Source organism: Carya illinoinensis, chromosome 4 (genome assembly GCF_018687715.1).
Source record: "Carya illinoinensis cultivar Pawnee chromosome 4, C.illinoinensisPawnee_v1, whole genome shotgun sequence".
Taxonomy (NCBI): Eukaryota; Viridiplantae; Streptophyta; class Magnoliopsida; order Fagales; family Juglandaceae; genus Carya; species Carya illinoinensis.
In genome coordinates, this window is record NC_056755.1 from 22596692 (window position 1) to 22668780 (window position 72089).

The 72089-nt window shown below is 36.2% G+C and overlaps 1 protein-coding gene and 1 long non-coding RNA gene across 6 annotated transcripts; one reads left to right on the forward strand and one right to left on the reverse strand.

The window, feature by feature from the left end:
• Positions 1 to 1828: 1828 nt before the first annotated feature.
• On the reverse strand, positions 1829 to 32749 carry LOC122307582 (probable serine/threonine-protein kinase SIS8). Of its 5 annotated transcripts, XM_043120528.1 has the most exons (18): positions 32235 to 32749; positions 31977 to 32032; positions 28580 to 28976; positions 21797 to 22000; positions 20353 to 20541; positions 19965 to 20224; positions 19729 to 19848; positions 19465 to 19554; positions 13690 to 13785; positions 9591 to 9686; positions 8735 to 8846; positions 7976 to 8276; positions 4093 to 4216; positions 3978 to 3997; positions 3656 to 3815; positions 2439 to 2727; positions 2241 to 2313; positions 1829 to 2049 (listed from the first exon to the last, which is right to left on the reverse strand). In XM_043120528.1, the coding sequence occupies exons 3-18, from the start codon at positions 28826 to 28828 to the stop codon at positions 1967 to 1969; spliced, it is 2466 nt and encodes an 821-aa protein (XP_042976462.1). In that variant the 5' UTR covers positions 28829 to 28976; positions 31977 to 32032; positions 32235 to 32749; the 3' UTR covers positions 1829 to 1966. The 5 variants fall into 5 exon arrangements, with proteins under 5 accessions (XP_042976462.1, XP_042976463.1, XP_042976461.1 ...); XM_043120529.1 differs by lacking the exon at positions 31977 to 32032 and having other exon boundaries at positions 9591 to 9677; XM_043120527.1 differs by lacking the exon at positions 31977 to 32032.
• An 18872-nt stretch (positions 32750 to 51621) lies between these two features.
• On the forward strand, positions 51622 to 53283 carry LOC122307232. The gene is made up of 2 exons (XR_006241669.1): positions 51622 to 51678; positions 53238 to 53283. It is a non-coding gene; the product is annotated as an uncharacterized LOC122307232 (long non-coding RNA).
• The last annotated feature ends 18806 nt before the right edge of the window (positions 53284 to 72089 follow it).

Consider the following 72089-nt stretch of genomic DNA (forward strand, 5'->3'; position numbering starts at 1 on the left):
TTAGTCCTTCCGGTATCTAACTTTCTAAATCTAAGAAATCTTTCATCAAAAAGTTATAACATGCAACTAATCCTTAACAAACATTCATATAAACATGTTAACTACACTCCATAAAAAAGTTCAAACCAAGATCTGTCCATTAGCTTCATCAAAAACTCTAAAATATAACATACTATTCAGTTTATCACCAAAAATGATATTTCCATGGTTAAAATAATATTTGTCTAACCAATGACCATGAAATCAAACAAAAAAATGTACCCACTGAAACTAGACTCAAATAGGAACAACCTTCATGATTGAATCATTAAGAAAAAAATACTTGAAATGGCTTCAAAAACTAAAAGCAAAAAGGCTAAAAAACATGTGGGAAAATGGATGAAATGAGAGGGGGTGGTCTGCATGCCTCTTACACAAACTGAATGGTGAAATGAGGGCTTGGGTGACACCTTGAGTGATGGTGGTTTTGACCAAAAGAATGAGCAAAACCATGGGTAATAGTGAGTAGTTTTCAGCTAAGGAAGCTTTCTTATAAAGGGTGGGGGTAAGATGGCCTTTGGCCTTTACATCATGCACGACTTTTGGGCTACCTTGGATAGTGGGTGGCCAGCAAGTGTGAGAGGAAACTTTCCCAACAAACTTTGTCAAGGTAGTCCAAATCCGTGAGCCTAATGGGCCTTAATCTTATGGGCTTCATTTTGGGGTTTAAAGAGGGGGTTCGGATTTGAAATACTATCAAACCCAAATATAATTTTTCTAGACCCAATAAAATTTTTAAGGTTTAAAGAGTTGAATAATAATTTCATAAAATGAATTTGAGAGATTAATAGCATGTAAAAGTAATTTAATTAAGTAATTAAACATAATACTAGAAATCAAATTCATTTAGGATTTGGAATCAAGTTTGGGGTTTGGGGAAACCGTTTAGCATTTCTATTTCAACCAAACTTTTAAGATTTCAATTGGACTACAAATATTTAAGACTTCAGTAGAGTTGAAACCCTCTTTAGTTTAGTACAATTTGAATGGTTGGATGAAATATAATTTTGCTTAAGTGGCATAATCTCATGTCTTGATTTCTTTCACATTTCTATCTCATGATTCCTCTTGATGCCAAGTGTCCAATACTATTCACCAATTGTTGTTAAGATTTTGCCAAATGTCCAAATAAAACTTCTCGTTTGGACATTTCATACTGTAATTTTAAAAACACTACAATTAATACTACTATCGAGGTTACTATTCATACTAGAAAAATAAAAATAAAAATTTACACTCAGATTCTAAATAATCATACTAACCTAATAATTCAAATCATTTATTAAAAATTAACTCTGAAGTGTCAAAACAATCAAATGCATTTTTGAACATATGTTTCATCCAAAAACTAAAAACGGATTTATTGTGCCATAAAATCATAAATATTCATTTGAGTCCAATGGACCGTAACTCATTTTGATACTTCTAACTATCTCAAATAAATAAAATTACATTTTTGACCCCATAATGAGTGATAACACTGACTATACTAACAAACCAGCACTTACACAATTAGTCAATTTGTGTAAACTTTCGAGTTTTAAAAAATTATCCTTATTTTGACCTTACTAATGTTAGACCGAGTTGTTACATACTCAAGTCAAGTCACTTTGAAGGTTCATTGAAGTGAAGCCACCAGCTAATGGGAAACCAAATCGTTCCAGATGAAAAGCATTATACCAGAGTTGTGGTTTTTTAACAGTTACGTAAAGCAAGCCAGTTCACTGGCCGGCCAGAATCTGATCTCGATCTGATTTCACCCAAAAAAAAAAAAAAAAAGAGTTTTAGGGAGTCAAAAATGGTAAATGAAATCATCTCATGTTATCAGTGACAGGAAAAATTATTCAAGCATACAACTTAAGCCGGAAACACAATGTAACACCTCTACAATGTCTTCCTTTATATACACAAGCAAAAACAGATTGTTTCAGCAGAGTGAGTACTCGCAGTCGAGCAACCGGGAAAGTATTTCCTCACAGCTTGGCCGTTCATGTGGTTCCGCCCAACAATCTGTCAACATAAATAAAAACATGAGGTTTTCCCAAAAAAATTAATTGAGCAGAGCTAAATTGAGTCATAGGTTGAAAAAGTTGAATTATTTATTTTATTTTCTGTGGGAATTTGGATTAGTTATAATGATTAGATGAGATGAGAAGTTTTATGAAAAAAAAAAAAAAAAAAACAAGGTTGTCATACTGGACCTGAAATTAGCTGGCCGAGTGGACCTTGGGGAATCCCCAGCCGGGAACCCTCATTCGCAACAGCATAAACTACCTGAAGAGCAGAGAAAAAGAGGTCCATAATTCAATAATTATACATAAATATCGCTTAGCGGTTAGGTTCAGTCAAAATATGAATGAAAATTCAACAAATAAAATAAATGAATATGTCAGCCTTACCCTCTCTGGGGGCACCCCATCCCATGGCCTACTTAGAGTGCAAAGCTCCCACATCACCACCCCCAGGCTAAAAATATCACATTTCTCGGTGAAGGGTTCATTTCTTATAAGTTCAGGAGCCATCCATTCCGGAGTTCCTGCAGAAGCAGGGTCTCTCATAGGTGATTCTGTCATTATCCTCGATAGCCCAAAATCACAGATCTTGACAGTCCAATGCTTATTCACAAGGCAGTTTGCACTTTTTAGGTCACGATGAACGATCTTCATCCGATGTATGCACATCAAACCCCTACATTGATAGCAGGAAGCTCAAAGTCAATAAAATTGTTCATCATTTTAGAAGTCAGCTTATGAGGGGAAATAATATGATGCAGGTCCTAGAAGCAGTACTTAAATAATAATCATAATGATAATAATGATGATGAACATCAACATCAACAACAACAACAAAGCAAGAAACAAGTTGTAATATCCGTTATATATTCAGCCATGTTCACATATAATATTGCAAGATCAAATTCATTTCAAGCTAATACACTATTGGAGTTCATCCTATTACATCGTTCGACCATGCATGAACAAAATAATATGTGGTATCATCGCCAATCTATATCCAACCCTCCAAGCCTCGTTTCATATGAAAATAAACTCAACTCTCACAATACAATCTTCATTCCATCTCATGTGAGAGTACAATCTTCCCAAGACCATCACCCACTATAACTGCCCCCAAGACCTTAAAAATACATCCCAATTATGTTACCTACCTTTCTTCACAAGGCCACTCATCTGCAGCATAAGAAAATTGTCAATTGCAGCTATGCACATTGCATAGATTTGCTTCATGACTGACCAGAACTTTCCAGTGAATCAGGGTGACCTTATAATTTTTCATGATAAATATTTTTTGAAATAGATTGGTATATCCTGACTACAACAGTTTTCTGAAGCCTGTGCTGCAGTAGACTAGAATCCTTCAGACAACATCCCATCAAGTCTTATTCTATGTTACAAACTGCGATCAAATTCTGTCATGGAGTTTTTTCTATCCAAGATTTCTACACCTCTACCCATAAACTCTATTAAAGGGCCATGTGAAAAAAAATCTATTTCATGGATTACCAATATGGCACAAAAGCATGATGGCCAAGCAAGAGGGCACAACTTTTTAAATTACAGGTAAGGAATTCTTTAAGCTACGGGTAGACTGAGTACACCTGCAGATATCACGCAACATTTTTAATCTCCTCCTCCAGCTAAGCATCTTGTTCTGACTGCTGCTCAATTGAATCAAATAATACAAGGATCCCCTCTCCATGTATTCAGTAACCATTGACAAGCCTGGAGGCCTCATGCATGCACCAAGAAATAAAATAACTGCAAAACCATCATCTATATTAATTAACATACAATAACATTTTGCCACTTGCTAGTCACAGGATAGAGTGCGGACAAAGCTTTAACCAATATATGCAGCTAGCATAGAAAAACAAATTATGAAAAGGCATATTTCCAACAATAGCAGGTGAAAAGAAGTACCATTAGGATGTCGAAGACGGCTGGAAAGACACATAAGCACAGGAACAACAAGCATGTTAGTTAGAAGGATGTAGAGATCAAAACGTTTGATTTTAACATATCAACAAAGAGATACCTGAGAATGGATATCTCATTGCAAAAATCTTCCATGTTTTCAGCAGTTAGATCTTGTTCTAGAAAAACCTTGACTGCAACCTCTGTTCCATTCCATATGCCGCGAAAAACTTCTCCAAAGAAACCTATACATGGAAAATACAACAAATCTCAACTCAGTGGTGTTCAAAGAATCAGAGTCGTCTGCAAAAATGAGTATTGTTTCATGTTTTGAAAACAGACTTGAATGCTTTGCCATATGTGACATTTAGGGTCCATTTGGCAACACAACTGTTCTCAAGTATTCTCAGATATGTCCTTCCCAAACATCACTCAAACACAAAGTACTTTCAATTTCAAATCTTCAACTTTTTAATCTAATCATTACAACTTTCCCAAACTCCCAAACCAAACACAAAAAATAATACTACATTTTCAAACTTCAAAACAAAAGTAAGATTAAAAAATTATATTCAAACAACTTTTTAACTTTATAATATTTTTATTCAACTTTTTCTCTCTCATTTTCCAAAATCCAATAAAACATACGAAGTCAAAACTATTTTACTACTATTCACAGATATACTAAGATATTCTAAGGATCCAAACCCTTAATGTGTGACTTGCTGATATGCAAAATGTAATTCTGATTTCCATCAATTACAATAAAAAAATATGGGATGCACACAAAGCACAAAATACCATTCCATAGAAAACTAATCCTTATCCAAACTTGTTGAGGTCAGCAACAAGTATCCAATTATTCTGTTTTGAGGCCAGCTTTCTTAGAAGTATCTATAGGGTGAAGTTTCATTTCCAGTGTAGCTTTTTTCCCAATACAAGTGAAAATCCCAGCTAAAAGCTGATATTACAAATTCATAGGATTTCTACTTTTCAATTCTTAAGAAGCTGTTCTTTGTGCTGAGCCTTCTCAGGCACAATGTTCTAACACAATCTAGAGCATCTTTAATTTTCAAAACAAAAGCTTTGTTCCTGTTGTTTATTCACAATATCCATTCTTGAGTTACATGACCATAAATAGGTTTAAAATAATTTGAAAGATCATGTGAATAAATATTGAACAATTTGGAATTTTAAACGTCTGAGCAACCTCTTCTTATTTCCTCTATATTTACTTTATTATAATTAGTAATTGAAGAAAGCCCTGATTTGACAACTCTACAACCAGATCATATACACAATAAAAATATAAAACAGAATTAAAAATTAACAATTTTCCTGCACATCGCACAGATACGCTACTAGTTTTGCCAAACAAGACCCATGAGAACATTGTGTGCATAAGAGATCCAGTTTAGTATCGAGTATGTACGTGCAGAAGAGTTCCAGTTTAGTTGGGCCATATGGTTGCAGTTTTTTTTTTTTTAAAGTAAAAGTTTAACTTTATTGATAGAAAAGGCATAACCCAATTACACATGAAATATACACATAATACACCTAATAACCACTAAGCATGGTGATGGATACAAGCAAATAATGAAAGCTATCTTCATTACAAGCAATGACCGAAGCCGAGAAAAATAGTGTCACAAAAGAAAGAATCTCTTCAACTTGTCTAAGGAATCCTCCCGGTCTTCCAAGCACCTATCATTTCTCTTCATCCACAAACACCACATAATATAGTGAGGGATCAATTTCCACACATCAGCAATGTACACATTACCCCTAAGACTTGTCCTATACTTGAAAATATCCGTATGATACAATGATAATCTGCAGGTTAGGAAATAACCCTTTTTTTTTATGAATAAGTTAGGAAATAACCCTTATCCTTGATATTTTCTTATATAACTAAGCCAGGAGATGAGTTTTATTAGTTTGTTTCCTCTGCGACTACTACTTAAGGTTCAATATGGGTGAATTTTTATTTTTATCTTGAAAACATTAAACCAACAAACAATTTTTTTATACTCTTCTTTCAACAAAACAATTCTTTATCTTTTAATTCTTTAAATGGCATAAACCGAAATCTCTGGTTAAAATTAGGAACGAAGTGTGATTACTTAATTTATTCTAATAGTAAGTAAGTTTACTTAAATCACAAAGGGTGCAACCAAAGTACACAAGAAGTATATAAAGGGAGAAACTCAACTAGCTAAGAAATGTAGAAAACTAGAGCAGCAGAAGCTACACCCCCATCCAAATATGAAGTGAATTGAACATAATGGCTCTTACATTTAACAATAGAAAAATACTTTAGCCACAAAAGAATTACATAAAAGTAAACTCACAAACTGATGTAGCTTAATATGGTACGTCAGATTGTTAAGAGAACTGCTACAGATACAGAGATTACACAAAATATACATCAGACACAAAGGGACCATCCTCCACAAACTGATGTAATATGGAAATATTTCCTTGGCATGAAGTCATGATAATTCTTGTGCATTAGCCCCACTACTTCATTTCAAAATTTAATTTTTACAAGCTACATTCAGGGAATGCTTGGGAAATGAGATGATATGAGAATTTTATGAATAGTAGTAAGATGGTTTGTGAATAGCAGTGAAATAGTTTGAGTCAAGTATTTTTTGGATTGTAGAAAAGGAGAGAAAAAGTTGAATAAAAAATATTATAAACTTATAATATTGTTAGAATATAATTTTTTAATATTATTTTTGTTTAGGGATTTGAAAAAGTTAAATTGTTTTTTGTTTGAAAGTTTGGAAAAGTTGTAAAGATTAGTTTGAAAAAGTTGTAATGATTAATTTGAAAGTATTTGTGTTTGAGTGATGTTTGGAAAGTAAATGAGATGGGAGAAAATGGGATGAGAATTATTACCAAATGTCCCCTCACTTTTTATTGATAACAACCACTACATTCAACAGTATTAATTAATTTTTTCATAAGTAACACAATCTTATTTAAAGCAGCACAAACCTACACCCAGCTATTGTGAAAAAGAACAAATAGCCATAAAATCTAAGAAGCTAGAAAACTGGGGGCTGAAATGTGCAGCAATTCGAACATAAAGGGAGTTGTATATGAAGGCTTTTAACTCTTATCATCGTCATCTACACCACATTATGACTCCCAAAAGGACTTAACTGACAACTCCACCACCCATGCACCACACAGTCCCAAAAGTACTTAATGGTGAAGCCCATAGATCTGTAGTCACCTCACAATAAAGCAGAAGATGATCAATGCTTTTCCCACTCTTCTTACACACCCAACACCACTCCGATACTACGACAGACTTCTTCCTAAAAGTATCAAGCATTAAATTCTTCCCCAAAGCTGTCATCCAAGTATAAAAAGCTACCCTCAAAGGCACCTTATTTCTCGAAATGCTCTTCCAAGAAATGAGAGCCAACTCAAGGATGAATATTTTGATGAAAAACTTGACCTTGAAGGCCCGACTTGATGAGATCCAACAAGTTTTGCCATCAACATCTAACAATACTCTCTCTCTCCCCCTCACTGCCATTGAAAGTACTGTTAATTTTTAAAAAAGATTCGATTAGTCTTGAATTCAAACATGGAAAGAAAAATGCAAGAACGATTTTTTTTACCTTACTCAAATTGTAAATTGCAAACCACAAATATAGTTCCTGATCTGCAACTTGAACCACAATATGATAATGTGCTAAATAATATGAAGAACGTGAAACATGAAGCATTGAGCTTTCAGTACTAGTCTGTTCGGCAAACAACTCACAATTGTTAAAAACTATTAATTTACAAATTTGGCAATGGTGCTATAATTTTACTCTTCATTAGTGCTTTCTTTTTCTGAAGAAAATATAAGGGCAACCTAGAATAAGATTATGAAAAACACAGTTCACAAATATTAATCTCAATCTAGAACTATGCGCTAGCAAAGGACAAAAACTGAAAACATAAACTTGTAACACAGAATGTAAACAAATAGTGCTTACCGATCCCGACACGAGTTCCGACAGTCAATTCCGAGAAATCAATATTCCATTCTTCATAAGGCAATAGAGGTTTATTTTGAAACATGGGAGATTCAAGAACCTTATTCCACATTGACACTAATTCATCTTTTCGGCCATATTCAGAAGGCTCACTTCTATCAGAAGTTTGTCTACGATATTCATTTGGTGACGAGGGTAATGACATTGCCTTTTGAGAACTTGTCTGGTCTCGGGGAAGAGAATATAAAGCAGACCTTCCACTAGATATGTTGTGATGACCATCAAGATGGAAACTGGATGCCTAGAGTAGAGCAAAAGAGTGATTGTTAACCATGCAGAAAGCTAGGGAGATAAACACATTAACCACACGTACTAAATCCACAAAAAGTATGTGTTGACTGCAAATCCTACAATCGAACTCTAAAGTTTTTTTTTTTTTACTAACTAAATAGACCGATATTTGCAGAACCAAAAGGCCCACATATTTTAATAACATAAATAATCTATCTCCAAGATAACGATCACAACCCATCTCCTAATACAATTAGAAAGTAGAAAACCAAATAGTTGAAAAAATGACAAATGTACAGAACAATATAACTCGTCCAAGACAAAACATATTCCATAAATGGAAGATCGTCTACCTCATTCTAAATATACGAATATTATAACTCCAATAGTAAGAGAAGTGACTATGATGCTAATGAAGAAAACAATGTACAAATCTGGTCCTCCATTACCAGGAAAGAAGAAACATACATTCTTCTGAAGATCTGAACTTCTGTCATTTGAAGGGGAGAATGACCTTTCATCAACTTGCTCTCTCAATAGACGATTTTGCTTCAATGTTTCATTCATTGCACGTACAGCCCTGAGGAGTTCAATGTATCCTATGTTATTTCACCATATAAGAACAAATTTATATTATCGGCAAGTTCAAACGATAGAAAAACATAGGCAGTGAAGTACCCAAAGTGCATATACAAATTGATTACAAGCCAAATAGGACCAAACGGTTGAAGTGGCAGACACATCATCAATACAGGTTAATGTTTAGTTTAATACTTCAGACGAGTCCCAACTTGATAAACCAAGGCTTAAAATTTGATGATTCTTAAAAACTTACAACACAATCTCATCATTGCCTGCAATAAAGGGTCAGAAAATTTGTTATAAAAAAAGTAGATATGTTCGTCTCATTTTCAAAAATGTTTGGGGTGCAACGAGTAAGTAATATGACGATCTATTTGTAGGTCACTTTTCATTCTTTCTTCGTTCGTCAAATTTTTCCCTAGTTAACAAAAACAATTTTCAATAACACCTTTATCAAGTTCGCAGCAACATATTAAGAAGAAATTAAAAAAATCTTCCACAGCTGTAAATGCTCAAATAGTATATCAGAAAGATTATAACATTTATTCACAAAGGTACCTAGAGTTGGTGGCCTATCCAAAAGACCCAAAAGGAATACTACAAAGGCATATACAGAAGTGCCCGTTTAGCAGAATTATGAGCAACAAATTTGTCAATAAACTAAGTTTACCCAAAGGAAGCCAAAAAAAAAAAAAAAAGAGTAATGACTCTTTTTTAAAAAAATAATGACACAAGCATCAACCTTACGATATCATCACCAATCTCCGGAGTAATGCTAATGCTTCTTCTTCTTATTCTACGAGCTTCTGATGTTGACGCGCCATCTGACCTGTAGTTACTATGAAAATAAGATATTTTATTTGCTTCAGCGTTAGATAAATTAGTTTTTTTTTTTCAAGTAAGTGTTAGAAAAAGTAGTTCTATCAGCAACCAAGGATGTTCCAAAGTGAAAGAAAATCATAACAAGAACTCAATCCAACATGGAAAATTATTACAACAATTGGTTTTCTAATTTTGCTTTAACAATATCAACTTATCAAGAAACAAAATTGCAGGGCAAAAGAGAAGTTGAGACTTCATTATATTCTGCCATGTTCCATAACAGACGGAGATCAGCCAAAATGTTTTTTTTTTTATAAGTAAGAAGAATTTATTAATCTACATAATTAGGCAAAGCCCAAGTACATAGGAAGTATACAAGAGAAAAACCTAATTACAAGCTAAGAGCTGTGAAAAGTTGAAAACAGTAAAAAAAGTCATTAAAACTAGTCCCATTCAATACAATAGCCGAAACCCAAAGTAACAGTTTATGAAAGAAAAAATCTCTAAACCCTGCCATTGAACGTTCCCTATTATCAAAACAGCGACCATTCCTCTCATTCCAAGTACACCACATTAGACATAAAGGCACCATCTTCCAAACAACCATGATTTGACTATTGCCCCGAATTCCCCTCCAACATGACAATAAATCTACCACCCTCCTAGGCATTACCCAATACCAAGCCTAGTAAAAATTTCATGCCATAAAGGCTTAACCACGCCACAATGAAGAAGAAGGTGGTCCGCCGATTCTCCATTTCTTTTACACATAAAATACTAATCTATCATAATAAAACCATGCTTTTTTAGCTTATCTATAGTCAATATTTTCCCATGGGAAGCCAGCCAACCAAAGAAAGCAATCTTGAGAGGAACATTGCTTTGCTAAATGCTCTTCCAAGGGAAAACGATAGAAGAATGGGTTGACATAACCTTATAAAAGGATCTGACCAAGAAATTCTTATTCCTGAATGAATCCAGAGCAACCTATTCTCCCCTCCAGCCTTTAAATTCAGTGCATATAACACACTGTAAAATTCAGTAATTTCCCCCATGTCCCAATCCTGAACAGCTCTAATAAACCTCACAGACCATGTAAGAAAACCAGTAGAAATGTCCGTATAACCAGCCACAAAAGCACCCTTATCTAGCGCAATCCTATAAAGAGAAGGGAAGGCATTCTTCAAAGTGACATCACTGCACCATATATCGTACCAAAATCTGATTCATATTCCCCTTCCACCTCAAATCAGAAATTACCAAAGAAATCTCCCCATCTATTCCGGAATACCCACGCCACATGCCCCTCTTACTTCATTTGAGCACCAACCTCCCTTAATACTCCCATATTTAGCATCAATAACATTCCTCCAAAGAACATCGCCTTCCCGATGATACCGCCACAACCATTTCCCCAAAAGTGCTTTATTGAAGATTCTCAACTTTCTAACCCCCAAAACTCCACAAGGGAAAGGGGTAAAGATCTTATCCCACTTAATCAAATGGAATTTTTTCTCGTCCTCTAAACCTCCCCACAAGAAATCACGAAAAATATTTGCCATCCTACTCGCACCCCTACAGGCAAAGGAAATCAAGATAGAAAGTATATTGGAAGGCTAGATAAAGTGCTCTTGATTAAGGTGATTCTACCACCTTTGGACAAATATATCCTTTTCCAACCCACCAATCTACATTCAATCTTTTTTCTATAATCCCATCCCACATTGCCTTGGATATATGGGAGCCCCCAAGGGAAGACCGAGATACTTCATAGGCAAAGATGACACCTTACAACCCGAAATAGCAACCAATTCTCCTAAATTATTAACCAAGCCAACAGGGACCATTTCAAATTTTGATAAATTCACCTTAAGGTCAGAAACAGCTTCAAAACAAAGCAAAAGAGCCCTCAAGAAACGAATCTGATCAGGATCTGGCTCACAAAGAATCAACGTATCATCAACAAAGAGTATATGAGACATTTATGCTACCATTCGATGAACCTCCCACCAAAAAACCCAAGATAAAACCCCTATCCGCCACTGCCTTCAACATTCTACTCAGCACATCCATTACCAAAACCAACAAGAAAGGAGACAAAGGGTTCCCTTGTCTTAAACCCCGAGAACTATTAAAGAATCTTTCAGAGGTGCCATTAACCATAACCGAGAATCTGATAGTTGAGATGCAGTGTTTCATCCACTGACACCATCTCTCCCCAAAACAAACCACCAAGAATGTACACCAAAAAATCTCAATTAACTTGATCAAAGGCCTTCTCCATATCTAGTTTACAAAGAATGCCCGGGGCGCTGGCTCTAAATATACTTTCCAAGCATTCATTAGCAATGAGGACCAAATCAAGGATTTGTCTTCCCTTAACAAAAGCATTTTGTGACTTCGAGATGATCTTCCCCATAACTTCACTCAACCGATTGGTGATTAGCTAAAACTTTTGATATGATCTTCTATACCCCACTCACCAAACTTATAGGACAGAAATCTTTCACCTCCACTGACCTTGCCCTTTTTGGAATAAGGGCAATGAATGAAGCGTTAAGGCTTTTCTCAAATTTCATTAGCAAATGAAACTCAAGAAAAACCTTCATGACATCCTCTTGAAGAATATCCTAACAAGCTTGAAAGAAAGCCATTGTGAAGCCATTTGGACCTAGTGCTTTGTCTTTTGTCCATCCCCCTTAACACACTGAGCACCTCATCCTCTTCAAACAATCTCTCCAACCAAGTTGCACTTGACTAATCAATCAAATCAAAAACCAACCCATCAACCTTAGGCCTCCAAAGGTATGGCTCCGTGAGAACCTTAACATAAAAGTGAACAATGTGATCCTTAATTTCAGCACTGTCCATAAGTACCATACCTTTCCAATGGCATCTACGACGTGAATTAGCTACTCTATGGAAAAACTTTGTGCACTTATCCTCTTCCTTCAACCAAAGAGCCCGAGTGTTTTTTCCAGCTCCAACTCACCAGCAATTTTCCTTGCCTCGTCTTCAACCGAGAGGGCCCCATTGACCTCTTTTTCATCAAAACAATGCAGCCCCCGAAAAAGAATATTCCTCTGACGAATAATGTTCCCAAAGACTTTCATATACCATTTTTTCAAATCATTTTTCAGGGCTTTAAGTTTCCCAGCTAGTACAAAACTAGGATTACCCAAAAGTTGATATGAGGACCATCAAGATCTAACCTTGTCTGTCAACCCATCTACTTTCAGCCACATGTTCTCAAATTTAAAGATCAGCCAAAATGTAATTGCACCAATGATAGATTACAATACAAAAGAAAAGTTATCCACAAGTATAGCCTTTCTATTTCATATGTCTAAGACAAAATTACCCTCCCCATACCAACAAATTGGAATGTAAGTCCGAACACCAGTGTCAACACATCTTCTATAAAAAATAAAAAAATAAAAAAAAATAAAAAAAAAAAGAGAGAATTATTCGCTTCAAATTCACCAAGCAGTTATGCTCAAACTATCTTTCAACTATATTTAGCCATGGGCCGTTAATATTAGCAGCGCCCCCTGCCCCCAACCCACCCACAAGGGAGGAGAACATACCAAGCGGCCAAGAAATACTTTTCTGAGAATTGAAATATTTAGCTCTAGGGAAAAATTAACCTTAAAATAACAATCCAATCAAATAACATTTACTTTTTTATAGGCACCGGGTGTCTAAGAAAAAAGTTTTGAGTAATCTCGGGAGTGCACAAGCCATCAGCAAAAAGTTTACCGCAAGTTCACCTTGGGTAATTCAAGAGAAGCTCTCCCAGTCCGATGGCCCCTAGAAATTATTTGCACCCAAGGGGATTTGAAGCCTAGACTTGGAGAGAGCATACCACCAAGGCCAAGGCCTTTACCACGTGTCAAATAACATAAAACTAGCCTTAAGTCTGTCTCGGTAATAACACTTCCAACACTAAAGAAATTCATCAAAAGGATACTGATAATCCTTAAACATATAACAAAATGAGATCATAGAGAAGTAAGAACCTTGATGAAGCCATGTCATCAGCATAATCTCTAAATGATTTTCTATCACCACTAAGCATTGACCGTCCACGTGCCCGGAAAGAAGGGTGCTCTGGACTGAAAAGTAAAAGCATTTGAGAAAAGAAAAAGTACTCAATATTGCAAACTTCAAACATTAACATTTCACATCAACTAAAAATTATAGGACTTTCTGAAACCATCATATATGCCCTCAACAAAATTTTCACATAAAAAGTGGCAGACAAAAAATCATTTACTTAAAAAAAATAAAATAAATAAATAAATAAATAAAAAACCTATCAGATTGTGTTGGGCAATGAAATAGCACAAGAGTGAATTGGTGTTTGGGTTTGTCTACGTTTGTGTGCACACTACCACTAGTACCCCAGGCATATTGGTGTGTCTACGTTCGTGTGCATGCAATCAATCACTAGTGGCCGAGCACTTCCGCAAGTGTCTTTGTGAGCATGTCACATTTCATGGGACCAATAAAGCTGACTCCTTACCTTCCAAGAACATATACCCCAGCCATATTTGGGTTTTCCTTGAAAAACAAAAGGAAATTCTAAATTTAGGTGATGAAGAGCATTTACTCACTAAGAATCTGGAATTTAAACTAATTCAACTTAAACCAAAATTTTGACCACACATCAGAATCAATACTCGGACTTCAATTTTCAAAACAACATATTTGAGAAAATTATTCTTTTATTTCATCCATTGAGTCAAGTAATTGGAAACCTGTCCAGGTTGCAAAGGGCCAAATACATTAGTTATTTCTGGAGTACTCTCATATCCACCTAAATTCTCGTAAGAGTGACACATAAATTCCAAGACAATTCTTTCTAGAGGAATAAATTTATTTTTTCCCTTTAAGTATATTTTTTATGAGGCCAACTCCAACTGGCATTGATGATCCATCATCTCCCCAACCACTCAGGAATACATCAAACGGTGGTTAACTGACTAATCGCCCCATTAACATAACAGCACCAGTTAACATTTGTTGTTTGTTCCCTCTTAATCAAATTCATACAGGAAGCTCCAATAAAGTTCATCATCCCCTGCCCATGCTCTAACCTTTTTTTTTTTTTTTTATAAGTAAACACTTTTATTAATCAATAAATAGGCATAGCCAAGTACATAAGGTATGCCCTAACTATGTTGGCGCAATAGAGACAAGAAAATAATGTAAATCCAGGCCATTAAAGTCAACAGCAATGGCCCAAGTACATGGAGTTCTAAAAAATAAAGCTTTTAGTTTCTCCGTTGATCTCTCCTTGTCTTTGAACGTCCCATCATTGCGCTTCTACCACAAACACCACATGATGAATATAGGGACCATCTTCCACACCATTTTAATCTGTAGAATGCCTTGTAGATTTGTCCAGCTAGCTAGAACTGCCACCACTGTCTCGAGCATAACCCAAGCCAAGTCCAGTCTGCTGAACACCTCATTCCATAACACTCTTAACTGTCTTACAACCACCAATAAGCCTCCATATTTGCTCTCAATCACCAACTTCCATAGGGCTTTATATTCTTTATTCTATCTCCACAGCCATTTTCCAAGTAGCGCCCGATTAAAAATTCTCATATTTCTAATACCCCAACCACCATGAGAGATAGTGCAACATACCTTCTCCCAATTGACTAGGTGGAATTTGAACTCCTCACCCACTCCACTCCACAAGAAATCATGTTGAAGTTTCTCAATTCGGAACGCCACACTTGCTGGGATAGGGAATAGAGACAAAAAGCATGTTGGTAAATTAGACAATATACTCTTGATCAAGGTAATCCTACCACCTTTCAATAGGTACATTCTCTTCTATCTTGCCAATCTCCACTCTACTTTCTCAATCACCATGTCCCATAATCGAGGCAGGCCCCAACAAGAATCCAAGGTAAGTCATAGGGAGAGAGACAACCTTACACCCCAAAGTGTTTGCCAATTGTCTTATATTATGAACACTTCCAATTAGCACCATCTCTGATTTGTCAAAGTTCAATTTCAACCTGGACGCTACTTCAGAACAAAGGAGAAGGGCCTTCAGTGCTCGAACTTGGTGGATCTGCCTCACAAAAGATATGCATGTCATCTGCAATTAACAAATGAGAAATATTAATAATTTCTCTATCCAGGGCTCCAATTGAGAAGCTAGCCACGAAAGCATTATTAACAAGTGTCGAAGTCATTCTGCTGAGTTCCTTCATCACAATAACAAAGAGCAGCGGGGACAATGGGTCTCCTTGTCTTAAACTTTGTGTGCTATTAAAAAAAATAGTTGGGTTTCCGTTTATCAAACCTAAGAATTTCACCGTTGATATGCACCAGCAGATCCACGACCGCCACCTCTCTCCAAAACCACACCTCCCAACAAGGTAAAGTAGAAAATCTCAGTTAACCTGGTCATACGCCTTCTCCATGTCCAGCTTGCAAATGATCCCTGTAGTGCCAGCTTTTAGTCTACTATCAAGATATTCATTGGCGATAAGAACCACGTCTAAAATCTTTCTACCCTTTACAAATGCATTTTGGGGTTTTGTAATTATCTTCCCCAATACCTCACCTAGGCGATTTGCAAGCACCTTGGAAATTATCTTGTATACCCCATTTACTAAGCTATTGGCTTGAAACTCCCTAATCTCTACTGCCCCAACCTTATTCAGTATCAATGCAAGAAAAGTGGCATTAAGGCTTTTCTAAAATTTTCCAGCCGAGAATAGCTTCTAAAACACCTCCATAATATCATCCTTTAACACATCCTAGCATGTTTGAAAGAAGCCAATAAAAAAGCCGTCAAGACCCGGTGCCTTATCTTTGACCATTCTCCTCACCACTTCGTGAACCTCCACCTCATCAAAAAGCCTATCCAACCGACAAACATCATGCGGCCCAATAGACTCAAAACCAAGCCCATCAAGCGTGGGCTGCCATCCCGCCTACTCGGTAAGTAAATGCTCAAAAAAATCAACTACATGATTATGAATTATCGAAGCTTCCTTACAGTCAACACCATCAATTTTCAGCATTTCAATGTTGTTGGTTTTCCTATGAGTTAGTTATTCTATGGAATAATTTCAATCTTCGGTCTCCTTCCTTTAACCATAAAGCTCTTGATTTTTTACGCCAAGAAGTCTCTTCTAATAAAATAATCCTCTCAAGATCTACAACCAAAACTGTCTTCCGAGCTAATTCTTCCTGTGTGAGAATCCGATCCTCTTGTATCCTCTCTAACTCATGGATCTCCATCAACTTGCTTTGCTTGCGTTCCCCTATATCACAAAAAGACTGAATGTCCCAAAGCTTTAAATCTTTTTTGAGAGTTTTTAGTTTACCTGAAAAGATGAAGCTAGGGGTACCCTAGATCTTATATGAGGACCACCACTATCTAACCCGGTACACAAAGCCTTCAGGTTTCAGCCACATATTTTCAAACTTAAAGTCCATACGCCTTCTTTGGAGACCACCACAATCCAGTATGATAGGCCAATGATCCGAACAAAGACGAGAGATTCTCTTTTGACATACATCCGGAAAATGACTTTTCCATTCTGGTGATATTAGGAATCTATCCAATCGGGACCACATCTGATTATTAGACCACATGAAAGAACCCCCCGCTAGAGGTAGATCCACTAGGTTCAAATAAAAAATGCACTCTGACAATTCTATCATTGCTAGCCACAATCTTCTATTTCCAAAACATTCACGTGGGAATCTTATGACATTAAAATCCCACCAATGCACCAAGGAAGGTCCCGCCAGCTATGAACTCCAGCTAATTCTTCCCACAATAGTCTTCTGTCGTTATTTAAGTTTGATTTGGTCCATAAACACCTACAAAAGCCCACAAAATATTATCTATCACACTCTTAAAGGAACATGCCACTATGAACACCCCTATGAATTCCTCCCTTTTCTCCACTACCCGTCTATCCCACCTCACCAATACACCTCCTGATGCCCCATTAGATGCCAAATACACCCAATCCACATGTACACAACTCCATAAACTTTGCACAATTCTTCTAGCAATTAATTTCGGCTTTGTCTCCTATAAATAAACAATGTTAGCCTTCCACTCACGAAGCAAATTTCTTATTTGGAGACGCTTATTGGCCTCGTTGAGCCCACGGACATTCCCACAACACAATTTTGGGTTTCACTGTGGGGAGGCCTGCCCCTTCCCTTTTGATCTGTCCCTACTGGAACTACGATCATAATTCAGTGACCATGTTAACCTCTTAAGCACTCACTATGTTTTTTAGCTAGCTTTCCTATGTTGCTGGTGCCCAACTTCAATGGCAGTAGGCAAAGCCATAAACTGTTCCTCAAAGCCTTGACACTCCATCCCCACACATTGTTGTACTTCCTTCACCTTGTGAAATACCTATTCTGAAACACTAGATTGATCTGGTAACATATAATTCAAAGGAATAGGCTCACCCACCTTGAATTCCATCGGTAGGCCCTATGTCTCTAACAAAAAAAAAAATTCCATCCTCCCCACTGGCCCAATGCACACCTGGACGAGTCTCTAGGAAGTCTCTTCTTCAAAAAATGAAAGTTCTTCACTACCAGATAAGGAAAGGTCATCGAAACATGCCTCCAAATTTTCCTCCGAGTGTTCATCCATCTCAGAATCATCGGGAATCTATTTTTGGGGGTTTGCCAAAGTATACCCTTCTCCCCCCATAGTTCATCTGCGCTTTCTGGCCATCACCCAACAGTGAGCCGACACACGATGGTGTAGAAATCACCAGTGGATGCTCCACCGCCATTTTCTAGACACAAGGCGTGTACTGACCACCTATTGATTGCTCCACCGACATCGTCGGCATCTTCTAAGTCCCCATCGACAAATTCTCAGCCGACCACTGGCTTCACTTCAAGTTTTCTGGTGGAAGAGTAAGACTTCTGCCGATGGAAGGCCTCGAAGCCCCTTTGCGTTCTCTCCACACAGGCTGGGTCTCATGACTTCTTCTGTAATACTGCCCCATGAGCTGAGGCCAAGTCTGTCAGCCCACTTGACTTTTCCCCTATGTTTTGTTAATTCTCCACACGGGCCCAGCCCCCTTATTGTTTCAAGCCTCACCCCGCCCCCCTTGCTAGGCCCAACAATATTCAAGCCCAACCCATACTTTGTTGCTTATTTGTGGCCTTGATGGGCTCCGTTCACCGAAGCCCACCCTAGTCCCTTTACTAGCCTGGTCCCTATCTCTTTCCTTATTACCCTCAACACATCTCAGCACTTTTTCTACCTCATCTTCAAACTTTCACAATTGTGCCTGCATCTCCATCAACGTCCAGTGTACGTCAACCTCCTTCAGGCCAACAACTTCCCTGCCAACACCCCCCCTTCCATAGAGCAAACCAAGGGGCTCTATGCCCATTTCCAACAGTGTACCTGTTTTCAAACCTATCACCCCCTCCCCTACTCATGGTTCATGATGATTCACTGCCAGCACGAGCACCTCCTTATAGGACCGTGTATTCGTTTGAATCTCCTCCACCATTGGCCTCAACTATGCTCCTCCACAAGAACCACCCATACTTCTCCCTTCCTGCATACTCTCCCACAGTGCCTCCCTCAATCTCCTCCATCCCCTCCCCCCCTCCTCTAACTTCATATAGCTTTGATAAAAACTCCACAATCAGGCAAAAAGGATATTGTAATTTTGCATACAAAATAAACTTGGGGAATCATTAAATAAGATCTCAATACAAGATAGAGAGAGTATAAAAAAGAAAAAGAAAAAAAAAAAAACCTGGAACTAGCAGTTCGCTGTTCAGCAATGGCCTTTCTACGGCTGCGTCGCCAAAATGTATTTGCAATGTTGGGTTCGCTATGTGACAAACTGTAGAATTGATCAAAAAAGGATTTAGCGGCTAACATCTCATGGAACACTATCAAGACTTTTAATCAAACAGATATTATAACCTACAATAGAATTTTAAATGGGAAAATATTCATTGCAAAAGTTATCCAGAAATCAAAATGGACCAAGCTGGGATTGGGCAATTACTATTACCTCAACTTCCTTTCAATAGATGCACCTGATCGCATCATCACATTTCGTAATGAAGGACCAGATACATTTGGCGATGCTTCAAATTTCCTTTGGAATAGAAGGCTGTCATCTTTTTCAGCACTGTTGCACAAGAAACAAAAATAATGACCTAACTAGCTTTAGAGAGCATGCATTGACTAAACATCATGTGGGTGTCATTCTGGTTCATATCTAAACATCAAACACCATCAGCTAACCTATCCAGATCGACTCTCTCTGAAAAGCCATAAAGAGGACTATTTGGTTCCAGTGGTGAATCACAGGAGTCATTTTCTGCTGAATCACTCTCCCCTGCTGCTGAAATATGGGTCATAAAAAGTGCCTTGGTTGATCGGGGTAGCAGCTGGCCAGGATACCGCATAAGATCGACCAATAGTTCCACAGAATTCAACATAACAATCACAGACATATGCTTATAAGAGTCTACACACTCAACAACCCCTTCATTTGGCAAACCCTGATCATTATAGTGGAAAAAACAGGCAAAATTTTAAACATATTACAAATGATGATTAGCAATCAAACATACCTTTCACATTAACTAGGCAGAACAGTTTATCAAACCAAAAGAAGTTAAAAGCTTACCACCATGAGCCTACTTTCGAGACCTACAGTATCTGCTAGAACTTTAAATAAGATTGCTCTAGGACGACATGAACCATGCCTTATTTGACCCAGCATCTGAACACCTCGATTTTCTAACATGTGGGAAACTTCTTCTAGAGCAGACTTTGCTGGACTTTCCAAATTCGGCCGTTTATAAAAATCAGAGACCTGTGTCGAAATATAATCATTGTTTGTAAAACTTGATATTTAACATATTCCACCATATTATCTAAAATAAACCTATGGGATTAGTGACAATTTGTGAAAACAAAGAGGTAAAACAATTATTGTAATGGTGATCCCTATGATCGCTAGGAACAAAACTCCTTTGCTCAATTGTTATACTGAGATTGTATAACAATGAAAAGTGGAACTTTTTTATAATCAGTACACCTGCAAATCCTTTTAACTCATCATCTAACTTTTATTAATATGCAATAATCCATCACAAGTCCACACCTTGAAGGAAACACATGAAGAACAACAGATGCAAGTACATTAACAAATATCAGCAAATACAAATACCAAGAAAGCGGGCTGGAGATCCCCCTGCTGCTGACCAACCTTGCCATTCTACCCCAAAACTAGGGATCCCCCCACCCACTTGCTATTCATGTGGCAAAGAGGGCTGCCCCTCTCTCCATGGCAAGAACCCACAACACCAAGAGCAGGTGGATGGGAACCCCCCGCATCACCCATTGCATGGGAGGATCTACCGCAAGGGAGGGTCAGCCCCTCTTTATCTTTTTGAAAAAAACTAGGTGACTTTTTTAAGTAAAACAGTACTTCTATTTCATCCTTTTAAAAAAATATTTGTTTTGTTATCTTTTAATTAGTTTTCATTAAGTTTTAAACAGGTTCTAACAATTAAACAGATTTCAAACATTCATAGTGTTGACGTTGTGTATCTAACGGTTTGCTAACAGAACATTGAAGGAATGAATGATTTGATCAAAAGTGAAAGTTCAAGGATTAAAAAGCCCATATTAAAATCTAAGGAACATTTTGTTCCAAGGCAAACTTTTTTATAGTTAATAAGAATTTTATTACCAAGAATAGGCAAAGCCTAAGTACACAGGAAGTATACAAAGGAAATAGCTACTACACACTAGAAAGCAGGAAACTACGACAGAAACAGATTCAACACATTATCATCATTCCTTACAAAGATCCTAGACCACAAACTCAAAGTAGAAAAGAAAAAATAACAAAGATCTTCAAAAGAACACTCTTTATCTTCAAAACATCTTCCATTCCTTTCCAGCCATATACACCACATTAAACACAAAAGGAGTCATTCTCCATCTACAGAAAGTAACAACTAAGCACAAAATATGTAGAACACATTCACAGAAAAGAAAGGGTTGAGAGAATCATGAACAACAAATTGTTTGACACTTGTACATGTTAAAAAGATTCTTACAAGTCCGGCAATCTTTTTTATCATTGCATGCGGATTTGAGCTCAGCCCTTTCACCAGTGCCGCAATCAGCTGCTTCAGCATAGATAGCTTTTTATCTTTCTCGCTATCTACAAGAATGATATCAGCATTGAAACCCTCTCCTCCCAAAGCATGAAGCTCATCAAGAGTAGGAATAGCGTCAAAAAGCTCCTTCAGCCTTTTCTCCTGTACATAGGTTTATACAATAAATTTAAATCATGGTTTGAGACTAGTCTTTCAGTGGAAAACCAGCCAAATCAGATAAACGTAACACTGACTCCTGAAAAACAGTCAACATCAATGGATGCACAGAATAGGCACAACTACAAGTTTGAGAAAACATCAGTCAACATACAAAGGTGGGGTTCAAAGATTATATTAAAGGGTCTTCACCAAGCACTAGTCCCACCTGTGTAAGTGAAGACACATTATTGCTGGAGAAAATTAATACATGTGAGGATTTACAAGTCAGTTTTTATTGAAAATGAATAAACAAGTCAGATAAATTTAAGTCATAGAAATCAACTCTAGTATAGTCCTGTAGCTCTCGGTTGAGGATGTTATTATGATTTAAGTAGAGATAAAATGATTAAATCTTTTTCATGGAAATAAAAAGCAAAAATAGTAGCCACAATACTTGAATGCAAACAAACAGTAATGCAAAGGGAAAAGGGATCTTAATTTACAAACTTCTGGAAACGAAAATGAAGATACACAACCACTTGATGACAAAACAACGTCTACAATTAAATTATTGATAATTTCATGCATTCAAAAGTCCAAGCATTCTTTTCCCACCAAATGAGGCAGAGAGGCACAACAATCCAATGGCAGTAACTTCAAGTTGCTGTAATTTTTAGTTTTGGAAGCTTAAAAGTGTTACCATTGTGATCGCCATTTGTAGCACGTGTAGACCTCACTATCAACATCAAATTGGATCAAGTCTTATGTGGTTTTACAAGTCAAGTAATGGGAAGCTAAGGTTACAGTGTACAATGCTGGTAAAAGTGCCAAGCACACTTAAGCGAAATGATGCCTAGAGCCTAGCAGCAAAGCATACCTCATTGAAGTAAAGCGCACATTTTAAACTAAAATAAATAAATAACACAATACATATCCTGCAATAAAAAAATGGTTAAACAAAAGCAAGATAGTATTACGCCTATTAACTCAACTTGTTTGTGAACTATGCAACAGGAATAGCGAGATCAATTCATTACATTAATGACCAAAATATACAAAAGGCTTGAGTCTAATTACAAATTGCATGCCTGAGTCAAAATATAAACAAGGCAGTGACCAAAAAAGCACAATTTTTTTATATCAGTAAATAAGAATTTTATTAAAAATAGGTGAAGCCAAGTACACGGGACATATACAAGAGCCACACGTATGCATGACTATCTAGAGATACAAGAAAATCATGTATGTTCATGCCGTTAAAAGTCTATTACAATCAACCAATGGAATAAAGTATGAAGAAAAAAAGTTCTAATCTCATCCATTGTCTGTTCACGATCTATAAAACTCCGACCATTCCTCTCCATCCATATGCACCACCATAGATAGATTGGTATCATCTTCCACATAGCTACAATTTGAGAGTTACTTCAAATGCCTTGCCAGCTGGCCAAAAAGTCAACAACCCTTCTTGGCATTAACCAAAGGAGTTCCCACTCTAGCAAAGACATCATTCCATAAGCTCATGGCTAAATCACAATGCAATAATAGGTGATCCACAAACTCCCCACTTTTCTTACACATAATACACCAATTCAATACAATGAGTCAGCGTTTCCTTAGATTATCTAAGGTAAGAATCTTCCCTAATGAAGCTATCCATACATAAAAAGAAGCTTTTAAGAGGCCTTAGACTTCCACATGTTCTTCCATGGGAATGTACTTGTAGAGTGTACCGTAAGTGACTTATAGTACAACTGCATGGTAAAATTCCCCTTCTTGGACTGTGACCACATAATCTTATTCATTCCTCCGATGACTCTACAATTATACACAAGACTGAAGAAATCTGTAAATGTATCAATTTTCTAATCTTGGGTAGCTCTAAGGAAAGTGATATTCTATTAAGGAGAGCCACTAGAGAGATTCATGAGCTCCGCTACTGAAGCGTCTTGTCTTCAAGCGATGCCGTGTATAGTGTTGGGTAGGCTTCAATCTCCACACCATAGGTCATTCCATAATTTAATTCTAGAACCATCCCAACTACAAAATGTGTGCATCAGGCCCACCCCACCTGATTCGAGCACCATCCTCCCTACAATCCACCATAAGAAGAGGTAATCTTATAGGGGTACAAACCACCCCACCCCCCCCCCCCCCCCAAAGGGGAAGGGGAAGGGGGGGGGGAGTAATCACTTTGCAATTTCTCTAACCAGTGAGAGACTTTGCAAGGTATTGGAAATAAAGATAAGAAGTAGGCAAGTCGGACAGCGTACCTTTTATCAATGTAACTCTACCATCTTCGGACAAATAAATCCTCTTCCAACTCACCAGTTTACGCTCTATTTTTTCCAACACCCCATCCCAATTAGACTCTGACTTAAAGGAGGCACCCAATGGAAGGCCGAGATAATTCATTGGCAAGGTGGAGAATGTGCACTCCAAGATATGGCCTAAGCTCAAAACACTTGGAACATTTCCAACTAGAACTAATTCTAACTTAACGAGTTTCACTTTCAAACCCAATGCCACTTCAAAGCAAAGTAAAAGAGCTCGCAAAGCTTGAATGTGATTATGACTAGCCCCATAGAAGACGAGTATCATCAGCAAATAAGAGGTGAGTCATCTCAAGTGTGCCGATTGTTGCATCCCCACAACAAAGTCATCTAGAAATCCACCTTCCACGAGACCTACAATCATTTTACTAAAAGCTTCCATCATGAAAACAAAGAATAATGGAGATAGGGGATCAACTTGCCTCAAACCCTTTGAACTTCCAAAGAAACCCATTGGGGTACCATTTACCAAAATAGAGAAACGAACAGTGGAGGTGTAAAATTTGATCCAAGAGCACCATCTCGCTCCAAGTCCACACCTCTCGAGCATGTGTAACAAAAAATTCCAGTTTACTCAATTATATGCCTTCTTCATGTCAAGTTTGCATTATAACTTGGGTTCACTTGACTTGATGCGACTCTCCAATGCTAAAGTATATAATCATCCTCTCATCAAGCATAGGACCATACTTCCTGTGCCCTTGGAGTCTTGAGCTATGCCTATTTCAATAATTAAAATCTTTTTCTTATAAAAAAAAAAAAAACAAGCACTAGACCATCAACTTTCAATGGGCAGTGGCCACAAACTGTGTAACTTTTTCAGATACTACTTTTCTAGACTTCCTAGCTCTTCTCCTTTTTCTTGTTAGGTAAAGTTCTTGTATACATCCTGTTTACTTGGGATTCATCCTCTCTTTAGTCTAAATAAAATTGTTACTTTATTACTTAAAAAAAGGATAGAGTTCCCTCCAAACAGGGAGTTTCCTCCAACCCATTTAAAAAAATTGATATGTCCCTTAAGCATGTCACAAGCACATGTTTTTTAAAAGCAAACACGTCAATTTTTTAAGCTAGAATTTTAAAAAGCATGTGTTTGTCACATGCTTAATGGTCACTTGTCATATTTATTGTCACGCCCCAAAGGAAGGCCCAAACGACACAACCTATACTCGAAAATGACTAGTCAATGATACAATTGAAGCCCCATTGAAACCTTATAAATAGCAAGAACTTCTCATTCTCAAGCAACGTGGAATCTCATATACCACTTACTCTTATCCTTATCATATGGGGTATCACAATCTCTCCTCCTTAAATTCCCGACGTCCTCGTCAAGCCTGTCCGTTATAGGTGGCACAGCTCAAATCTCACATTTCTAGTTGGGATAGACCCTGATACCATTTGTAATGCCCCAATGGAAGGCCCAAACCACATGACCTATACTTCAAAATGACTAGTCAATGATACAATTGAAGCTCCATTTGAATCTTATAAAGAGCAAGAACTTCTCCTTTCCAAGCAATGTGGGATCTCATCCACTACTTACTATTATCCTTATCATATGGGCTATCACATTTATAGATGAGTTGTAGCAAACTTCCTCCGATTCAATTTGACTCTATCCTAAAAAAAGCATTGGACCATAATCATTATCATCAAAAGATTTGTAACCCTTACCATCTTCCTCATCTACTTCATCTAAATTAATAGCCTGGACAAACAATAATAGTTAAAATTTTCTTTTTTTTTTTTTTTTTTTTTTTTTGCAAAAACTAGAAAAGAGCGCATTTTTGCACTTTAAGCTCACTAAAAAAGCTCACTTAATGCATGCATTTGTAAATACGCCTTGCTTTTGGCAAGCGGCGCACTTCAACCGTGTTGATTTGCACTCAAGCAAGCTATTACCAACAATGCCAATGTTACAGGATTTTTGCAAGCACAATGAAGCATGTTATTATGGTCACATGTAGCCAGAGAATTCTAACCTTTGTTATCTCCCTCCTTACCCTTTTTGTTCAAGGAAAAGGAGAAAGAAAACCAATCGATACCACATACCCACACATCCAAGGCTACATCAAACAAAACCAATCAGCCTAGAACAGCACCAGCAAACAAGAAATTTTAGAAGAATAGTGGAGACCAAAATGCATGCCTCAATAGTTGCTACTTGATCACCACCACCTAATCTACACCAAAACACCTATCAAGGCATGACCAACTGTAACACTTGGGCCCAATTTTGTTAGGGATAGAATGAGAAAAAGAAATTATTGGGCTCACTAGCCCATGAATTTCTGTAAAGCACTTTTGAGTTTATTGGATAAGTGGGCCTTAGATAGGAATTTCTAGTTTGTGATGATGACAAGTGTTTTACACAAAGGATTAGTTTTAGAGTTTCTTACTATGAGAACGTTTTATTTCGATTTTCCAGGCAATTTCTATGTTATGTTTTTAACATTTTATTATTCAATAAATATGGTAAATTTTAATACGTTGGATCCCTTACCTGGTGCAAGTTTTCACATTTTAGTAGCATTCTCATGCCTACAGGAAGTGGGTGTTACACCACCAGTCCGCCGCCAGAGCTGTCTCTATTCCTCCTTTTCTCTTTGAAACCCCAAACCCAAACCATAATAAATAGGAAAAACCAGAGAGGGATCGATGGCCAAGGCTTAAAGAGAGAAGTAATGCCCAAACAGATAATCAGGATGAAAAATCTTACTTTTCATATATGGGCATCAGGTGGTCAGCTACGATCGGACCACTAACAGCCAGCATTGACAACTAAATTGACAAGGTTGGTTTTTCGAATCCAAAACCACCTACCACCCATAGAACCATCATAAACCAACCCATATCAATTGACTTTCCATTGAAACTTTAGGTAGGTCTGGTTTCTTTTTTTTCTTTTTTTACTAGCACCAGGTATCCAGGAACAACATCCCGACTAAACTCCGATGTGTATAGGCCCTCAGAAAGAAGTTTTCCGCAAGTGCACCTCGAGTAATTTAAGGAAAAAATCCCCCAGTCCGATAACCCCTAGAGATTGTTTGCACCCAAAGGGATTTGAACCTTAGACATGGGGGGAGCATACCCCCAAGCCCAAGGCCTTGACCACTTGATTCAACCCCTAGGGACTAGGTAGGTCTGGTTTCTAGCACTATAATCACCCTAATTTACTCGCTTCGAATGCAACTTATTTACTAATTACAAGTTTTATAGCAAGCAAATATAGTTTAGCATATGATATTACTCCTACAAGCCATAACCTCAGTGCTCCTACTCCTCATCCCGTATTGAATTGGTAAGACCCACATAACCTTATCTACCCAAACCCAACAAAGAGAAATACATTACCAAAATATGCTATTTGAAATAGGTACATGTAAAAGACTGAAGCTAGAGCGAAAGTAGGATATTCTCCATCTATCAACTAAGAAGGTCGAAGTATCTATTTTTACCACTTAATATAGAAATTGCACAATCGCTTGTATATTTAAACTTGGGAACCGATTCAAACTCAAAGAATCTGACTCAAGAATAATTGAATTAGTCCAGTTTTTGCATCACATCCTATGTTTAAAAAACATAAGCATGGAAATACTCTAGTTGCAACAAGGATAGGCTGTCAAGTACATTTACCTGTTCAAGCACGGCGTTCTTTCAAATTTGCAACAAAAAAAAAAAAAAACCAAGAGCACATATGAGAGGCAAAAAAAGTCAACCAAATATATTTTTCATTATCAAAATAAGATCGAATATGAAGCAACCAGAATAACTCCAATTTCAAAATATTAACAGCCCGTTCATGCAGCACAACAATACAAAATCCACATAACTTTTTTTTTTTTTTTTAATGTCGGGGAACCTCTCCAAGGCTGGGCCCTTTGGACCCACCCCTGCAGAATAAACCCCGGTCCCGTGCACCGCATCCTCGGAAGCTTCCCTACACGGAACTTTCTCTACACGGAACTGGTTAAATCGCTGGCTTTTCACCAGGGGGTGTGGCCCCAAAGGATTGTTTGCACCCATGAGGTGTTAAACCTTGGACCTTGAAGGGAATGAGACCCCAAGACCAAGGCCTTCACCACTAAAAGCAAGAAAGAAGAACTTCTAGCATCTAAGGTTTATAGCAAGAAGAAGAAAAAAAAATGATTATATAGAGGAGAAACATTTTCTTTTATGAGTAAAATGTTGTGCAGGCAAGGAGAATTGAACCATGGACCTCCTGGTTAGGCTTCAAACTCACCGGAATGACAGAATAGAAGCCATTTGGAATCTTTTCAGAAAGCATTCCAGTGCGCCAGAGAATTTGAGATGCTCTTTGAGGCGTTAACCGATCTTCCTCAGAACTTCTAGGGGATTCTTTATTACCTAAGGTCTCTCCTTGAGAACCCAAAGAAACAGATCCAAAATTTTCCACGAAATCTGAAGGCCACCATGAAGCATTTGAAGTCCCTTGCTCTGCTGGCCCTGCATCATCTCTTGTCTCCTCCATGTCTTTAAATATCTGGAATGTAAAACCATTTCTCCCCCACTTCTTACCCCATAAAAGACATTTTCAATCTAAGAGAAGTTCTTAGACCAAAAATCATTTGATTACACACTTGAATTGTTCTGAGTTTTCAAGCTGGAGGTCATATGACCTGCAGAACACAGAAGAATGGAAAAAGAATTGACATCTTGAATGAGCAAACAACATAGAAAAATACCGCATAAAAGGTGTCCAAGGCAATTGAAAAAATAAGGAAACATGCATCAAGAGAACTAAATTTCACATCTACAATCAATATACATGTTTGCAAAATCAATAGAAAGTCACCAACCCTCTACTAAGAAGTCACAAAAAATAAGAAACAGCCACTTAAGTGATGCATGAGAGCTTATTATAGAACTATGAACCAACTCCAAGGACTTTAAGAGGTGAAATGGCTGGACCTAACTGTGGACAACTCTGCAATTCTGCATGGTGCTAGATGTGTAAGAAGTATGGTGACTGATTTATTATTGTATTGTGAGGTGGCTAGGGTGCTTTGGGATGATATCTTCAGTAGATCAGGTATTGCATGGGTGATGTGGGGGAGGGTGGTGGATCTCCTAGCATGCTGGAATGGTCTTCAAGGTTGCTGGTGGCTGCAGTTTGGAGAATGATTCATTTGTGTCTTATGCAGTTTATTTGGCTGGATAGGAATGATAGATGCTTCGAATGTAGGGAGCGCACTGTGAAGGAACTTTAAAGGCCTTTTGTGCACACTTTACCGCTTTGTTTTTCTGCTATTGTAGTTGATGGAACTAGTGCTCATGATTTTCTTGTTTCTTTTCCTGGTTCATAGAACGTAGTAGGTGTTTTCTTTTTTATACTCCCTGTGTACATGAGCAGTGCCTATTTCATTCTCATTATTAAAGTTATTTTTACCTAGAAAAAAATCAATGCATGCTACAATGCCTTTCACAGACTTCCCCAATCACAAGCAATTCATAAAAGCGATGCTGTCAATACCTTACTGACACAATTTCCATGCGGAAACAATTAAATTAACTCTACCTTAAGCAGGCAGAGTTCTACCTTTGCAACCATTAAGGTTCGCAAATTGACAAAATAAAGAATGAATATGCCATTAAGGTCCATGGACAAACCTATACATTATTCTCTTTGTTTTTTGTGATAAGCAAAATCTATGCACCATTCTCATTATATACAAAATCTCCATTGAGATCCAATATCTCAAGAAACATCACATCTTAGAGAAAAAAAAAAATTTTTTTGATAAGTACATCTTAGAGAAAATAGATAGTTAGAGGATACTTTTTTTATTACATGAAACCTCGTTGAGGCAAGACCCTTCAACACACCCTTGGGGAGTAAACTTAAGATTCACAACCCCACCCACCATAACTGTATTAAGTAATCCAACAGAACTCCTAGAGTGGCATCAATCCTAGGATGTCTGAACCCACAGCTCATCCCATGCCCTTTGACTACTAGGCTGCAGCTGATGGGTATCAGCATATACTTATATTAAGGAGGAAAAGCTATTTGAATACATGATTACTCTTTAACTTAAGTGCATAATTACAAATGACAAAGAAAAAGTAATCATAGAAGAATAAATAGTTATGAGTATCATATATATTCTTCTAATTATAAATGTGATTTCAGCAAATATTTTGGAAATCCAATATGGAAATTAAAAATATCATTTACAAAACAATATGTTATTGCCCACAAAATTTTTTAAACAAAAAATTAAATGGAAATACAATTTATATTATTATAATTTGTAATGAACTACTAATGATATGGCGTGAGCTATTACATATGCACAATTACCTACCATATACTTCTCACACGTACTACACATACATACTAGCAATGGTCCATAGACACCAAACATTTCCTAAATACAAATGTAATGATGTAAATTACTCACCTCCCTTTCTTAATCCAGATTATCCACCCCCCCCCCCACCCCCCCCCCCCCCCCCCCCCCCCCCCCCCCCTTCCTCTCCTCCTCCTCTTTCTTTCCCTTGATTTTTATCTCAATTTTCATGTCTTTCCCTCCTTAATGCTATGGTCATTAAAGGCTCGATCTACAAAGTTCCACCCATATTCCACCCACATGCATCCCACCAGGATAACTGCCACCCCAGCTACAGCAAGCCCAACAATTTACAGGCCAAAATCACAAGCACATGGCCTCCACAATGCCCACTGCCATCTTTTCTTGGCCTGCTCACCCATTTCCCCTCTTGATTTTTCTACTTTCTTTTATTAAATTTGTTCTTTTTGTCCTTGGTTGTAGAAGGCCAAATCCATTGCTTTTTTTCCACAGATACTCTATATGAGTCCCCCACCACATTACCACACTACTAGGCTTACACATCACCTCTTCCCTCCCAAACTCCTGGTTTCACTCGTTCCACCATTTTGCAAGAAGCTGTACGCCTTTTTTGGCAAGAGCTACCAATGCGTGCTCCCTTTCCCATGTAGCCAATAGAGGAGATCTTCACCAACCTCCTCAACATGGACAATCCCAATGTACATCCAAATGTTGTGGAGTCCTCCTTCAGCCAAGAAAAACGCCTTCTTGACCTCGGGTTAATAAACTTGAGACTGAGATTATTAGGTTCCATTGTCCACTTGTGGCTTTATGCAGTAAAACCTTTGATTGAGGTGTTTTTTGGCGTCTCCGACCACTGCTATTATATTTCTAATTTTATTTATTTTTATTTTCACACAAAAATCATAATGTTTCCATGAACATAATCACTGAATAACAAATAATTTTATGTAATCATTGGGAAAAAAAAAAAAAAAGAATTGCCTGCCCAAGAACAATTCTCTTGTATCCACAAATAAGAATTCTTAAAAACCTTATAACCACTATTCCACCACTCAACTCAAAATGATGATGATGATAATAATGACAATAATAATAATTATCAGTTCACTGTCTAAGTTCAACTATATCTGACAAAAGAGTGTTATCTCCAACTTCAGTCCCTCCCATACTTCCAATTATAAATATTGAAACCAAAAACCAAAGCATTCCGAGAAACCAACAGATAAAAAAAATTCAATCAGATTCGATATATAGGAAAAATGCTCATCCCTCGAGAAAGATTCAATGACACAAATACTTTACCTCAGACTCTGCAAACCACACACACATTCCGAACGTACACACTTTTTTACAAACACCTGAAGAAACCAGTCCACAAGATCACAATAGTTTCACGAAGAAAATACACATCTCCATCACAATCAACTCAGGATTCACGAATATAACTAAAGTTGGACAAAAATGTGTAAATGTTACAAAAAGACGATTACATAAAAAATAAAAATAAAAAAAAAAAAGGAATTAAATTGCGTATATAAATACATGAAGGAAAAGCTTTACCACCAGCAGATCCGGGCATTTGAATCCAAATCTCCTTTCTCATACACCAGCATTCAAATATCAAAGGCTTGGCATCCAAATCCGCATCCACACTTTCCAAGAACAAAACACCAATATATATATATGGAAATACAGAGAGAGAGAAAGAGAGATTGATGTAAACGACGAAAAGAGGAGGGAGATGGATTTGAGTTTGAGGGGGCGGGGGGGTTTGATTGATATAATTGATCGCTGAGGAAAAGCGATGGGCTTTTTCTTTTCACAGAGGGAGAGGGAGAGAGAGGGGTGGTGACTCACGTGAGAGAGGAAGAGCGGAATGGATCTTGGGGGTGGGTCTTGGGGACCTCTCTCCGACAGCCAGCTGTCACAGCGGGTTGCTCACCAACATCCACACCTTCTACTCCGCGTGAAACAACCAAATCCAAAGTGTAACTCCAAGCCAAGCCAAGCCAAGCCACCTCCCCTCACTCTCTGTATCCGGATTACGGGTGTACAAGAACCCGTAATGTACACACGTAAACTCGGCCTGGACCGACTTAGACCAGACGTTGGAGCTTGAAACCGGTTGATACCGGCAAGGAACTAGTCAGCGGGCATCAAAATTTTAACAAAATTGATAGATATGGATTCAGTCCCAATTTGAACTGACCTCAAACCGTTGAACTGGCTGACCACATATATATATATTAATTTATACTTATCAATGATGTCGTTTCACTTAAATTTAAGTCAAACGACATTATTTTACGTATGTAGTTGTGTTTTAAACACAACTAAAACTGTTTGGTATTAAACTAAATAGTATCGTTTTATCTATAACGTACAAAAAAAATATGTAAAACGACGTAGTTTGATTTAAACCAAACGACTTCGTCTCAATATTATATCATCTTCATCCTTCCTTTCTTCTTCTCCACAATTCATTTTTCAATTTCTCATCATTTCTCTCTCATCTGCAACACTCTCTCTATTTTCTCAGGCGAAGCTCGCCATTAGGGGAACCGAAAATTGACCGAGAACTACGAAAGAATCGCCGGAATCGATACTACCGATTTTCCTCCTCCCTTCAACCGATTGCAATTGGTTGCTCCTCCCTTTTTTCAGATGTAAGTCGGCGTCGATTTTGCCCTTCAATGCTATTTTCACCCCTAATTTGGATACAATCTTACCCTATACAAGTTTGCATACTCTTTTTTAAAATTAGCAATCTATTATTAACAAAAATTTATATGAATCTACTTGCACAATCTAGATTGTATTTAGTTTTTGAACTCATTTCGACCCAATTATTAATGGAACAAATTATTTTTTTAACTTCTTATTAAAAAATTAAATACATACGTCTTGTATTTACATTTAAAAGTGCAGGATTTGTATTAGGGTAATAGCAAGGAACTATGACGGACAAGTGTTAGCTACCAAGAAAGGCATGTTTTATCTATTTCAAATACTATAGTTGAAATTGAAGAGATTTCAGATTGTATTAAAACTCTATTATAGAATTTCTTAATAAGATTATTCCTTTCTTAAAAAGAAAGATTCTTCATAACGCAAATGTTTAAAAGAATTAAAAAAAATAGACAAAACTGATAATTTGTGATATTATTGCAAAAATTAAAAGTCATATCATTCATTATTTTCATCAAAATAAGTGAAATTGTAACTATTTTATACAAATCAGCCAAAGATATTATTTTTCCCAAAAAAAATCAGACAATCGTATAAATAATAAGACAAAGATAGCTGACCAAACAAGACTTGTAATGGCCCAGTCCTATTCATTTATACAATTACAGGGTGAGTGGGACAAAAGGGATTAATTGGCTCTGGCTAGCTCAATGCTTCCCAAGGAACGTGAATCACGTGGGAAAGTTATTTAGAACAAGTTGGCGCTACGTTGCAAAATTTAGACCGTATGAACGAGGACGACTTCTGGAAGAAACAAAAATATCTCAAAAAAGAAATTATGATATTTTTTCCTGATAAGTGGGGAATAATACATGGAGAACATCAGAATTGATTTTCGAGTTTACTCATCAAGAAAATGTTATCGCAAAAGTTATAAGAGTTTTTTTAGGTTTAGACGTTGAAATGAGCTGAATTGAATTGAATTGAATTGAATTCTTTATGAATAGTAATAAATTAAAATAATAGAATGAGTTAATTTGTGATATTTACTTAAGATAAGTTTAAATGTGTTTAGATATTAAGATAAGTTTAAATATATTTATGAGAAGTTGAAAAGATTGTAGATCCTGCGTGTAAGGATGTGTTAAATTGAAAAAAAATTATGAGTTTTACGTATAAAAAATTTTGAGTCGAGACGAGTTTAGTGATTTAAGAGTTGGATGTTTAAATGTAAGATTCATTTTTAAATTAAATTGAATTGAGTCTTCGATTCAAGTTCTAAACCAAGCCTAAAAGAAAAAATTCATTTTATTTTTCTTGAAAACTTCGGCCAAACTTAGCCAGAATTTGATTTTGTTTACCATATCCAACATATTCCGAGTATTTTACTCTCTTTGCGCGTTCTACTATTCCGATAAAATGTCTAGCAAAAATTTCACAACACAAATAACGTTAAATCAGAAAGATAGTTAGAAAAAAAATCATCATTAGATAAAAATTATTTTAATTTAAAAATTAAAATTAAAATAAATTACTGTAAATAAAAATACTTTTAAATAAAATAACTAATATAATCGTTAGATTTTGAAAATATAACAGTTGGATATGTTAAATAAAGATATAACAAAAAAATATTATAAAATATTATTATAATGATTTAGTCAAACTTATACATAAGAGTAATATTACTCATCATCTTTTTTATCATCATTTTTTTTATCATTTTATGATGTAGTATTAATTATTAAATTATTATAGACTAGTTATTATGACAAAAAAAATCATCATTTTTTTTAATACATAATTCAGTATGCAAGGTATTATTCACTAGCCAATATACATTTCTAGCTAAATTTTAAGAGGAAATTTAGATATATGCCAAGTCTTTATTCTATCTAAATAGACTTTTGTTATATACAAGTACAGTCGCGCACTAATCTGTGTATCAATACTGATTTATTCATACTTAAAATTTAAATTAATATTATTTTCAATAAAATCTACTTTTTGACCAATCACATTATATTGGTGCACAGATTAGTGTATAATTGTGCTTGTAACTATATTTTTCCATCTAAATATGCGTCTTGTCGAGTTAGTATTTAAGGCATGTTTAAGAAGTGAGATGAGAATTTTTAATTTAAAAGTTTAAAATATTATTTTTTTAATATTATTATTGTTTTAGAATTTGAAAATATTGAATAGAGATTTAAAAAAATTGACTTTTTTATTATATTTTATAAGAAAATTTTAAAAAATTATAATGATAAAATGATATTAGATAAGAATTTTAATAGGTGCAATGACAACCCACTCAATCGCCTATGAGGAAATGTAAGCCCAATCCATAATTGAACCCCATCAGTGTAGCTGAAAGAATCTACTTTTCATGCGTTAAAGTTTAAACAAGTTATATGTGAACAAATACGTAGTCGCTAAGTGGACGGCAGGAACACACGACCTCTTATCCCAGCAAGTATTAAATCATGAATAATTGATTATATAGGTGAATTCGAATAAGACTTGTGATATCCTGTTTTTATGTGTATTTTCACTGAAGGATTGTTTTTAATTTGAATAATATATTGGTTTATTTATTTTAAATTAATGTATTTTAATTGGTTTTAATTTATTTGATGTGTTTAATTTATTTTAGTCGTTTTACGGTTTTTAATATCGTTTTCGGCAGATCGGTTTTTGGTCTCCGGAATGAGGATTGGACCTCATTTCTTTTCTTTTCTCTTTTTCTTTTTCCATTTTTCCTTTTCTTTTTCCTTCTTTTTCTTTCTTTTTCTTTCTTTTCTTCTTCTTTCTTCTCCTTTCTCTCCCACGTACGCCCAGCTGCCCCTTTTTCTCATTCCCGTCGCCGCCACTTTGACCGGCCAGTTCTCCGCCGTCCGGCCACCGTTTGGTGCGCCGTCACCACCATTCTCTTCCCCTTCCACCAGAGATCATCCCCACCAATTTTCAGAGCCATCGGACCAGCCGTTAGCTTTCGAGAGCCGCCGGAAGTCGCTGCACCTGCTCTGTTTTTACCCCTGTCGCCGGTTGCTTTCGCAGCCCAGAACCGCTGCTCGCCGGCGGCGTGGCTGACACCACCCACCCAGTTTTCTTCCCCTCTAACCGGTGAACATCCCCACCAAGTTTTACCTCCATCCGAGCCACCGTTAGCCGCCACGAGCTCCTCCAAGCCATACGGTTTTTCACCGTTTCCGGCGCCGTCGCACCACCACCGGCCACCATCTTTTCACAGCTTCTTCCCCTACCTCTTGCCGACCTAAACCACCCATTTCCGGCCTCGATCCGTTGCCGGAGCAGCTCCCACGAGCTCAACTCCGTTCAGCCCCTTTTTGGCCTTCGACCGCCATTTCCACCACCACCCACGGCCAAAACTCATTTCCCTTAGCTTCATAAATATCTCAAGGCCATTCCCTATCAATCCCGAGCCTTGGTTTGTCCCCGTTCGAAAATGGGTAATTTATTACCCACGACAACAGTGTAAATTACACTGTTACGTTGCTTTTTCTCCGCCGTTTGCAACGCCGGGTGTTTTCTAAAATTACCGTATAGCGCTGTAAGTATTTTCCAAACCCTATTTTCAGATTTAAATATATATTGCTCATTCAATTATTTTTTTTTTATCTGCTGGTTGGTTGATTCCGGACTGAGTCCGAGGAGTTCGGGGGTCGGATGGATGGAGGACGGAGTTGCCTGTTTATTTGATTTATGTGGTTGGATTATTTTATTGTGCATTGTTATGGCATTGCATGGTGCATGCACGTGTGTTTTTGTTTACGTGTGAAAAGCCTGTGTTTTGGCGTAAGTGGTCTTACGGGTGCGTGTGTATCACGACCCCAAGCCGGGATGGGGTATTATCCCGGTGGATCTCCTCTGGTCACTCGGGAGCGGAATAAACTGAGTGATGTCCCCTGAGTTGTCGCTAGACGACGGGAGCGGGGGTTAGGGGTTGCTTGGCTACGAACGCGCCGGGCGCAGAACCGGGCAACGCTCTATGCACCGACTCCGTGGCTCTTCGCTGGTGAGGGCTAGAGGATGCTTGGCTACTAACGTGCGGGGCACGGAACTGGGCATCGCTCGTTAGGTGTCACATGCGTGGTGGTACTCTGCGGTGTGGCACTGGAGCCAGGGTGTGCGGATGACCCCTAGGGGAGGTCATGGTGCATACGGTTAATATGGATAATGGTTTGAGTCGGACAAAGGCCAAATGTGACTTTTGGCGTGTTTTTCGGAAATGATGTGTTTTTGGGCCAAATGAGTTTTTGGCGTGTGTGGAAAATTATGTTTTGGGTTTTGTGCATCGGGCATGCTTCATGCATTTTGTTTGAGTTCTATATGTTTTTATCTAGTAGTGTTTGGGTTTTACTTACCTGCGGTACCATTTTTGGTTCCGTAGCTTTTGGTGCAGAGTTGGAGGACGAAGAGGAGGAGGTTGAGCCCGAGGATGCGGCTCCGCCGGGTTGCTGATGCTATGTTTTATATTTAGTTTAAAACTGTATTTGTGTTTTGTAATATTTTATCTATGTATGTTTTAAACAGCTTGTATTACGTTAAGAAAACAATTCTGGTACTTAGTTATGACTTTCGTTATCCGCTACGTGTTTCTTCGTGCACATATGTTGCTTTTGCACACACTTGGCACCCGTCGATGGGATGGTGACCCGGGTTGTCACCATTCGGACCTCTCGATTTCCCCGTGCTCGGGCGTGGGGATTTGGGGGCGTCACAAGACTCATTAAGAGTAAAATATGTTAGACTTTCAAACTCTAAACCAACCTATTTTGAGGCTGTTAACTCTTACAAAACAATGTGGACTGTTGACATTGAGCTGATGTGGCATACCTCTCAATCTTTCTCAAAAATTGAGTCTCCTAGGGTTTGCTGAATGGTGAATCCCGTCACCTCGTCGTCCTCCTCGATTGGACAATCTTCTGGTGGTTCGGGTAGCGCTAAGGAGAATGCTGGCACTTAGCTTGTGCATATGCAGAATTCTGAGGGGCCGTTTGGTCTTGGCTATGCAAATGTTGTCGCCAATAGGCCTTAAGTATTGCCAAAGGTTGATATTCCTTTTTGTGGGAGAGATGTTTTTCGTGTTTTCTCAATCGAAGATCATTAAATCAGTAGAACCGTTTCGATATGCTATGGGTCTAAAGTTCTTGCACCGTATACCTTCTTTAGATCATATTCAAGGGTTTAACAAAAATAGATAGGCTCTTTGATCATTGCCGGTGGTGGGTCAATTGCAGAACCCTCGTAACATTTTGATCAGGCTTTCAAATGAGGATGATTTCGTGATTGTTATGGCATGTGGTAACGCAGATGTGATTGGTGTTTAGTATAGAATTTTTCATTAGACTCTGGATTTTGATGAAGACACCGAATCATCGTTGGTCCCGGTTTGGATCTCCCCTACTAGGTCTTCCTCCAAATTATTTTTATGTTTCTATGTTAAAAAGCACTGGTGGTGGGTTTAGCCCTTTTTTGAAGCGTGATAATGCTACCGCTTGTATTATGAGACCTGAGGCTGTAAGGATATGCATGGAGGTGGATGTTTCATTACCTCTAAAACACCATTTTTAGTTAGGTTCTCCAGGTCTTGAGTCTAGTCATTACCAAGAAGTGATCTATGAATCGATTTCAACATTTTGTGGGTGGTGCCATAAACAAGGGCATGTGGAAAAACAATGTAATGCTAAAGAGAAAATAAAAACAGGCAAGATGACAAAGTTCGAGGTGTTGGTAAAATAGGATGGAAAGTTGTGGGAGGAAAAAAGTTAGATGAGGGGAAGAAGAATGCATTTGGGGAAGGGGAAAAAAATCAAGCCAGAAGGATGGCAATTTTGGATCGGATTCAGAGAGGAATAAAGAATAAAAACAACATAGAATGGAAATATTGTTTGTGTCTTCAAATGGCGATATAGTAACAAAAAGTCAATTTAATCTAGATGATGAACCGCTGAATTGGATGCAAATCTATTCCCGAGTGCTACTACTACCCAAACCTATTTTGTTGCGTTTAAACCATACACAGATGAGAGAACCTTCCTATTAATCCAGCTAAAGAGTGTTTGAATTTTCTTGTTCTAGGTGAGACATTCTAGATTAAGGTCATGTTTGGAAAGTGAGATGAGTTGAGAACATCTCATAATTTCCTTTCCAAATATCACTAAGCACAAAAAATTTTTCAATTTCAAATTGTCATCTTTTTCATCTAATCATTACCTCCCTTGCTCTGGAGTCCTTTAAAAAGAACTCATTCGATGTCCGCCAATTATGCTTCGTTGACCCAAGGGTTACCATTTTCAATTTACGCACTCTGAGTGGACAGATGAGTTTCACTAGAACATTTCCCCGTCCTATCATTTGTGGTCATAAGAAAATGTGTAACAAAATTTTCTTTTGTAAACTATGCATAACTTGAAATGCATGTGACATGTATTTGAGATTCTTTTTCTTTCATGTGTAACTTGAGCATGTAGATGCCATGCACTATGTTATCATGTCATGTTATCAAACAACATGTCAAACCTTTACAGTTTGAAAGCATTAGAACATGCAATTTACTTGTCACAAAAAATGTGCAATAACAATCCGTGCTTATTATGGTAAGAGACAATTTCCTAATCATGGCATTAATACATGGCCAAAACATTTCAAACATGTAGACATGGCAAGAATCGCGTGAAAGTGAATGCAAAGCATGCTATACCAAAGATCTCTTTATTTATTTGATTTAACATGCAATGCAAATATCGCACGATATTAACAAATGATGCAAAATTTACATGTCACATACAAATATTATCTAAGAGTAGGTTAAGAGTCAGCTTACAAATATTCGAACCAAATTGTATCACGATTAAGCAAGCTAAAAGTGTAATTTTAACTATTAGACTTAGTGACAACACAAAACCTAATCCGAGTGTGTGTGTGTGCATGTAGCCTGTTTAGGGTTTGCTCCTTCATGGTTGTAGAGTTTCTTCCTTGTCCAGGGGGTGACCCCAGGCCAAATGTCAATCTTGCTCATCTAACATTGGCTTGGCCTTAGTGATCTTCACAACATGTTTGTGTGTGTGTGTGTAATGTAGGGCATGCATGGTGATAATCACTTCCCATGGTTGAAATTTCATAAAAGGAAAAACCCTAGTTTCTTTCTTGTTTGAACATAAAATAGATCTAATCACTTACACTCTTTCAAATTCAAGACAAAACACTCAAAACCAAGCCCCTCATCATCCTCAATATCATGTAGTAGTGTGTGTGTAAATGAAAAGGTTGGGATGAGAGTTGATGGTTTTTACTGTGAATGTTTTCTCCTTGCATGGGCTCAATGCTTCTCCTTACATCCATGTGGCTAGATGATAGGGAATAGTATGGTATATGGAGTGTTTGGATAGACATAAAGTGAAAGAAAAGTGACTTGTCCTTCCTCTATGGTGGATGTGCTAGAGATAAAAGGGAAGTGAGAAGTTCTTGCAAAAAAACACAAAATGACCTTTGGGTGGTGTAGGCACTAGCCCTTAAAAAGAATCCTTATATACTTCACATTTTCCCACACACACATTCTCGTATCATCTTTTCTGACATTGGAAGCCCAAGCGCCTCTATGCATGGGCACCATATGGCATGCCCTTCTTCACTTGGTCGAAACATTTCACTTTCCCTCATGATCATTGCTTTTCTTTGGAAAACCAAACACTCTTCAGCATGCATGATAAATGGCATTCTCATTCCCTAAACTAGAACCCTAAAGTCCCTTTGTGTCCTCCTTATGTGTCTAGTTCCAATGAAACTTCAGGGCATATAAGTCTTATCACAAAACCTAAACTACAACCTAGGGTTAGGCGTGTGCTTGCCCTCTCTCTTTTTACAAAGATTCTTCTAGAACCTTAGGGAGTGTGTGTGCCCCTTCTCCATGCGACCCTTCCTCTTCCTCATCATCACCTTCTTCTAGAAAATCCCCAACCTTAGTGCATGCGTGACACTTGGCAAAGTGATGGTTGGCCTCCCTTATCATTACCTTCCCCATGAAGCCCTTGGCCAAAACCTTAAGGCCTCTCGGGGACTTGTGCATGAGGCTTTTAGTATCCTCATGCACCTCTTTCCATTATTCTACTTTTACGTCTAGGTTCATTGTATCTAAGGTGTGGACTTGCATGTGTGCCAAGTGGCGTGTGGGCGAGTGAGTGGGGCATGTGCCCTAAGTGTGCCGAACTCTTCATTCTGCTTTCTTTCTTTGGCTTCTTCTAGAAGCCTTTAAGCATGGTTGCCAAGTAGCAACCTTGTGCTTACCAAGAGTGCTTCAAATGAAAAGATTCCTAGGGAAAGCTAAAAAATGGCCTTCCCTCTCCCAAGTAGATGCCTAGTTAGGGTTTCTTCTAATTCCCTATTTGCCCTTCAACGACCGATTACCACTTAGCCCCTTTTGGGCCTCTATTGGGTTTAAACGCTTAGGCTATTAGGCCCAAGTGATTCCTTCATGATTCCAACATCTTCTTAACTTGTCAAAACATTGGGCCAAAAACCTAATCAAGCTAAAATTAAAACAAAACAACAACTAAAAGTTTTGCCATCACATACCCTACTCTGGAATCCTTTAGAAAGGACCCATTCAAGGCCGCTGAGTGAGCTTCATCAACCTAGGGGTTACTTGTAACACCCAACCTAAAAAGCTCCTTCGGCCTTGACCTTAGCAGCCTTAATGCTAGTTAATTACAAGTTGGGCTATTTAAGAATAAAAACATTTTTGGATTTTTAGGTTGGCAAAAGGACCATATACATTGGGTTTAGTTAGAATTATCAAGGTTCTAGTGCAATACTGATTTTAAGGAAAATTAGATTTTTGGATCTTGATTGGGTTAATAGTATTATTTTGGAGAACTTTTAGTCCTTAATTAATTTTAAGAAAAGGTGATAAGAGGTCAATTTTAGAATGGCAAATGATATATTGGAGATTTTGCTACCTTATTAGGCTAAGTAATTTGGGTTAAATTTTGATGGATTTAGGAAGGCCCAAGAGATTGGCTTATTAAGGGCCCATGCTTTTTGTGTTAAAGGCTTAGGAGAGACACTAAGGCCTTAGGTTCAACTTGATGGACATAAACCTTTATGGCTCTAATTTAATAAGGATGTGATGGGCTAAGGAAAAGATGTTAAAAAGGCTTTAGGCCCAACTTGGGAGATATGGAATTTTAAACCTCTCTTGAAGGATACTAGAAAATAGGCCCATTATAAAGGAAATAAAGTTCATTGGGCCTAACTTAGTAAGAGATAAGGCCTTTTGGGCCCAACTTGGTATAGGCATGACCGTGACCCAATTATGTCAAAGTGAGCTTTTCAAGCCCCATATTTGTGAATCTTGAGGTGTTTCTTAATCTCTCAAAATCTGGAACAAAGGCCTCCCATCCACTCACACCCAAAACCCATGAACCCTTAACTCACACTCATGATCCAAAGCCTTGTTTTGCTTCTTTTTACTCTTCAAATTGAAGCCCAATGCACCATAACATGGGTTTCCTCAAGACCATAGGTTGCCCTAAGTATTTCTTTGAACCCAAATTAAATTTTGAAAATTAGTTAAGACCATTAATCAACTTACCCATGATTAGTGATCCTCAAATCTTGTTTTGAGCTTAGTTATTTCTAATCTTCATAGCCTTTTTGATCTAAATTTTCTTATTCCATTATTTAAATACCTCATTCCTAGACCATATGCATGGTAATGTATTAATTTGAGAATCTAAGTGTATGCATGCATCGGTACTAGTACGGCGACACATGCAGTGATCTTTCTATTATTAATTGTCAATTATATCTTTATATTCAATCCTCGAAAGAATTTTACATATACAATGAAAAAACTTCAGTATAACATTATTTATCTTTTGTGACAGATGAAATCGTCACAAAAAATGAACAAAACGTCACTAAATATATTTGGTGATGGTTTGAAACTATCACCACGACTATCACCTGATGTATGCCACAAAAAACAATTGGGGATAGTTTACTATGCAACGGTCACTAAAAATATTTTTAGTAACGGTTGGAGGTGTTCCTCTTGCTGTAATGTTCAAATGTGCCATTTTTCTGTGACGGTTAAAATTTATCACATAAAGTAATGTTCGAACATCCAATGGAATGTTCGAACGTCAATCCGACCAATTGACATTTGAACAACAGAAGTTGACGTTTGTTGGTTATGGTTCGAATGTCTTATATTTAGTTTTGAACATTTATACGTTTGAACGTTAACTGCATCATACGCTCGAATGTCTGATCGAACATTAACGAACGAATGTTCAAATATAATGGGTATGGCGTATGGATATTAGTTCCAATGTTAACGAATAAGCGTTTCAACGCAACTGGTACATGCGGAGGCTTGTTTGAATGCTAATCGTTTAACATCCAAACATTTTGTTCGTTTAAGAGTGGTTATGTTCAAACGTTGGATTGTACATTCGAATGATATATTACAATTTTGGGTAATTACGTTCAAACGTTGGTTCGAATGTGAACTAATGTTCAAACGTTTCTTATTTACTTTTGAACGTACAGATTAGAAACAATAATTTCATAAAATTAAAAAATATACAAATTTTATCATATTACACCATCACTTAACAACTAACAATCTCTTATAAAGTATCAAAATTAGATATTATAAGTTATATATAATGATAAAATTCATTTCATTTTCTTTCTCCCCCATTGTGATTCTGCTGCAGTGACATATATAACACTCTCCATTTGAACCATCATCTCCCACTGCACTTAGTCTTGGATTTCACTATGTATTCTTTTCTCTTGGTCTCTTTGTTGCTTCTGCAAACATATCCCTAAATCAGACTGGTGTTTTAAGAAAGACTCCAACTCTTGTTGTCTCAACCTCATATATTTATTTTCTTGCCATGCTGCTTCTAACTTTTTGGTAAGATTATTAATTTATGAAGTCGATGAGGTCGTGAAGAATGAATTAGGATGTTTGAAAGAATGTCTCAAACCTCTTACTATACCAAACTTGATTTCGAACACTTGTGTGAATATGTCTATGTAAATAGGAGAGGATTCCTCAGAAGTTGACTGCATCTCCATCATTTTTACCTGCAATTAGAAAGAAAATACACAATAAATAACGTATTAAAAGAAATACAAATAAAAAATAAATTCTTCACATGTTGCATAATTTATTTAACAAAATTAACACCGCTTATATAATTATCTACAGCGGCAGGATCCATGCAATTACTATGCTTATTAGTGTAAGCAGTAGTATAGACATGAATAAGGGAAATTTTTTTAAGATTATCACGTTTCTAACAAAGCCATAGTAGCAATTTTTAAAGATAATGTTAGTACTTAAATAAAAGAATATCAGAAAAAATTTATTTCTATAAGCTATTTTTTACCATTTTCTCACCAAGACGGCACAATAACCTTGAACTTGCACGAGAATGGACGATCAAAGCGGATTTATTCTGTGTATTTGTAGAGCTTAAGTGTTACAAAATTAATTAAGAATATTAATTGTAATATATATACATATAATATATAGAACGAATATAAATGTAAATAATTAAACGATATAAATCTAGAATACTTGATAATCTGAACTTGCAAAAAGATCACGACACTTCCTTCAATCATCTAACTTCATTTTCTGGAAATGTAGCTTTCATTAATGGTACAGGGAGAGAAGACAAAGAAAACAAACTGCTGTGTTGATCTTGCTTTCGGTTTGTCATTTTCCAGACGTAGAAGATTCGGGTGATCAGATTGGTGGAGGGGAGAACGCAGAAGGGAGGGCGAAGGGGAGAATGTGGAGAAGGGAGGAAAAGAGTTCAACATCTTGCATTTTAGCGTTCAAGAAAAAAAATAATCATAATAATAATAAAATAATTTAAAAAAATACAAAAAATGCCACGTAACATGTGCGTTGTAGGATGTGGTATAGAAGTTTTATTTAACCATTAAAACACAACTAAGAATTTAACTGCTCCATTTTTACTTTTCTACAGCATGATTATGTGCTTTAAATTTTTTACAAAACTTGTTAAAAGCCTTGTGCATGCACAATATACGGGTTCGAGATTTATCTAGAGAGAAGACATAATCATATTTATACGATTTTCATGTTCCTCGGCATCAAACACATTTATCCTATAACTAATTCTCTTCATACCCTTTATTTAGAATATGTGTGTATATATATATATATATATATATGTAATCAAATGATCTATGCAAATAGGTTATATTTAGTGCAACCTTGTGCTATAAATATCCCAACACTACCCACCTTTTAATATCCCAGAGTCACCTAGCAAGCAACCCTCTTTCTTTCTTTCTTTTTTATTTATCATCTCGCCGCCCTGTAAACTCCACTCAGACAAGAGAACGTCCTTTAATTGCAATCTTCACTGAAGCACGATGGCAATGTCAAGAGGAACTGTTATTTTCCTAATCTGCTTGTTTATGGTTTGTGGGCTTTGGGTTCAAGATACAAATGCAGGCTTCCTTGGCTATGGAGCTGTAGGAGCTGCTAATATTCATGTAGATTGCAAAACGCATCCTGAGGCACCGAGTTGCTATGAAGCGCCAGCTAATAAATACACAAGAGGCTGTGAAAAAGAAACTAATTGCCGACATCCACAACATGATTAAGATGATGATTATGATGAAGAACATGATACGCGACCAAAAATAGTAATAGATTAAGAAACGATTAGGATTCCATCCACTAATTAATTATTCGTTCTTTATTCTGGACATAGTGTATGTAAGATATCAACTTACTCATGTGTATATGTACATGTATTATCTCGACATTTTATACGATTTTTATATGAAAGATGTACGTTCTATATAATTTTTGTTAGGCCATATTTGTAACATAATCATATTAACTCATGCATGTATCATATACATGACGTACGTCTTTATGCATGCATGGTGATGTGGTAATGTATTAATTTGAGAATCCAAGTGTATGCATGGATGGTACTAGTAGGGCGACACATGAAGTGATCTTTCTATTATTAATTATTAATTATATCTTTATATTTCATCTTCGAAAGAATTTTACATATACAATGAGAAAAATTCACTACAACATTATATACCTTTTGTGACAGAGGAAACTGTCACAAAAAATATTTTTAGTGACGGTTGGAGGTGATCATTTTGGAGTAATGTTCAAACTTGCCATTTTTCTGTGACAGTTGAAATCTATCACAGAAAGTAATGCTCGAACGTCCAACAGAATGTTCGAAGGTCAACCCGACCGATTGACATTTGAACAATAGAAGTTAACGTTCGTTGGTTACGGTTCGAACGTTTATATGTCTAAACGTTAACTGCATTAAACGCTCGAATGTCTAATCGAACATTAACGGACGAATGTTCAAACGTAATGGGTATTACGTACGGACGTTAGTTTCAATGTTAACGAATAAGCATCGACTGGGTCTCAAATGTGCTTCCACATGTAAAAGTGTCAAGTTATATAAAGGATAAGTCCAGGATCGTATTCCACAGGGACAAATGGTCATCAAAGCATTTGTGAGATTTTTGTTATATAAAAAAAATGTTTCGACTATGAGAGATGAAGATAAAAAAGGGTGAAATGCAATGTGAATCTATGTTTCTAAAAATGACCAAAAACCAAGAGATTTAAGGAAAATGTGTAGAAGTTGAATTAAACTTGTAAGGAGCAAAAAAACAAACATTTGGGATGCAATTTTCACCCATTTCTAATTTGAAGTTAAATTTACCTCTAATTTCATCTTCTCTCAACCATTTTCTCATTCCAAGAGATTATGATTGGTTAATTAAATAATAAGCATACGTTTCAGTATAAGCAAGGTACTCGATAGATTTTATAACAAGTGTAAAAGTGAAAGAAAGCCATCAAAATCTTGTTACAAGTTCAAGCATCAATCGTGCCTTTATGTCTACGACTGATCAAGTTCAAGAACATAGAACTTTAATCTTTCCCATAGGCAAAATGAAATAAAATCTATCAAGTTAATCATTCAAAATTCCATAACCTTGAAGAAAATCCAACCCAAAATAGTCATGAGTTACTCATTGAATCCCGAGCTAAAAATCTAGCCTATCATTTTTAAATTAGTAAAATGCTCAAAAATGATGAACCCTAACATTTCAAGTTGCTGTATGAAATAAATGCAGAAGAATAATCAAAATGCCGAATAGCCAGATGACCTCTAAACGTCCAAAGTCTTGAAACCCAGAGAAATGCCGAAAGTAGAACGATGCAGAGAAATAAATATGTAGGAATATAAATTGCCCAATCTGAGAGACGGAAAACCAAAAACTCGAAATGAAAAATAAGCCACCGCCCCCTAGGTCTGTGTTTGAAAAACTAATAACAGAAAAAAAAAATCTCAAAACCCCCAGAGTGAGAGAGCCTCCCACGCCATCTCCAACTAAACCTAGGAAAAAAGTAAAAAGTAACAAGAGAGACAGAGAGTGCTTCCCCGTAGCCCAAACTAAAAGCTAAAAACAAGAAAAGAAAAAAAAAATAAAAGTAGAATGCCCACCGACCCAAGTAAAGTAAAACTAAAAATCATGAAAATAAAATGTCGAAATGAGATTCTGCGGAAATTCCCAATAGCCCCCTCCTTTCCATTTCGATTTGCTGCGCATTGTTGAGGTGTGCGTTCCTAGGTCGTGCTCCTGCTTTGTGTGCCCCTCTTGTCTAGTCCCTGCATCTTGCTCTACCAACAATTATTTGTACATAGTTGGGTATTTCCAAGAATACCCCTTAACCTATTGAGTGAAATATTTGTGTTAGCATCAGAAGGGTAAGCTTGGGATATTAAATCTAATGTGGCTTATCAGTTGCAATATAAATCCCTTTAAGTGCATAAACATCAGAATTTTGTCAATGAGTTGAGTACTAAAAATCATTGCATAATTAAGTGCTTAATTCACTTTTTGTTCAACAGTTTATTTAATTTAGCAGCCTAATCATGCAGTTTTCGACACTTTATCAAGCATTCGAACTCAACTGGTACGTGCAAAGGTTTGTTCGAATACTAATTATTTAAACATCCAAACATTTTGTTCATTTGAGGGTGGTAGGTTCAAACGTTGGATTGAACATTCAAATGATATATTATAATTTTGTGTAATTACGTTCAAACGTTAGTTCGAATGTGAACCAATGTTTGAACGTACAGATTAGAAACAGTAATTTCATAAAATTAAAAAATATATAAATTTTATCATATTACACCATCACTTAACAACTAACAATCTCTTATAAAGTATCAAAATTAGATATTATAAGTTATATATAATGATAAAATTCATTTCCTTTTCTTTCCTCTCCCACTGTGATTCTGCTGCAGTGACATATATAACACGCTCCATTTGAACCATCATCTCCCACTACACTTACTCTTGGACTTCACTATGTATTCTTTTCTCTTGGTCTCTCTGTTGCTTCTGCAAACATATCCCTAAATCAGACTGGTGTTTCAAGAAAGACTCCAACTCTTGTTGTCTCGACCTCATATATTTATTTTCTTGCCAAGTTGCTTCTAAATTTTTGGTAGGATTATTAATTTATGAAGTTGATGAGGTCGTGAAGGATGAATCAGGATGCTTGAAAGAATGTCTCAAACCTCTTACTATACTAAACTTGGTCTCGAACACTTGTGTGAATATGTCTATGTCAATAGGAGAGGATTCCTCAGAAGCTGACTGCATCTCCATCATTTTTGCCTACAATTAGAAAGAAAACACACAATAAATAACGTATTAAAAGAAATACAAATAAAAAATAAATTCTTCACATGTTGCATAATTTATCTAAGAAAATTAACACCACTTATATAATTATCTGCACCGAGTTGCTATGAAGCGTTGATTGAGCTGAATTATTGCATTTTTAATGCTTTTAGAACCAATATATATTAATTCTTTCATTACTTTATCATTGGTTTTCTATGGAAAAATGAATAAATCAAAATTGTAATTTTAATTGATTAAAAGCATGAATTTTTGCTTTAATTTTATCAATTGTTGATTACTATGGATTATGGTATATATCGCTCGAGCGGCGGCTTTTGGCCGCTTGAGCGAATTCAGGCAGATTCAAGCGCTCAACTGCTGCTCGACAGTGAACTCGAGTGGGTGTGCGGGAAAGGAGATCGCTCGAGCGGAGGCATTTGGCAGCTCGAGCGAAGTCAAGCAGAGTCGAACGCTCGATATTCGCTTGACACTCCGCTCAAGCGAATATCGTATTTTACAGATTAAGGTTTATTCCACCGTCAGAGTATATAAATGATTTTTTACATCTTATGGACGATGTTTGGCCTAGAAAACTCGGTTTTGATTAGAGAAACACTTAGAATTTATTTTTCCTTTGATTTTCATTTAGATTCGGAGAAGAGGATTCATACAAGCGATCATTCACGCAGCTACACAATTTTCACTGGATCATTCACTCACACTGCAGCAGATTGAAGACCTCCTTGAGGGGTCCAATTGCTACTGCAGCTCGGCCTCCTCCACCGCTTCGAATCTTCATTTCCATTCAATTGGCTTAATCTTTTCAATTCCCTACTTGTCATTTTATTTCAATTTTAAGTTTCTGAATTATTTTGGAAAATTTTGATTTAGACGTTTGAGTAATTTATTTGTTATTCATTTAATTCATGTTATTTATTTTTATCGTTTTGTTAAGCTTTCATTTTAATAGTGATTACAATTACTGTGGTTTAATTTGAGAATTTGTGATTTGAATACAATGATGAACCCTAGAACATTGATTTTGGGGCTTTTCAATTTTCAGTGCATATTTTGTCAATTACTTTCTAATTTAGTTTAATTCTTAATTTAGTTTTATTAAATTCTGACTTTAATCTATTAGTCTTTTACATTCCAATCCGACAATCAAAATCCAAAAATATGAATCTAGTCCAAGACTAGTGTCCTCTCCCATCCTTTACACATACCATCATTTTATTTTCTCTTTATAAAGTTTTCACATTTTTCAATGAGTTTGATTTTTAAGTAAACTTTCCCTGAGGAGACGATCTAGGAGTTTATTCCTAAGTATTACACGACATCCTCCTACACTTGGAATCGCTTTAGTTTTACTCATTTTTGAGTAAGTTAAGCACCAGCTAATAAATACACAAGAGGCTGTGAAAAGGAAACTAATTGCCGACATCCACAACATGATTAAGATGATGATTATGATCAAGAACATGATAAGCGACCAAAAATAGGAATAGATTAAGAAACGATTGGGATTCCATCCACTAATTAATTATTCGTTCTTTATTCTGGACATAGTGTATGTAAGATATCGACTTATGCATGTGTATATGTACATGTATTATCCCGACATTTTATACGATTTTTATATGAAAGATGTACGTTCTATATAATTTTTGTTAGGCCATATTTGTAACATAATCATATTAACTCATGCATGTATCATATACATGACGTACGTCTTTATGCATGCATGGTGATGTGGTAATGTATTAATTTGAGAATCCAAGTGTATGCATGGATGGGTACTAGTAGGGTGACACATGAAGTGATCTTTCTATTATTAATTATTAATTATATCTTTATATTTCATCTTTGAAAGAATTTTACATATACAATGAGAAAAATTCACTACAACATTATATACAATGAGAAAAATTCACTACAACATTAATGCATAAGAATCACTTCGTTACTGTAAAAATAGCTGATAGGCACACAAGCTGAACATCTTAAGTAAACCCATATCTCTTCTTGCTTTGAATCTGGAGGAGTTAAAAAATGCTCAATAGGTTTCAGAAGACATCTCCAACAGAAGAATTACTAGAAGAGGTAGAGATAAGTGGAAGAGTCCTAATGAAAACTGCATTAAGGTAAATTTTGTTCCTGAATTTTTTTAACGGCAGGAGTGGGGTTCTTACATCAAGGGGATCCTTTTCTTTCTTTCTTTCTTGTAATCAATATGTTTTGGCATTGTTGAATTTTTATATAGGTACGGGCAGAGAAACTATATGCTGAAATGGATAGCATTGAGAAGGGAATTGTGGAACTCATCTCCCAGCATGGAATCAGAAGCTTTTAACTAGGTGTGATGCTCTGCTTTCTAACTTAAGATTAGCTGGTATTGACTCTGACACAAAGTTGGGGGCTTAGGTGTGGGGTTTTCTATTTTCTTATTACTGATTATAGTATACCATCTTGTTTTGAAGCTTTTGGTCTATGTATTCAGTATGGTGTGAGTTAAAACCATAAACTATAAACTAAGGTATAAAGTGATTAAGTATCTCAATAAAAGTTTTGAAACCATAATGATAAAAATTTTGAATATGGATACTACTTTGTATAGTTTTGGATTTGCTGCTTCAGGTTGGCTGGAAAAAGATTAGGTTCTCTGATTACTCTAGCTTTGAACTTAAATGAGGACTTTTTTGAAAAAGTGGGGGGCTAGGATAAACCAATGCCATTTCTTCGCCTTCTGCACTATCTAGGTTTACGAGCTAGATTTCAATATTTATTATTAGCTTAAATGCTCCATTTTTTTTTAAATCTTGGTACTATTATGTTTTCTGTTTTTAAGGGAGGAAGGCTTGTGCATGTATATTGACAAGAATGTATACGTTGCATTCCTTTGTTAATATGCTTTGCATGTATATTTACTTTGTAATTCTTTTCCAAGTTAGATTTAGCAGCACCGTCACTACAAAAAAAAAAAAAAAAAAAAAAACAAAATTGTTGGCGTTGGGTATGCGTCGGCAACTGTCCAAAACTACGCCACTAATTAATTCGTGGCATTTTTTTGCCGACGTAACCTTCCGTCGTTAATGGAGGGTTGCTATTTCCATGTTTTGGCATTTGTGCAAACGTCGGTATTTTGTAAATCTTATTAGCGGCGTTTGTAATCAATTTAGCGGTGTAGACTATACCTGTAGTAATAAAGGTACATACCTAGCCTAATTAATCCCTATATCCACTAAGCATTATGTAGCATAGCCTACCAAATGAAGGCAAGTACATATGGGTACTGGCTTACCTGTGCTTATCTGTATTTCTATCCTAGTTACTCATTCAAGTAGAATGAATACAATTAATAATTTAATTGTTGAGAAATTTAATAATGCACAGCCTAGTTAATTAGTAACCTATTACACCTATATATAAATATTCAAATGGTATAAAATAATATGAAATATATCTCCCATCTCATTCCCTAGCTACATGATATGCCAGCCTAATCTAAAAAAATTCTCTAGATCTAGAGAGCACCTGTGTTAATATTATTATGTCTTAAATATATGCTGAATCCAGTACTAGGCCAGGCATGCATAATGTAGACACACACCTCAACAAACCCAACATGTAAATGAAACTTTGGGGGACTATATATATACTACTATTAATTTGAGGGTTTAGAGGGCTGGCTATCTATCTAGATATAGCTAGAGGCCTTGGCCATTGTGGGTGGATTTGGGGATTTGGAGTACTGTGGAAATAATCTATCATAGGCCGAGAAAAAGGAGGCTTGTATAGACCTGTGCTTTGAGATGGGACAATTAGAAATGTAAGACAAGGTAGCCGCCAACTGGAGGGTAGAGTCATGTTGTAGAGTGTGCTAGCTACATGCATACATGGTGGTCTAATATCACGGAGTTTTGTTGGGTGGAGGAAGCTGGTGGTCCTGTATCTTACCATTCTATACAGCAAGAGTCTGCAACATGCTCTGAAAAGATAAAATATATATATATATATATATATATGTACTGAATTAGATGCTTGACTTCGTTGTATTGCTTCTGAATAATGATCATTCTTTTTCTTTTTCTCCAGGGCTACCTTATATCGTTATTATATAAAAGGCTGTATTGTTTGGGAAGAAGATTGTCATTTTTAAATGTTTCAACACCCCCATTCCCCAAGCAAACAAAATTCAACTATTCTGTGGCTTCAAATCACCAAGATATAAATATATATATATATATATATAAGCTAGAGGGATGAATGGAACAACTAGAAGAAGAATAATAATACAGTTTCCCTATACATGAATCATAAAAATAAAAAACAAGAAAAATTAAAAAAATTAAAAAAATAAAAGAAAGAGAAAGAAAAATAAAAATAAATCAAGGATTGCTTATCTCAATTGTCATTATCTTATGCGTAAAATTAATATTCTAGAAAAGAATATTAATTTATTTAAACGTTAGTGGCAAATCAAAAGGCTATATATATATATATATATTAGTAAATGACACTACAAGAAAAAATAGTATTTGCGGCTAAGTTTATTTCCGGCGATACAATTTTGGTCTCAAATAACCTGTTTTTTAATTTCAAGAAAATTTGTGTCAACTTGAAAAAATTTTAGTGCGTCGAAAATGTTTTGGCTGCAAATAAGCCCGTTGGCCATTCCAATATCGTCCTAATAATATTTTTGCCGTTATATATGTTTGTTATAGCGAAAATTTTTCACTTTTTACGGCGACTTCTAAGTTGCCTTAATAAGTTTTCTAGACTTATTTTCCTCCCGCGTCTTATTTTTCCATGCTCTACATTCTCTCTCTCTCTCTCTCTCTCTCTCTCTCTCTCTCTCTCTTAGGTTCTACACGAGGGTTTCCGTTCAGAAGCTAACATTGCAGTCTTCTCGCTAGTGAGTTTGTCTTTAAAACTTTTAGGCTCCATTAATCTCTCTCTCACCCTATGTAACCCTCGATGGTTTCTTTGTACCATATTTCTCTGTCCTTGAAACAAATTATAGAAATGAAGTTGAGTTTCTTCTCTACATCATTATGGTACTTTAATGAATCAAAAGGATATATACTTTAAGTTGCTCTAGTGCCACATTAGATATTTCTATGGGCTTGTATACATTGACGAGATTTTTTCGACCTCTCATTTGTTAAGTTAATTGGTTTTTAAACTGATATCAAATGAAGTCTTGTGAATTTGTGTATGTATTGTAGACAGTTCTATAAAAGTGAGCATAATTGTAAGCTTTTTTATAATTTTACCAATTTGAAGATTACAGAGGCCTGTGAGAAGTGTGGAAGTGTAGAAAGATGCAGTTGCTTCTTTAGTAAGTCTAGGAAAGAGATGTTACTGATTAAAAAAAAAAAAGGATGAGAAAAAGATGCTGAATCCTAGAAAACTAGCCTTGGTTAAGGTTGTGATTGTAAGGGCTATTTAGCCAGTTAAGGTTGGGAAAATGAAGATCAATGTTACTGGACAGAAAATTGGCCTTGGTAGTGCCATTTTTTCTTTAAATGGTATTTGTTTGTGACTTTTCATCTTGAAAATGACTTGTTAATTGAGTTACAGAACTCTACTTTTGTGTTTTGCAAATTCTAGTTTCCAGAGTAGTTAAAGCCTTGGAGAATTTCAGGTGTGAAGACCCTATTTATATCATAGTTTAATACATGTTTTGCAAATTGATCATTTTGCTAAGCTTGTATAATGCAAGTTTAGCATTATACAAGCTTAGCAAATAGATTAGTCCAAAATAGTCCTATATATAGAAAATAAAAGTCTCTTTGCCAGCTTTTTACTAGCTAGATATGCCTCTCAAAAAGGGGAAAAAATGATGGAAAAGTTCTAAAATACATCTTAGAATAAGCTTCTAAAACAGGCACTGTACCTACACATTTTGATCTGTCTTTCTTATTTATAAGAGTAAAATCTTTGTCCTCCCCACTTAATTCATGAAAGGTTCTTATTTTTATTATTTCCCATATCTCAAAATTGATATATTGACTACGGCTAGCAAACATATTCCTTCAAGTGAGTAGTTATCCCTCTAGATTAATTCATTTATACAGTAGTTTCAATACTAATTTTGAGGACAAAATCTTTTTTTAAAAGGGAGGGTGTGATAATCTGCACTTAGCCAAGTCTTTGCCTGTTACTTTTTATTTTTTTGCATTATTACAATTAGAATTTAGCCCTATGGATTGTGAAGATGGGGAACCTAGTAAGTGACATGGGCCCTACCTTTTGCAAATGAGATAGGAGCCCAAGCCCACAATAGAGCCTAAAGGACCAATGATTTTTAGCCATTAAGGGTTTAGGGTTTTGAAAACCTAATTAGGGTTTGCATACAAAGAGGAGGCACTAATTGGGAGATAGGCACTTGACTTACCCTAAACCACAATCATTAGAGCCTTGGGAAGGAATTTTCGGTTTTGGCAAGCATGCAACCAAGCTTCCAGAAGAAGCTTATAAGAAGGAAGGGCGAAGGGCCATTTTTAGCCATAGGGAAGGAGGTGCCATTTGGCATACATGCAAGAGGGACATTTGAGTTTTCAATAGGGGAAGAAGCCATTGGATTTCAATTTCTGAAGGGCTACATGCCCATTTGGCATTCATGCATTTAGCCTCTAGGGTTTCTAAAACCTTGCAATTATGAGGGAAGATCTCTAGGGTTTCGGCCAAGGCACACACCATTTTTTCCAGAGCATGGATTCATTGAACCTAAACCAAAAGAGATGGTAAGAGGCACCGACTAGGGCAAGAAATTGCCAATTGTCATCCATGCAAGAATGTGTCCCTTAGCATTCCCAAGGGAAGCAATGATGAGGGAAGAAGAAGAGGTATTGTTGGCCAAAGCAAGAGGTAAGGCGCCACATGGCACCCATGCACCTAACGTTAATGAGTGCAACACATTGGAAATGCGGTGAAGGTGAATGGACTCTGGCACACTCATACCCAGTTAAGATTGCCGGCCATGTGATGTAGTAACTAGTAGGATGCCTACGGTGCTTATGGGAGTTGTGAGGTGTCCATCCACATTGTTATATGGCTTAGTGATTATAAGTGATTAATATGAATTGAAAATGATATTTTGTTACACGGTCACTTTGTTACTCTGTTACATGATTACAAGGTCAATGTTTGAAAAAGAGCACGCACAAGAAAGAAATGAGGTTTCAGTCAAGTTCATGTTCATGGTTTGCCTTTGCATGCTTATGTTATCTTCTTATATGTTATTGGTTTAACTTATTGAGATTTCTTGAAATCTCACCGTAGTAGTTTCCACTTCTATTCTCTCTGGAAAGATAGAAGTTGTAATAAGAATAGATGATAGCAATGGGGAAATGCAAACATGAGGATGCCCCAAAGGGGGAAGATGCCCTGAAGAGCCTTGAGCACTCAGTAGAACCAATGCTAATAAAACAACTTGAGTTAGCTAAGAACTTTATATGTGAAGTGCCAAAACTCTTTGAGGACCATCAGAAGATTTTGGATAAGGACAAGGGAAAATAGGACATGTCTTAACTTTCTTAAGAAACAATATGATTTTTGGATAATTGGATTTTGAAATCGCAAGGTTGTGTTTAAAACCCTTCTATTTTGTATTGGGAGATATTTTGAGCAAATTATTTAGGGATTTATAGATACTTTATTTAGTACCATACTTCAAATGCTCAAAACTTTACTTAGAAATGAACTTTTTCCACTGCAATTATTACATATTTCTATAAACATGTTAGTTTCATTACATGTTAACTATCATTAACGAGGGGTGTGTAATCTTGAGTTGCATGTTCCAATACTTTAGTCTCCATCCAATCCTAAGAAGGGTTTGAGGGCATCACAACAATCTTCCTATTAGAGGGAAATATATTCTCCCAATCAAACTAGTCTCAACCCACCTTATAGAGTCCCACGAGCCCAATACTAGCCTAGCAAATGGGAAATAAGGGGTTGCATCATGTTACTGCGAGAAGCTTTTGCCAATATATTTAAACCCTATTAATTACAGACTAACGATGTAACCATCAAGGGAATATTGGACCTTCCCAAAAGGGATGTGCATATGAGATACTCACCCATCGTGATGTTTCCTTCCACAATCATTGCCTATCCAAGGCTTGATATTCAACACATCTGAGATCATCAATGTAGATCATGCTGTTATATGATTCTTATCAATCGAATAAGCATCTATATAACTATATTGACTGGTGATTTGAGGAGACTTTTAAAACCCCATTGATTTCATATTTCTCCATCATAAACATTGACGTAGGCATCGAAGGTGTTTCCAACACACCGAGCCCCTACGCCTCTTTTGGAGCAGGTTGATTGAGTCTGTCAGCTATGGTATGAGACATGTCATTAACAATTGGTGTTATTTGTGGGATTTATTGGAAGTAAATCAACGTGCTTTTGTATGTCTACTACTACGTGTTCTCAAGTATCCTGCGATCAAGAAGCTACCTCAACAAATATGGATGGGAGATTTTCTAAGATGGAGGAGTCGATGAAGAAGATGGCGTTGTAAATGGAGAATCTCCAACACAAAAATGAGATCTGGAAGCAAAGATTGCCGAATCTAGGGAAGATGCTACACCAAGCCAGACCAAGCGAGTCGAAGCAAAGTCACAAAGTGCTAGAGGAGTGGTGCCAATGACGAGGAGAAGAAGAGGATTCACCACGAGTTACACAGCCTCATGGATAAGTACAAGGAAATGTTCAAGAAGATAAGAGCGTCTTCCTTGGTCGACCAGTTGCTCAGTAGCACAGATCTCCCTTACAGTGTTGAGGTGATGGAAATGCTACTCCCACCAAAATTTAAAGTTTTGCAAATAGAAATGTACGAAAAATCTAAGGATCTAATGGAGTAGCTAGAGATGTTTAAGGCCCTACATGACGCTCCATGATTTTCCTGGAGAGATTGCATGTAGAGCTTTCCCCTTGACACTCAAGGGACCCACCAAGCACCATCGATAGTTTTGAAGAGATAGGCAGACAATTCTTGACACAAGTCATAGCTAGTAGGAGAAGAAGGAGACCGACCACCTACTTCTCCATTGTAAAACATTGGGAGGATGAGAGTTTGAAGGCTTACCTGTTGATGGGCTCCAAGATGGACCAAGTCTTAAAGATTCCTTACAAGTTTCAAATGTGGCAATCACAAGATCAAGAGATAAGAAGAGCAAAGAAGTACTGTAAGGATTGGTATAATCCACTTGGGATGACTTTAGTAAGAGCCCAATATTCAAGATGGGCTTGAGAGAATGAGATCCAGATCTCATCCATGTGACATAACCAATGGAAAAGTGCAACATAAATTGTGGCCTATTATTATGTTTATGTGATTGAAGGCCTTGGAGTTATTTATCTCATTAAAATGGCTTATTTTATTAGTTATAGAAATTGGTCTAGAATAATTGGGCTTGAGGGCTTGAGGGCAAATGAGCAAGTGCTAGTTTCTTTTTCAATTATGAAGTACAAGGATGAGGTGCTTTGTGATGTAGTGTCTATGCATGCTGGCCATATTTTATTGGAGAGGCCGTGGCAGTGTGATAGGAGAGTGATCCATGATGGGTTTAGGAACATGTATAGTTTTGAAAAGAATGGAAAAATAATTAAATTTGCTCATTTAACTCCAACACAGGTCTATGAGGACCAACTAAAGCTGAAAAGTAAGATTGATAAAAAAAGAAAGAGTGAATATGAAGTTGATAAAAAAAGAAATAGAGAAAGTGAGATTGATTAAAAAAAAGGAGAGAGAGAGAGAGAGAGAGAGAGAGAGAGAGAGAATGAGTTGATAAACAATTGTGAGGCTGAGAGTTCAAAAAAAGATGTTGAAAAAGAGAGTGAAAGAAAAGAAAGTGAAGAGGAAAAAGAGAGTGAAAGAAACAAAGAGAGTGAAAAGAAAAAAGAGAGTGAAAGAATAAAAGAGAGTGAAAAGAAAAATGAGAGTGAAGAGAAAAGCGAGAGCGAAAAAAATGAGAGAAAAACAAAGAGAGAAGTGAGTTTTTATACTAACGAACTTAACGAATCTTTGTCTAGTGTTGTTATCTCTTTGTTATAGGGGTATGAGGTCGTGTTGCCTAGCAATATTCTTTGTGGATTGTCACTTATTAGAGGAATAAAGTATCAAATTCATTTTATGACACCATTGGAGAAATGACAACATTACCTTTGGCCAAAAGAACTTGTCCTACATACCAAATATAAGTCCTTGATTCACTTGAAGGGATAAGGTAAGTTGTTGACTAGAATGCTTGTTAAGTGGGAGGACTATATTGAAACTTTTCCTTATGCAATCAAATACATACATGGTGAGGAAAATTTTGTGATTAATTCATTAGCAAGAAGGTATGACCTTATCTTTACTTTAGATGCAAAATTATTGAGATTTGAATATGATAAAGAATTGCATGCTAATGATGATTACTTTGCTAGTGTGTATGGAGTACGTGAGAAAGCGTCACTTGATAAGTGTTATAGACTAAATTGGTGTTTGTTTAGAGAAAATAGACTTTGTGAGCTTACTAGTCTTATGCATGAGTTGCTTGTGCATGGATCAAGTTGGAGTGGTCACTTTGGTATAAGGAAGACGTTAGGCATATTGAATGAACACCATTGAATTGTTGCATGAACATTTATGAGGGTATCATTTGTCATTATTAGAGTTTGAAAATTCAAAGTTTCACAAATAGAAATGTAAGAAAAATCTAAGGATCTAGTGGAGTAGCTAGAGATGTTTAAGGCCCACATGACGCTCCATGACTTTCCTGGAGAGATTGCACGTAGAGCTTTGCCCTTGACACTCAAGGGACCCACAAAGCACCATCAATAATTTTGAGGAGCTGGGCAGACAATTCTTGACACAAGTCATAGCCAATAAGAGAAGAAGGCGATCGACCACCTATTTCCCCACTGTAAAACAATGGGAGGATGAGAGTTTGAAGGCTTACCTTCTGATGGGCTCTAAGGTGGACCGAGTCTTAAATATCACTTACAAGTTTCAAATGTAGCAATCACAAGATCGAGAGCTAAGAAGAGCAAGGAAACAATGTAAGGCTTGGTACAATCCACTTGGGATGAGTCTAGCAAGAGCCCAATATTCAAGATATACTTGAGAGAATGAGATCCAGATCTCATCCATGTGATATAAGCAATAGAAGAGTGCAACATAAATTATGGCCTATTATTATGTTTATGTGATTGAAGGCCTTGGACTTGTTTATCTCATTAGAAGGGCTTAATTTATTAGTTATAGGAATTAGTCTAGAGTAATTGGGCTTGAGGATGCTTAGCCCATATATGTTTTATTTTGTTGAATTAGGGTTTCAAAAGGCAAAGTTACTGTAGAGGTACTGTAGCCGTGATACTATTCATTCAGGGGTATTTGTGGAAGATAGGGGTTTATTTTACCTAGGATTTTGTGAGGTTTTAGTTTAAATACTCTTTATAGCCTCATTTTAATAGATATATAATGAAAGTTTATGAAAATTGATGAATTTTATTCATTGTGAGTTGAGTTTATCTTCTCGTGTTCTTGATTGAACGTTTGAACTTATCAAAGATAAATCACAACCTTTATGGTGTTCCTCTTTTGTAATCTGGGTTCTTGAGACAGATTCTTCAATGGATCTAAATTTTAATATAATCTAAGTTCTTAAAACGAGTTCCTCAATGAGTCTAGATTCTTCCATCCAATTGACTTGATTTTGACTTTCTTGGGTGAGTTTTCAAATTGATTGTGGATTCAATGGATTCCAATTTTGCGGGTTCATATCACTTTTCCCAATTCAACAAGGAGTGCATGACCGCATACGACCAAGTTGAAAAGATTACGCTGGCAACACCAATGTTTTAAAATTCGTTCCGTTCCAGCCGGAATGACCGGAATTTTTCGTGCCGGAACAGTGACTGGAATGGGATAGGTATCTATTCCGTTCCGGGTCAAATTCCGGCCGTTCCGGTCAATTCCAGCCGGAATTCCGGTATTCCGGCCGGAATAGTAATTCCGGTCTGAAAAAAAAAAACAAAAAAAAACTCTTTTGTAAATAAGTTGAAAAATAATGAATAAAATTGTACTTTTAGAATTCAAATACCCATTTCCGTGCACTAGAAGTATTGTTACTTTTAATAATCTGTCTATTCTTTAATTTTTTCCTTTATTTTTGTATCTTAACTCAAATTTGTGATTTTTTTCAATATATATTCATTTTATAAATCTTTAATTCTTCTATATATATACACATACATATCACACACTTACATATATATGTATTTATTTTATTAATTGTTAGTTTATATATACATATAAATATTTATATATAATATATAATTAATCCCGAAACAGTACACCGAAACGTACCGGTACCGAACTATTCCGTTCCAGTGCCTCAACCGGAATGGTCTCCGGAACGGATTTCAAAACTTTGGGCAACACTCCTAGGTGGCATTTTAGCCTAGGAACCCTTTCATGGAAGAATTGGAAGGAAGACCCACCACGCTACATGAATTTATGGACCAGGCTGAAGACTTCTTTAATGCCAAATATACCCAGAGCGCCCTAACCAACCTAAGAAAGTCTGAGCTAGAATAGGTAGAGAACAGATCCAAGGGAACCCCAATGGAGGGAGAGGTCAAGAAAATGAGTAAAAAATAAAGGACAACATTACAAAAGGAAGGACAACAAAGCACCCTCTAGGAAAACACACTTGAGCATGAACGTGCAGGTGAGGACCAAGGAAAAACCTCAGGGCAAAAACAATCAAGGTTAAAGGACTTGAAAATACTGTACATATCATAACACATAGGGACATCGGACAGAGGATTGTCATCACCTCAAGTGGCGATAGAATAAATCCAAGAAGACGAAGCCCACAGGCGACTAGTTTCCCAAGATTCCTCAAGCAGGCGAAGGAAAGAAGACATGAACGGGGTTAGAGGCCGCATGGAAGTGAGAGTCCAATAAGAAAAAGGACAATGAGGAGGAGCATGGAGAAGGCCCCTCGTAGAATTAGGACAATGTGCCCTTAGGCGAAATCCAAACCATTGCTGGAGGACTTACCAGAGGGAGAGGGTCTACATCCAACAAAAAGGTGTACGCCATAAGGGTGAGGTAGGAAGAAATTTTAAGTGTTAGGAGACCAGCCAAATAGGTGCGAAGCCAAAAGACCATGACTATCTACTTTGACAAGAATGATTGCAAAAGGTGATTTACCAGCACAACGATGCTCTAGTGGTAACCATGCTAGCTGCCAATTTCAACACCCGAAGACCATTAGACAATGGAAGTTTGGTTGACATACTTTTTAAAGAAGAATTTGCAAAACCAAAGCTGGATGCGCCTATTGCCAACACCACTGAAGGGGTTCTTGGGAGAGACCATACAACCCATAGGTTCCATAACCCTACCTGTGACAGTCAAGTTGGGGACATACACGGACACCAATATGACAAACTTCCTAGTAGTCAAAACTCGCTCCTCCTCTAAAGCAATCATTGGTCAACAAACTTTGAATAGCATGAGCACCCTAACTTCCATGTACCACCTGAAGATGAAATTCCAATGGAAGCAGAAGTAGGGGAAGTGGCGACAAGCTAGTGGTGGAGAGAGAATGCTACTTATAGGAGCTCAAAGACAGGAGAAAAGATTTGAGCATGGCAGAATCACTTGTAATCAAGCGGCAGTTTCCACCCCCACCTCCTAAATTCATTGAGCAAGGGTGGAAACTCAGGATGAGTGAAATCTAAAGCAAGGGAAGGTCGATGAACCCTTGGAACTGGTGGCACAGGATGAAGCTCGCCTAGAGAGGAAGACGGGAATAGGCACAATAATGAAATCCAATGTGAGATCGTAGTCACAAGTTACAAGGACAGCTTCACTTGGAGTCACGAGTAGGGGAGCCACTTGCACCCCTTGAGGCAAGGGAGACCACTTCTTGCACCCCCCCAGCGGGGGGTAGGGTTCCCCCAGGATCCGGTCCTGTACCCCGAGGCTGAGGTCCCCTGTCTGGGTGACAGGGGGTGGATTTGGACCCCTAGTTCGTCTGCCCTCCTTCCAAGGCAAATGGGCCCAAGGCCTATAACCTCGTTTTGTGCCATCTTTGGCCTAGATTTAAAAAAAAAAAAAAATTAAAAAAAGTCTTAAAAAAATGAAAACCATATTTCACAATTTACATATAACATAAAATTAAACAAAGGTTGTTTAAAGCATAAAATATAAAAATCTAAGTATTTTAAGCTATTACAATAATACAAACTAATATAAAGTTATTACAAATTAATCTATAACTATTAAAAATTAATTTAAAAATATGATAGATTGTCAAATAATTTAAATGAATAATAATATAATATTAGAAATTATATCTAGTAGACTAGTAAGACGACTTTACGTCCTGAGGTTGGAATTTGGAGGTGGTGGGCAAGTGAGATTATGAAATTATAAATCTAGAAACCTTAATAGGAAATAAATTAGAATTACAAATAATATAATGATATATACATATGTGAAAAAGTTAAAAACATAAAACTACAAGTTCAAATCTAGAGAGACTATCAAGGATTACAGATTAGATCACTGAGAATATGGACTTAGGGTTAGAACTTGGGAAAATGAGAGTGTGAGACTATAAAACCTGAAAAAGAAAATAAGAGAAAAAAAATCATAAATACTATGATACCCCAAATTTAGCTTGGGATCAAATGGGCTCTGAAGTGTTAGGACATGTAACATAAGGTTACATGTCCGCGTTCATGACAATTAAATATGCAATGCACCGAATATACTTATAGCAATATGCAATATTCGTAGCATATAATTTTTTTTCTTTGAGCAATACTATGCACCAATTGAGATAAATCTCAAAACATTGAAACATAATTCATAAGCTAAATGTGATAGACGTTCAAGATTACAACATAAGTCAAAAAGGTGTGTAATCATAAGAGTATAGGAGATAGAGCTCCTTATGTACAAGCATAAACTAAATTATCTACTAGGCTAGTCCATTGAGTAACTCATGCATTTCAATCAATGATGCCATAATACTATCGATAAATCAGAACATAGAGTCTATGCGCTCCGTGTCATGCCTTCACTGTCTAATCGACCGTCTCCACTCGGTCAACCTCTGATTCGTCTCCTAGTCCTGACTCAAGGTTAACCATTCCAAGGAGAATGGTAGTTGAGACTAACTTGGTAGTTTAAAGATGCATTTATGATAGTAAAATCATGAATGCATAACATGATCATAAAAAAACTTGAATGTGACTTGATAAATAACATTGCATGTGCTGACATGACTTGAGTTGACAAGAATTGAATTGACAAGACTTGAACTGAACATGAACTGAACTTATATGACTTGAGTTGAGCATGAACAGAACTGACATGACTTGAACTGAACATGAACTGAACTTACATGACTTGAGTTGAGCATGAACAGAACTGACATGACTTGAACTGAATTGAAACTAGACTTGAACTTGAAATAACATGGACTTGAATGTGAAATAATGTAAACTTGAATGTGAAATAACATGAGCTTGAATGTAAAATACATAAACTTGAAATCTTGTTCAATAATTAAATATGATTAATAAACGTGAACGTTCAATAATTAAATATGATTAATAAACGTGAACATATTGGTGCTACGCAGTCCCCCTCAAGCCATGTCTCCTTGCCAATACTGCATCACATTACAGGTATCTCCACCAACTTTGAGTGAGTTAACATACGTATCAGTTCATAGTTATCTACACTTGGTATGAAAAACGTAATGTACTTATCCCGTGACAGGTATCTACACCCACGCAAGTACGTATAATGTAAAATTGAACATGAATGGGTGGCACCATTGGCGTTGGGCTTGCCTTTGCTCCGGTGACCAGTTAATTAGGCACCATTTAAATCCTATTGACGGTACTTTGTCAACCTAAGGAATTTCAAACTAATTTAGACACTTCAGCATGAACAAAGAAGTTTTACTAATTTAGACACTCCATCCTAAGACTTAGGGTCATGATAAATGTAAACAGACTTGACTAGACTTGGAAAAACTATTTTCGAGACACATTCTATACTTAAGAAATGACACCACATGAAACGAAAGGACAGATGAACTGACATAATGCAACTTGAAATGTGCGTGAGATGAATGATATGGCATAACATGGAATAGATGAACAATTCGTGACATGAAGCAAAGTATAACAGATAATTTCCTGACATGACATAACATGTAAGATATGAACATTTCATGACATCATATAATGTGTAACAAATAAATATTTTATGACATAATATAAAGTGAAATAGATAAAAATGTTGTGAAATGATATAATGTATAACAGATAAACATTTCATGACATAACATGAATTATATAATAGATATACGTTTTGTGATAGAGTAACGTGTGTAACAAACATACATGTAGTGACATGGCATAACTTGACATATATACAAGAACAAAAGAACATGAACAACTATTCTCTTACCAATACACACACAATAGCCTGACAATAAGTTAGAAGCTAACTTACAGTGATCATAGAATAACGAACTAAATGTGCGAATTACAAGAAGTTATAAGGAAAGATTTCTAAATGTCAGAAACTCCTCAATAATAGTTTACAAACATAAAAGTATTATCTTAGAGTAAAATGACCATTTTACTCATCTGCAAGTGAAAAATAACAATTTTACCCCTAACTTATGGATTTCACATTCTAATTCTAAAACTCACCAAAATTTACATTCCTCATGTTAATTTTGTCCTAAATCTAAATATCTAATTAGAAAAATTTAAAACACATCACATCTAGGTCAAATATGCATAGGCCAAAATATGAATCATATAAAAATCATATTCTATGCTCAATAATATACTAGAAAAACCAACAAAACTCACATCACAAAATCCAAAATTTCTACATTACAAACCTTAAGCACAACCCTTGATGTTTAAGGTTTTATCTTTTTTCAAAACAATTCCAAGAACTCCAAAAGTCCAAAAACATACTCTCAATACATTCATGACACATTCCTAAGAATTATCATGCTTTGAATGATCAAGCCAAAACCATGAAAAGTCACAAATCACACTCGATACATTCGGTTTTCACCATTTCACCAAAACCGAAAACTATGTGGTTTGGTTTCAATCAACCATTTTGATCCAGAACATAACACGAAATAAATCATAAATGACCAACATCACATGACTAATAATCAAGTCCTAGAATGGATCTAAGCATCAATCCTAAGATCACATGGAAAAATCTACATCAAAACATAGATCTACTTGAAAACCTCAAATACAAGACCTATTCGAATCTTTTTATGCATAAAAATTCATATATTTAAAACCAACACCATAAATTTTAAAACTAACATCCTAACATGTAAATCAAAGTCTTATGAACATCATATGTAAATATTAAAGTCATTGGGGTATGCTTTCATGATAAAAGATTCAAGCTTAGTCTAAACAAAATCTGAGCTCAATCTCCTAATTTTCAACTTTTTTGATCTTTGCAAAACTCTCACAATAACTTATAACATGCAACAAATCTTCATCCAACTTGTATATTAGCATGTTAACAATAATCCATAAAACAATCAGACCAAGATCTTGCCAATAACGTGATTAAAAATATCAAAATATTACACATTGTCTAGAATATTGCCTAAAATGACCTCTTCATACTTAAACAATCTTTCCACCCATAACATGACCATAAAAATCAACACAAAGCATATCAAAAGAAAATGGACTCGAATAGGAACAACTTATGTAAAGTGTTTTTGTGAGAAAACACTTACAACAATTTCGAAAAAGTAGAGGTTTCAAATTTGTACACAACTGAATAGAATTTTAAATAGTGCTCAAATGAATTATTCAACAACTGAAAAAGAGCTACTTGCAGTAATGTCTCTATTTAGTCTAAAAATGCATATTTGAGATCAACAGGTGGAGGTTTCAAACTGAGTTTTGGTGTTTATACACTTGAGGGGAGTGACATGATATCATGAGGTGGCAATTCCTCAAAACTTGTCCTCCATTTACTAGTATCCATTATAGGAGTAGATTCTAACAAAAAATTCGTAGATGCAAGCATAGAATCATCATTAAAATTTTTATCATGAACGAAACAAGCCTCAAGAGGGTTAGAAAAAATTGACAAATCAAATTTATTTTGAACAAGAGTTTGGATTAAATTTACTTCATACACATCATCATCGTTAGGTTGTTTACAAATATTGAAAATATTCAACTCTAAATTCATGTTGCCAAAAGAAATTATCATCACACCACTCCTACAATTTATTAAAGTATTTGAGGTCGTAAGAAATGACCTATCCAAAATTATAGGAATTTGAGTGCAAACATCAAAGACAGGTTCTATGTCCAAAACAATGAAATCTACTAGGAAATAAAATTTGCCTAATTGTACTAACACATCCTCAACTATCCCTCTCTATATTTTTATTGAACAGTCAGCAAGTTGGAATGTTACCTTGGGGGTTTAAGTTTACTAAGACCCAATTACTCATATACCGAGTAAGGTAGAAGGTTAACACTAGCACTAAGGTCAAGTAGGGCTTTCTCAATTTTAAAATTTTCAATAACACAAGAAATTGCTGGACAACCTGGATCTTTATACTTTGGAGGAGAATTATTTTGAAGAATGACGCTTACCTGTTCTATGAGGAAAGCCTTCTTTTGCACTTTTATCCTACGTTTCACTGTACACAGATCTTTAAAAAATTTAGCATACGATGAAATCTGTTTGATCACATCCAACAAAGAAATGTTAATTTTCATTTGTTTGAAAATCTCTAGAATATCAGCGTTTTGAACCAATTTATAAGAAGGTTGCAACCTTTAACGAAAAGGGGCAAGTATTGGGGCTTTCACGGCATATCCAACTCAACCTTGTCAAGTTCACCATCACTCTTGGAATTTGAAAAATTGTTGGTTTCACCAACTTTCATTGAAACACTTTTATCAATTTTTTTCTATTGCATAGAGTAGTGATGGAATTGGCATGTTCAAATTTTGAATCAGAAGAATTTGTATTTCTTACCTCAAATTTCCCTTTGGGATTTGGTTGAGGTTGAGTAGGAAACTTACCCTTTTCTTGAGAGTGCAATACAGAGATTAAGTCGCTAATGAAACTTCTCATCTCATTAATGGCCTGCATTATCTGAGTGTTAATATTGGTTTACTCCTGCATAAAAGTTTGTAATGTCTCCTCAATGGATTTTCTTATGTGGAGGCACATAAAGAGTAGAAGAAGAAGGCCCTTGAGGATTTTAATTTGAATTGGACTAGTTCTTCTAACTAAAGTTGGTGTGATTTCTCTATCCAGAATTATATGTTTATGAATAAGGGAAAGAAAATGATCTCCTATAAGAATTCATGGCAGTGCTTGTTTGTGCAACACCTTTTTAAAAGCGATGATTATTGGACAATCCTGAGTTAGGTGTCCACTAATATCACATATGCCACAATTCTCTCATTCTTTTTCACTTGCCTTAGCCAAATTTACCTCTCTAAATTCCATGGTCTTGACTTTTCTTGTCAAACTTATTATCTTAGTATTCACATCATCATTTTCTTTAAAGACATACATACCCTCTTGAGACATGACTTAAAGCTTGAGCTTATTTGATCGATCAAAACGATCTGTGCTGTCTCAAAATTGGTCATTTTCAGCCAATTAGTCAAAATAGTCTCTAGTATCATCAGGATCTTTATTTAAAAATTCATCATTATACATCATTTTTACAAACTGATGCATTTGAGATGTTAAACCTTCATAGAAAAAACTAATGGTACTCCAAGTCTCATATCTATAATGTGGGCAAGTTAGCAATAATTCTTTAAAACGCTCCCAACACTGAAAAAATATTTCATTTTTCTTTTGAGAAAAATTCATAATGTTTCTGCAAATAGTGTTGGTCCTGTGAGTAGGAAAAAACTTTTTCAAAAATTCTCTTTGCATTTCTTGCCATGTGCCAATAAATCTTGGTCTCAAAGAATTCAGCCAATTTTTAAATTTTTTTTCAAAGAGAATGATAAGAACTTTAATCTAACAACATCATCATTGACAATTTAGTTTTGTAAAATTGTACAACCCTTTTCAAATTCTTTCAAATGCAAATAAGGACTTTCTGAATCTAAATTATGAAATTTGGGAAGTAATTGAATTATTCTTGGTTTTAAATCAAAATTTCCTATATTCATAAGAAAAATCATGTAGGATGGAGTACTTGACCTTGTTGGTTGCAAATACTCATACAAAGTTCTCATTAGTGGATTATTTTGTATCTCCTCATTTTCGAGTTCATCATGAACAATATGATTGTCAGCCATGGTATTAAAATTATAATTTTTGGAATCACCAGACAACCTATCAACTAATTCTTTTAAAATAATTTCCTATTTCTTTAATCTACCAGTTTGATCACGTTGCCATGAGATCATTCATCATAGAGGCTTAAGTACATTTAAAAACATTGAAAGTTATGGACAAGTCTCAAAATTAATTAATGCATGCACTACCGAAAGTCTTCTATTTTAAAAACTAAATACAAAACAAACAAGAAAATAAAAAAGAATGGAACCAGATTACCAAATGATATGAATATAAAAGCAATGCTACTCGATCTCTTTCCTGACAAAATAACAAAAATCGTACTTGCAAAAATAAGAGAAAGTTAGCAAAAGATTACTATTAATTTTTTTTTTCTTAAAAAAAATCTTATAATATGTTGTGATTCCTGGTAACGGTGCCAAAAACTTATTGTGCCTAAACTTTGACGCAAACTAGTAAATCAAAAATTTAGTGCAGTTTTACCTGCAAATATACAGGTATTGTAGTATCTAACAGGGTCGAATCCATAGGGATTAACTTATGTGTTAAAAAAAATAATTCAAACAATGAAAATAAATTACTAAAATGAATGTGCAATAGAATAGAAGAGAAAATTATTAAGATGACGATTTTTAAATTAACAGAATAAAACTAAATGATAAAATAAATTGCTATGGAGAAAGACTAAGGTTTTGAGGATCCATATAATAATTTCGAATATTGTTTCCGATCGATTTATTTCAATTAAACTAAAATAATGAATCCGTTTAATTGGAGAATTTAGTATTTAAGATCAAGAAAAATAGTCATTAATGATTAAGCATGAACGATTGAAGGTTAAAATATTCACAAACTCATTTGAATATCACAGAGATTTTTTTGAAGTATTAATTGTATTCGAAAATCACAATAAATCAAGATAAATATATAGACAATCAAAATATCCAATAATAAAACTATTCAATCGATCAAATTCACATTATAAATTCTAATATTAATTCAAAATAATGTCTAAATCATTAATCTTTATATCTAATCTTAATATAAGAATTTAGCCGATCATATTCTACACAAAAGCTACGAAAATCAAATAAATATTCTTCGTTAGAAAAGTTAACTGAAACACAAAATAATACTGAAGAACAATATGGACGAGAGAGCAAAAGTGAGAAAATAGAGCCCAAAAAAAAAAAAAAAAACACTCCCGTCGAAAGTATGTAAATACCCAGCCGTCCAGCCCTTCCCAACTATGCTTTTCGTCCCAGCTGTTCTATCGTGTACCCATTTCTCATCTCTCCTCTCTTTTCCGTGAAGTCCAAACGAACCCGCACACCGGTGTACGTCCCAACTGTGCCTTCGCTTCCCTTCGTACCACTCCCCAGAAAAACTCCTCCCTCACCCGAACGAAAAAGAAGAAGCACAAAAAATAAAAACTCCTGCCAGTCCGTGTTGCGTCCATCTCCATTTCATAAATCAGCTATGCCCTCTTTCTACTCCCCCGTCTGTCCCTGTTTCACTCTCTCTCACTTTTCCTCTCAGTTCTTTCTCTTCCGAAACTCCAACCAGAAAAATTCTCCAGGAAATCTTTCTCATAAAAACTCTTGCGTGACCCCTGTTCGCTCCCTCCAAAATAGAGCTTCCCAGCCCTCCAAAAGTCTCTAGCCAGAAAAAGGTAAAATAATCCCTCTCCGTTTCCGTTGAGTCCCAGACCAGAAAAACTGAAAAACAGCTTCCCTTCAAACCTACTCTCTCCCCAATGAAAAAGAAAAACCCAGTCCGTAAGTCTTGGCTCTGTTTTTCTTTACCTCAGTGTGCTCTTCAACCAGAAGCCCCCGGACCCAAAAACCAATGCTTTTATTTTCCCTCCTTTTTTCTCTCTACCCAGAACCCTCGAAAACCCCCCCGAAAAAAATGACCCTTCTCGTAAGCTTCAAACCGAAAAAATGAAAAACAATCCCTTCCGAAAACAGGCATCCCAAAAGCTTTCTTCACTCATTTTCTTAATGTCCCTCTGTTTCTGCTCTACCCCAGAGGAAAAGTTTCCCTTTCCAGTCCAGCGTGATGCACCCTTTTTTTTATCTGCCTCGTAAGTCCCTTTCATGTAAAGTCTTTTTTTTTTATCTGGTTTTTATCATAGCCTGTAGTCTGTGCATGTTTTGTTCTAGCCCTCCAGTCCGTCCCAGCTCTCGCTAGTCACTTCTTTAAATTTTCTTTTGGTTTTTTTTCTCCTGCGTCCCCTCCTTTTCGAAAAAGAAAAATATGCTTTCCTTTTGTTGGAATATCCAAGAACAAATTGAAGCATTAGAGTTAAAATCATGTGAAGCAAAAATGCTAAAATCAAATAAAGAAACTGTTATATGACAGTTAAGTTAGTTGATGTAATAAGTTAGTTACATTTCTTGTTTTTCTTGTATCTGATATAGTAAAATCAGATAGCTTACAATGCGAATACGTGTATATAAATAGAAGTGATGTAAAGCAATATCAATTTAAGTAATTCAATTCATTCTCTTCCTATTCTCTGTTTCCTTCTCTTCCTTTTTTCT

What these genes read in the sequence shown, in the direction of transcription:
- LOC122307582 (XM_043120527.1), bottom strand. Translation starts at nt 28,828, where the DNA reads ATGGAGGAGACAAGAGATGATGCAGGGCCAGCAGAGCAAGGGACTTCA. An exon ending in GCTTCTATTCTGTCATTCCG is followed by an intron (nt 22,001 to 28,579) that starts GTGAGTTTGAAG and finishes ACCTATGTACAG; the next exon opens with GAGAAAAGGCTGAAGGAGCT. An exon ending in CCGTCTTCGACATCCTAATG is followed by an intron (nt 3,816 to 3,977) that starts GTACTTCTTTTC and finishes ATGGTTTTGCAG; the next exon opens with TTATTTTATTTCTTGGTGCA.